Genomic DNA, 72,089 nt, shown 5'->3' on the forward strand with positions numbered 1-72,089 from the left:
GTACTGTTAAGGATCTGCCAGGTACAGCTTCTTATAAACATATGTCTCAACAGGAAAATGGTTATGAGGGCTAGGTCACCAGCATGTGCGGATTTAAACCTCCCTTTGTCAGAATAGAAACTCCAAAATAATTATGAAAAACACTAGAAAAGTGTTTTTCACAGGTACAGCTTCTGTATCCACGCCCAAAGGTAATCAGTCTGCACCTGCTTCTATGTCTGTGAGACTGACTCCATCTTCCACCACTCAGGATGGCAGGCTTAGGAGTGGGAGAGCCTATCACAGCCTGGCCAGACGGAGCTAGCTCCCGCCCTCTGTCTATTTATACCTGCCTTTCCTGTTCCTCCTTGCTTGTGATTCTTCTCTGTTGGTTTCCTGGCCCTGCTGCAGCTTCTTGAACTACTTGTCCCTGCTTCGTATTGACCCTGGCTTACTGACTACTCTTCTGCTCTGCGTTTGGTACCTCGTACACTCCTGGTTTGACTCGGCTTGTTCACTACTCTCCTGCTCTGCGTTTGGCACCTCGTACTCTCCTGGTTTGACTCGGCTCGTTTACTACTCTTGTTGCTCACAGTGTTGCCGTGGGCAACTGCCCCGTTTCCCTTGTTCTGTGTTTCCTTGTCTGGTTGTCTGTCGTGCACTTATTGAGTGTAGGGACCGTCGCCCAGTTCTACCCTGTCTCCTAGGGCGGGTCGTTGCAAGTAGGCAGGGACTGAGTGGCGGGTAGATTAGGGCTCACTTGTCTGTTTCCCTATCCCTGTCATTGCAGTTATAGTGTGTTTATGTGACTGCAAATAGCGATATAGCTATATCGCTATCTACAGTGTAAATGAATGGAGAGAAGTGTATGACACTGATTGGTCAGCGTCATACACTCCTTGTACAACGCCCACTTGGTCATATAGTGAAACACGCCCAGTTGTCCATTGAGAAACTCATTAGCATAAAGCTAAAACAGGTCATAACTCAGTCAAAAAGGATCGTTTTCCTAAATAAAAAACACTGCTGTAATCTACATTACAGCGCCGATCACATCATGTACATGATAGGCCACTTATAATGTGGTGACAGAGCCTTTTTAAGGAGGCAGCACATCCTGCAGCTGCTAAGTGGAGGGAACCTCCGCCATCGGCTCTGTAATGCTGCCCCCTCTGAGACACTGCAGGGTGCCGCCTGAAGCCAGAGGCTCAACTCGCCTCATGGTAGATGCGGCCCTGCTTTACCCTTATAAACTCTAAAAGAGTGGGGGTAACCGGTTGCACTTTCACCATAACATAAAGTTTAATGCCGTATAGGGTAGATACTGCCTGAAATCCAGTCTCCCCTTAAGCTCACTAATGACTCATCTACTTAAATGTTTAGTTGGGGGGTATAAACTTGGGTAATACTTTGTGAGCAATTACTGGTCTAATTTTATAGAGCCTATCAAAATTTTGGTCCTGTGAGGGTGGGCAGTGACTGTTGTCGTTGTAGTGCAGGAACTTCAGGATAGCTTCAAATCGTGTCCAGCTCATAATTGTTCGGTACAGGGGGGTATTATATAAAATATCAGGGGACCAAAAGTCTCTAATACTTGGCTTTTTGACGAGACCAAAGCTTAAAAATAGGCCCCTAAAATTCCCTAATTCCACTGCGTTTGTGGTGGTCCAATTTTGGCCTCTCGCGTAAAACGAGTCGGGGTTCTGGGAGATTAACTGATCCATATAAATGTTGGTCTGCTGGACCATTAAATCTAAAAGGGTGTCAGAAAAAAAGAAAAGTTAAAAATAATCTATGGGGCTGAACCCTGTAGTATCAACTTGAATATAAATAAATGATGGAGGAATCCTCCAGCTCACCAGTATGTATGTCCAAGTTCAAACTGCGCACGGATCCACGTGGTGAGACAACCACCCCCACACATATTGGATTTTATTATAATTTGGAATAAAGTTGGAATACTACTTCCTATTAAATAAACCAGCGCTAGATCAAATTTTTTCTACTTGTTCCTATCAACTTGAATGCCTGAGGGGGCTGTAAATTCAGGCACCTGGGTGATAATTTTCCGCAGCTACCCATGTCAGCTTGGGCAGAGCAGGACCTGCAGCTCTTCTACACTTATAGGGGGTGCAGACTCCGAGTCGCTTGATATGGACGAAGATAAGATCACGAACTGCGCTTCACCTTCGCTTGCACTGTCCGTATCAGAGCAAAGCGTTTCATATGCTTCCTCAGCTGTGAAAACCCTTCTGGCCATATTTGGGGATTTTACAAATACGAACTAAAACCCAAAATAACTATGCTAAATTTTGTGTAATTTTTTTTTTTAAAACGTTTTATTTTTTAACAAAAAGTGAGCAACGAGAACGGACCGGCGACTAGCCATCCTGTTCTATTTGATCAGTGAGGATACCGTACCTACCAGGGAAAAATCTAAATGAGTGGTGTCATTGCTACCTAACAGGGAACTCGGGCAGTAGGCATTCTAGGGACACAGCAGAATGATGGCGACCGGGTACTGCGACAGGTAATGTGACAGTTGATGTCTGGGCATAGGTCACAGAAGAGTACTTTGGGTGGATGAATAAGATGACCAGTGGGCACCAAAGGTGGTGAACACTGGTCAGTGTGCTTGTCAGAGCCGGCGATGCCTGAGAATCCTGCTTTCTATACTGTGATTGGCAAGTCTGTACTGACTGGCCATTTACAGCGCTTGATGACACGTGATCATTCCGATTGGTCCTGTGCCAGTGAGTCCTGCCTGGTAGCTATCACTAACAGTTGTGGTCAGGATGCTGTCACCGTTTCACTTAACACGGTGACAGTTTAAAGCCAGGACGTGACTGGACACCCGATTGCAGTAAAGCACTTGCAATCTGTAGGTAGAGTCACGCCCATATGCACGAAGGGGTTAATCAGTAACGCATGAAAAACTAACCTTAAAGGGGTTGTCCGAGATTTCATGATTTTAAATCTTCACAGCCTGTAACGCGCATGCGCTGTCACTGCTGTTCTCGCGGTCCCTGCTGTTCTAGAGATAACAGCAGGGGCCGCGCATGCGCGTTACAACAGAACAAGCCGATATACACCACGTCACAAGTGACGTGTCGTATACCCGAAAAATTATTCAAGATCAACAAAGCAGCCAGAGCCAGTGCAGAGAGTGACGTCACCCGTCAAGTACCCCACGGCAGGATCTGGAAACGGGGCCACTTTGGAAAATGTTAGTATATTACAAATATATTTACATTTATAAATTACAAGCATTAACACAAAGTCATTAAATCTCGGACAACCCCTTTAATGAAAAGATAAAAAGCTATGGTATTTAATAGGATCTGGGAATCTTTTTTTTAAATAAATTCTTTTATTTTCTGTTTTCAACAAAACACATAATATAATGGTGCAGACCAATCCAGCACTGACATCGGCCCACAGGCCAGCAACTGGAATTACAAGAGTACAAAGATCACAGAGAAAAAACAACATACCGCTTAAATCAATAAGGATAGAGAAACTCTGGTATGCACCCTGAACCCGCAGCCATGCATAAAAACCCATAAGAGAACAGGAAACCAGTAAAGAGAGACGAAAGAGAAAAAAGAGGACAGAAAGGAGAGAGGAAGGGGAAAGAACTGACCTGACACACTGGACCAAATGAGTAAGTTCAAGAGGCCATGACAGTCCTGTATTCCACAGAGGATTGAAATCGAATCCATTCACGCCATGTTTTGAGGAAGGTGGCGTGGGATCCTCTCATTGATGCCGTGAGGTCCTCCATTCTCATGACCTCCTGGATCTTACCGAACCACATGCCCACATGCTCTAGCTGCATTCACCAGGTGGCGAACAACTGAGCGTCGATACATAGATAGAGGCACCTCACACAGATGGAGCAGGAAGAGGCCCGGAGATCGCGGGAGGGGGAAATCCGTAAATTTCGAGGAAATGCGCCACACCTCAGACCAGAAATCAGTCAACAGGGGGCAGTCCCAAAAAATGTGCAAGATTGTACCCACAGGGTCACCAAATCTCCAACACAACAGCGAAACCGCCGGTATCATCGTATGCAATCTGGAAGGCACCCTATACCATCGAGACATAATCTTAAACCCCGCCTCCTGGAATCTGCTAGCCATAGAGGATTTATGCTTCATAGTGAACAGACGATCCTTTTGTTCTGAAGTGAATGTTAGACCCAAGTCCCTCTCCCAACTAAGCATGTAAGAAGGTGTGGACAGATTGGAGGGAGAGATCAGGAGAGCATAGAGTCTGGACAATGAGTGACGAACCGTGCCCGTGCCCGTGCCCGTGCATAAGAGTTCAAAAGGGGAGCTATCCCGTGAGTACGCCGATGGATTAGATAAGGACGCAAGGAAGTGTCTCAATTGGGTGGCCTGCCATTTAGAAAACGAGACAGGGTCAGACAAAGACTCCAACTGAGCGCTAGTCATCCACATCTCATCCTGTAAAAAATGTGCCGCACGTCCTTTACCTGCCTTCAACCAGAGCTGGAAAGACCTGTTCCATGGACACCCACTCTTTAATCTCAGTGTGCCTAAACCAGTCCAAAATTCATGCCAAGTGGGAGGCCTGATGGTAGGACACAAAATCCGGAAGACCAACACCTCCCTCACACTTTGCACGAAAAAGCATAGATCGGGCAATACGCGCAGGTTTCCCAGCCCATATGAACTTGTGGAGAAGGGACAACAGAGATTGAAAGAACGGGGCGTGGGATATGTATCGGTAGCGCCTGAAAGAGATACAGGTAAAATGTGGTAAAATGTGGTAAAATTTTCATTTTAAATATGGCACACCTACCAAACCTGGCAAAGGTGCCCGACGTCCAAGAGTCCAAATCGCTCTTTACCCGTTGAAGAAGTGACGGGTAGTTCACCGCGTAAAGGCGAGACAGATCACCCAGAAGCCGGACCCCCAGATATTTAAGCGAATCTCTAGCCCACTTAAAAGAGAAGGACTCAGACAGGTCGGCCACCAGAGTCTGCGGCAACAATATATTAAGAGCCTCAGACTTCTGGTAGTTGATCTTGAAGTTGGACAATTTTGAGTATTCACTCAGCTCCGCCATCAGGTTGGGCAAGGAAATCCTGGGAGCAGTGATAAAAAAGAGCAGGTCGTCCGCATAGGCAGCGACCTTATGGGACCTACCTCCCAAAACGACACCCGCAATATCTGGATTGGAGCGAATGTGGCACAAAAAGGACTCCAGGCATAAAATAAAAATCAACGGGGACAAGGGACAGCCTTGCCTCGTACCATTAGTGATTGCGAGTGAAGAGGAGAAGTGCCCATTAACCTTAACCTGAGCCGATGGGGAGGAGTAGAGACCCGAAATCCAATTCATCATATGTGCCCCCAACCCTACATACCGCAAGGTAGCCAGCATAAAATCCCAATTGACTCTGTCGAAGGCCTTTTCTGCATCCGTCGACAGAAAACAAGTGGGAAGGGCCGAAACAGCCGAGGATCTGGGAATCTTTATTGGTGTGGGCAAATAATAATGAGCCTTTGGCTAGCTACTTACTGATTTGATCTATTCAGATATTTGATCTTATTGGTTAGTGTCACGATCTGTGGTATGTGGACCCACTGGGCAGTACTGCCGTAGCGGGATAGCAGCTGGCCACACAGTGTACCAAGTAAAGTCTATAGTCCGAGTAAGGGTACCTGTGGTAGTTCAGACAGTAGCGGTGGCTAAGCTCGGATGGGACCTTGGTAGAAGACCACAGGCGTGGTGTAAGACAGCAGACCTGATCGGTGGCACAACAGGACTCCAACTCTCTAAGGTATGGGAACAAGGTAGCACGGGATACAGGATACAGGTAGCAGGAACGGGAACACTGGGAACTGGAAAACACTAAGGGACCATTTGCAAGACTAAGGCCTCATGCACACGAACGTATTTTTTTCCTCCCGTAAATACGGGTACTTTGTCACACGTATTCGACCCGTATTCCAACAGTATTTACGGACACGTGCCCGTAAATATGGGCCCGCTGTCACCAGTATTCCACCCGTATTTACGGACCCATTTTCTCTGCAAAATTGCTTTGCACTAATCGGCAGCCCCTTCTCTCTATCAGTCGTGGATAGAGAGAAATGGCAGCCATTTCGGGCAGCGGTTCCGCAGCGGAACGCAGCGATTGTAAGTAAGAGAAGTTCATAGTACCCCGGCCATTGTCTTGGTGACGCTTCCCTCTTTTGACATCCAGTCCGACCTCCCTGGATGACGCGGCAGTCCATGTGACCGCTGCAGCATGTGATTGGCCTGTGATTGGCTGCAGCGGTCACATGGCATGAAACGTCATCCCGAGAGGCCAGACTGGAGGAAAAAGCAGGTAAGTTAACGTTTAATACTATTAACTCCAGCGGTAGTCACTGTCGTGGGTGCTGAAAGAGTTACTGCCGATCAATTAACTCTTTCAGCACCCTGGACAGTGACTATCCCCTGACGTCGCCTAGCAACGCTCCCGTAATTACGGGTGCACACACGTAGCCACCTGTAATTACGGGAGCCCCATAGACTTCTATGGGCCTGCCCATGCCGTAATTACGGCCTGAAATAGGACATGTTCCATATTTTTCAACGGCACGGGCACCTTCCCATAAGCAAACGGGAAGGTACCCGTGGCCAATAAAAGTCTATTGGTCCGTAATTACGGCCGTTTTTACGTTCGTGTGCATGAGGCCTAACACGGGTAAACACAACAACGCTCAGGCAATGTGTGAAGGGGCAGGGCCCTTCTTATAGTCCAGGGTGATTAGACGGTTCTAAACATGTGTGTGTGCTGGCCCTTTAAGGCCAGGACTGAGCTCACGTGCGCACCCTACTGGTCACTGCAGGCCAGGACGGCCCCATGTGTTGGCATCTCCGGGAAGGAAGGCGTCGACAGGATGAGAGGAGTCTGCGGTCTGCGGCCGCAGACGTTACATTTAGATGCTGGGCGCCTTGGCTCTTTTTTTTCTTCTTACTCGTATTTTTTCTCCCTTGTCTCCACTTCTGCCACCGTCCTCCCCGACTCAAGGAGTATTATATCTGACTGGCTTCTGATTTATATATGTTTAGAATATATGATGGTTCTCTCTATGTAGATTTCTTTAACAGTTGCGGTCAGAATGCTGTCACCGTGTCACTTAACACGTTGACAGTTTAAAGCCATGACGTGACTGGACCCCAATTGCAGTAAAGCACTTGCAATCTGGACATACAGTCACGCCCATTTGCGGGAAGGGGTCAATTAGTGACGTATGAAAAACTAACCTTAATGAAAAGAAAAAAAGCTATGGTATGTACTAGGATCTGGGAATCTTTATTGGTGTGTTCAAATGATAATGAGCCGTTGGCTTAGCCACTTACTGATTTGATCTACTGAGATATTTGATCTTCCTGGTTAATTGCTGGGCCCCTTGTCTCTTTTTTTTCTTCTTCTTTCTCTTATTTTTTCTCCCTTGTCTCCTCGTCTGCCACCCTCCTCTCCGACTTAAGGAGGGGGTAACTGAAAAAATAAATAAAATTGGGTTAGAAAAGGGAATTACTATATCTGACTGGATTCTGATTTATATATGTTAGAATATATGATGGTTCTTTGTAGAATCCTTTTTTTTTTTTTTGGCAATGTGTACTTATTGAATAATGCACCTTGACTTTTTCGTATGTTTGTATTCTTTTTTTAACCGCAAATAAAAAAACTAATTTTTTTTTATATATTGTAAATAGAGATGAGCGAACTTATGATAAGTTCGGTTCGGCTGGTTCGCCGAATTTCTTGAAAAAGTTCGATTCGGACCGAACTAGTTCGGACCGAATCTGTAATTCAAGAAAGCCCATAAAAATCGTGTATGGAGCTCCCGTAATGACGGGTGGTTACATGTGTGCACCCGGCATTACGGCAGCGTTGCTAGGCGACGTCAGTAAATAGTCACTGTCCAGGGTGCTGAAAGAGTTAACTGATCGGCAGTAACTCTTTCAGCACCCTGGACAGTGAATTCCGATCACAATATAGAGCAACATGTAAAAAAAAAAAAAAAGAAGTTCGTACTTACTGAGAACTTCCTGCTTCTTCCTCCAGTCCGGCCTCCCGGCCGTTGCCTTGGTGACGCGTCCCTCTCGACATCCAGCCCGACATCCCTGGATGACGTTTCAGCCAATGTGACTGCTGCAGCCAATCACAGGCCAATCACATGCTGCAGCGGTCACATGGACTGTCGCGTCATCCAGGGATGTCGGGCTGGATGTCAAGAGAGGGACGTGTCACCATTGCCTTGGTGACGCGTCCCTTTCGGCATCCAGCCCCGACCTCCCTGGATGACGCGGCAGTCCATGTGACCGCTGCAGCCTGGGATTGGCCTGTGATTGGCTGCAGCCTGTGATTGGCCTGCGATTGGCTGCAGCGGTCACTTGGACTGAATGGTCATCCCGGGAGGCCGGACTGGAGGAAGAAGCAGGGAGTTATCGGTAAGTAGGAACTTCTATTTTTTTTACACGTTGATGTATATTGTGATCGGAAGTCACTGTCCAGGGTGCTGAAACAGTTACTGCCGATCACTTAACTCTTTCAGCACCCTGGACAGTGACTATCACCTGACGTCGCATACCGGAAAATCAGTGACTCATAAGACGGGTTCGGTCAAAACGTGTTCGGACGAACCCGGTGAAGTTCGGATTCGCTGCGAACCGAACTTTTCACGATGTTCGGACCGAAACCGGGTTTGGTTGTCCCGGTTCGCTCATCTCTAATTGTAAACACTAAAGTAATTGATGGCAGATATGTGTCATTGAGGCTTCTTTTATCAGTAATGTAAGTAACTGGAGTTTGGGTGCTGGTTTTATGGGTGACTGAATCTATAAGAAGGTCGCTCTATACTCCATGCCTGGTGTTGTCTACATGAACCTGGAGTCCAGGTATATCCATCGAGACTAATAAAGAAGACTGCCAGAGAGCAGTGTGGAGTGTGTGGTGTTGCAGAAAGCCCAGACTGGGAGTGCAAAGCCTGAATTTACCGGGGTGCAAAGAGCAAGCACATTTGGACTGAACCTACAAAGCTTGGTGAGAAGCCCTGAACTTGAGTTGTATGTTATCCTGAAACTAAGGGACATTTTATTTTCTACATTTCCTGCTAAAGCAAGCCTGTCTAAATTGCTGTTTGTGACTGTGCACAATAAACTCTGGACAACTGTACATGTAAATCTGACAGTTTCTGCCAGATTGTTTGGATACAAGACTGACTGGAAGGTCCCTTTTTACAATATATATATATATATATATATATATATATATATATATAGTAAAAATTGTAATATTTGGTGTGCTTTACAGCACATAATTTATTGATAGAGTTGTTACTTTGTGGCAGATCTTTTATTATTCCACTATTATATGTAGGGAAACTGTCCTTGTCTTTGTAGTTCCGAAATTAAAATTGATGATAATGGGTCACAATACACTCATAAGCCATGGCGGCACCCATTGATTGCAAGCCTCAATGCATAGTGTAATCTGATTATTTTTTTTGCTGCATGTAGAAATCAGAAGGTAATGTTCTATTTCTAAACTAACTGCGTTGTCAATTGCCTATATCATTTTAATGAGCCTTAAAATGAACATTGACTAACCTTAGCTTGCAATGATAGTGTTTGGATTTTCTATTTCAAGTATTACAGTTGGCCATACACCCTAGATAGCGGTTCACCATCTCCACTGACTCCCCATAAATATAGCATTCCGAGGGCAACAAATTCAGGGAAAAGTCATGTGCAGTAGATTGTATGGAGTCCTCTGTGGCTCCATACTATAGAAATGCAAGAATGTGGTTGCGTTGCAACATGCGACTGCGACGCAAGTGTTTAAAAAAATCCAACTTTACTGGGTTTTGGGTCATACATCGCAAGTTGCACGTTGCATGGCTTTCCATAGACTGCGACTTGTAAGCGACAGGTCTTTATAACAAAAAAAATGATGAGTTGCAAATCACGCTTCAAATAAATTGTGTGTCAACAAGTCGCATACAGATCGCATACCTTTCTTTGTCGCACAACGCTTGTGCAATTAGATGGCGCGTGCCATGTAGCTCTAGCCCAGAGGTCTCAAACCGCATGCAGCCCCTGAAGCTGTCATCTGCGGCCTGCTGACTGCGAGAGAGCAGGCCGAAGGAGTGCCGCAGACTCCCCCCTGTAGATAGTGCCATGCCACACACCCCACCCTGTGGACAGCGCTACACCCCCCTCTCTATAGATCGCTTCATTAGGGTTCCCTCTAGGAGTGGAATCTCCAGCCAGAGCGCTCTGGTCGGGATTCCGCTGATAGATGAGGCCTCTGAACCTAATTGTCCATATATAGACAGTGATGTCAGTGGCTCCTCCTGGACCGGAACGCCCGGCCAGCATGTTGCCGACTCACTGGTCGGAGATTCCGCTAATAGACGAGGCCTCTCACGTAACTGTATGGACAGTGACGTCAGGGGCTCCTCCAGGAGAGGAATCCCCGGCCAAAGTGCCGGCAACGCTTTGGCTGGGGATTTTAATCCTAGGGGTAGCTCCAATGGAGCCAGCTACAAAGGGGTGGCACTGTCTACAGGGGGCACTGTGGCATTACCTACAGGAGGCACTGTGGCATTACCTACAGGGGGCACTGTGGCATTATCTAGGGGGTGGCAGTATCTACATAGGGCACTGTGGCACTCTAAAAAGGGGCTGCCCAATCTTGACATTCTTGCGTTTGCCAAACACTGCCAACTGAGCTTCCAGACCGCATTTAGCGACACCTAAGGTATGTGCACACACAAAATAAAAAAAGTCTCAAAATATGGAGCTGTTTTCAAAAGGAAAACAGCTCCTGATTTTCAGACATTTTTTAAGCCACTCGCGATTTTCGTGGCGTTTTTTTACGGTAGCTTTTGGAGCTGTTTTTCTATAGAGTCTATGAAAAACTGCTCCAAAAACAGCTGAAGAAGTGACATGCACTTCTTTTCCACGGCTGCTTTTTCCCGCGGCCGTTTTGAAAAACGGCCCGTCGGAACAGAATGCCGATTTTCCCATTGAAATCAATGGGCAGATGTTTGGATGCGTTCTGCTTCAGATTTTTCAGGATGTTTACGGCCCGAAAAACGGCTGAAAACACTGCGTGTGCACATACCCTTGAGCTGGAAAACAGGATTGTTAAAATAAGCACGTGGAGTAAGCTCGCAAGTTTCCGGTAAGTTTAAACCTAGCGGTATTATTATAGTAATGTAGTATTGTTATAGTAGTGTAGTATTGTTATAGTAGTTCAAATAACTAATTGATTAACAATAATTTAGCATTTGATCAAATTTGAAAGTAATGCAGCCCGTCAACTTCCCTTTTTTTTATGTGCGGCCCACTTACCCGGCCGAGTTTGAGACCCCTGCTCTAGCCCTTACTAGTACAACGCAGTGCTGTAATATAGCATGTGGAAGAGACCTAAGAACCATCCAGAAGCAATGCATGTAATAAATAGAGGCCTGTCTTCTCCCCCATTTCCTAGGAGGTTGTAGTTTCACCGTAAACTTACAAAAAACGTAGCAATTTCCGTTTTTCTGTTCCGTCATAGGAACAGAAAAATGAAAATAATGGAAGTGTTGGATCTGTCACATAAAGGACACTAACAATGCCCAACAGAACCCATTGACTTTACTTGGTTCCGTTGGGTTTCCGTCATTTTTCCTGACTAAAAACAGCTGCAATGCCAGCAACAGAGAGTCTCCATGAACAGTGTCAGACACCGAGTACCTCCACTAACAGTATCAGCCAGACAGATCACCGATTAACAGTGGTAGCCAGAGAGTGCCTTTATAAACCGTGCTAAATAGTGTGTCCCCATAAACTTTGCCAGCCACCGAGAACCTCCATGAACATTGACAGGAAGAGTGTACCTCCACTAACAGTGCCTGCCAGAGAGTGCCCCCATGAACAGTGCCTGCCAGAGAGCGCCCCCATGAACAGTGCCTGCCAGAGAGCGCCACCATGAACAGTGCCTGGCAGAGAGCGCCCCCATGAACAGTGCCTGGCTTAGAGCGCCCCCATGAACAGTGCCTGCCAGACAGCGCCCCCCATGAACAGTGCCTGCCAGAGAGCGCCCCCATGAACAGTGCCTGCCAGAGAGCGCCACCATGAACATTGCATGCCAGAGAGCGCCCCCATGAACAGTGCCTGCCAGAGCACACCCCCATGAACAGTGCCTGCCAGAGCGCACCCCCATAAACAGTGCCTGCCAGAGCGCACCCCCATAAACAGTGCCTGCAAGAGCGCACCCCCATGAACCGTGCCTGCCAGAGCTCACCCCCATGAACCGTGCCTGACAGAGTGCCCCCATGAACAGTGTCTGCCAGAGCGCACCCCCATGAACCGTGCTTGCCAGAGTGCCCCCATGAACAGTGCCTGCCAGAGAGTGTTCTCATAAACAGTGTCCCTATAAAACAGTGTCAGAAAAAACTGTCTCTTTTTCCCGAATGCGCGCAGTGCTCTATTTGGCAGGGCGATCAGTGACAGTGTTCCTCTCAAACAGACCACCGGCTTTGCAGGACAATCGAGGGTCTCTTTATTTTACGTATACTATTACACATTTCATGTGGGTTAGTAAGTATTATCACAGATCACTTACAAAGCAACCAAAATGAGTAAGGAAGGTATTCCAGTGGAAGGTATTCCAGTGGAAAACATTTAACACCATCCACAGGATAGGTGATAAATATTAGCTAGGAGTGGGTCTGATCGCAGGGACCCTTATTAATTACTAGGACAGAGACCCCAGTGCATGGGGCGGTTTCCATAACTCCAATAGCGTTGTAAAGACCAGCAATGCACAGATTCATACAAGCTGAGCTCTTACTTACTGGAGTTAGTCGGGTATTGAGGATGGGGGATTGGCATCCCCTATTTTTGCAATCAGTGGGAGTCCTATAGGTCAGATCCCCACCGATCTAACATTCATCACCTATCCAATGGAATACCCCTTTAAATGACAAATACAGTAAATGAGTAAACCTTCGAATGCCGGTTCCTGAATGTTCACAGTGCTATATAAACCCTGGTTCATCCACCTTCTTCATAAACGTGTTTAATCCGTGCCGGCGATGAAGCAGGGCCCCGGGGAGATCGCTGAATGATTCATCATTGCTGGTTTCCCACCTCCAGATTGCAGCAGTTCTGCAGTGAAGCAGCCTGCATGTAGATGAGGGCTTCTCTCTGTCAATGCGGCAGTACAGCATCAATAACTTGTCTGTGGGGCAGACCTCTGCAGATACAGCAGCCTCGTGGTCTTTACTGTGATGAGGAAGATGTCAGGGAGCTCTGCAGCATAAACGGTGGCACTGAGACTGCGCTGACACAGCAGCTTCCAAGGTTGCAATGTCTGCACTGCACGAGCATCTGACACAACTGCGCTGCCCTTATTTGCTTCTTGCTTCAGAATTTTAACGTCTCATAAAGGATTAATGACCTAATGGCCACACAGCCCTGAATACATGTCTATGAGCACTATAACCGTGCAGAATACACCATGCATTATATTCTACAATGACATGCCAAATCTTCGGCCTACATACATCCCTTTATTTCTTCCTTTTCACCTTTGCTGCGGTGAATATTAACCTTTCGGGGACTTTCTCAGTTTCATATTATATAAAAGAAAGGTCTTAGGCCCCATATGGCAGCACTAGTTTTACTGTCCTGACATATTAGGGATATACATTTACAACAATTCCCTAATATATTACTTTACAAATAGGAGCAATATTACTAGAGATGGCAAGTGGCAGAGAAATGTATTTCCCAGTGACTGTTCTGCTGTCGTTCTGAGCCTGGGATACGTGTACCCCAGGGGGTACACTTCTTGTCTCTGGCCGGTTCTTGCACTGTCTTCATGCATGGTTTTAAGGTGCAGCACAGTGTATGATCACAGCCTTTGGGAATGTTAAAGGGGATATCCGAGTTGTTAAGAACAAAAAAATAAGAATAAAGGTAGTATGATTGGTTTTTTTTTACCTTTATTAAGTGTCTTGTTTCCTTCTTTTACTTTGCTTTATTTCTGTAGAATCCACTTTTGCAGCGGCGCTGTTGTTTATATGCCGCTGATAAACAGGTGGCCCTGCTGTGAGGGTATTAAGGCAGGTAAACCACAACTCCCATGACTCCCCTCTTCAAAGTCCCTCCTTTCTAACGGTTTTTATTATTTTAGAAGTCCCCCTATGGTACTTGAATCAGCGATCGTTGGATCGCTTACATGACAGGGCTTAATAGGTGTGCAAAGGTGACAGACCTGAGGGCCTCTTTAGGCCCCCAGGCTGCCATGACTACCATTGGCCTCGCAATCGCGACGCGGAGGGGCCGATGGCACGTCGGAGGGGGCACCCCCACATTCTAAAGCCTTTGATGCCCTGGTCGCGAATGACCGCGACATCTAAGGGGGTGTAATCTTTTATTGCGCCCATTGCAGTCAGGTGTCGGCTGTATTACACGGCTGACGCGTGCTATGTATGGAGCGAACTCAGCCCTTGAGCCCGCTCCATACTTCGACCTTAATGTCTACCACATACATGTACGTGGCATATCGTTAAGGGGTTAAGCAGATACAGGGTATTTAATGCCAGCCTGTGTTTGCTTTGCTATTGGAAGAGCACAGGCTGCAGTAAATGGCAGTCTGAATTCCACTGGTAGTCCTGTAGAGTGAGACCAGCGGCCTGCTACGGTATTGCTCAGTATTATTTTTGTCTAAAACCTGTTTCTTCTTAGAAGATTTATTATTATTATTTTATGAAACAGTAATTCAGGCAGCAATTATTTGAGACAACTATTTTTACATTAGACTTAGGCCTCATTCACACGACAGGGTTTCCCGTCCGGGTGCCGGCCGTTCATAAATCGGCCGGCACCCGGCTGCATTAGGAATAATAGACCCCTAATGGGGCTATTCACACGACCGATTTTTTGACGGCCGGGAAAACCGGCCGTCAAAAAATAGGACATGCTCTATTTTCGGCCGGGTACCCGGCCGCCCGGCTCCCATAGAAGTCTATGGGGCCGGGTAATACACGGCCATCACCGGAATGTGTCCCGAGTGATGGCCGGGTTTTCCGTGGCTTGCGCTCTATCTCCTCCTCCTCACAGCGCAGAGTGCATGTGAGGAGGAGTTGATGCCATTCGGACGAATGGCTACGCTGTACACTGTGTGGCAGGGCCGGGGTGTACAGCAGGCGGAAGGGAGCGCTGCGCTGGCTCCCTTCCCCTGCTTGTTAAAAGCGCCCTGGCCCGGCGACACCTTCCATGGCGCCGCTAGCAGCTGCTGCTGCTGCGGCTGCTGTAGCGACGCCACTATAGCCGAGCAGGGAGGTATCTCCCCGCTCTGCTATCTGCTAGCTCCATTTTAGCTCCCTGAAGGAGCGGAATCCCCATGTGTTCGGGGATTCCGCTCCTGGACAGAGCGCTTGATGTCTCTGTCCATATCTGGGCAGTGACATCAGGGGAAACTCCTGAAGCGGAATCCCCGAACACATGGGGATTCCCCTTCAGGAGTTGCCGCTGATGTCACTGTCCAGATCTGCCCGGCCCGGAACGGATGCAAAACTTTATGCAAACCGGCCGACACTCGGGCTCGGGCGGGACCCGGTCGTGTGAATCCCGCCTTAGTCTATATACTTCAGTTCAACAACTTAATTTACATTAAAAGCTAAATGCATGTGAACTTTACCGCCTTGCTTCACATGTGTGTTTCTAGTTTTATTTAAATAAAGGTTATTTTCTGTATAATGTTGAAAAAACATGCAACTTTCTAATTATACTTTGTTTTAATTCTTAATTTCATTAAACAGCTGATATTGCCAGGGCACCTGCAGATTTACCAATGTATTATATGCTACCCATTTAAATTTATGGGAAAACTTGTAATACATAGTTGTGCCAAGACCACCAGACTGAGACATGCTCTTTGCATTTAATCTCGGTTCTGGGTAATAGTGGGGAGTGCCCCTTTTCTATGATATTCATATGCAACAAAAAGGCAGATGGACTAGAGTTGTTCTGAGCAGACAACCCCTTTAGGTGTTTAAAAACTCTGTCTTGCATCGAGCCGTGCACCTGGGTGCTTTGACATGACCAGAACATGCCTCATACATATAGATTTCAGTACGGCTGCCTGAGCTGCACTCCAACTTTCTTGCTTGTCTCCCTATTGTATCTATGCCTTTAATGCATACGATTTCAGGATTCGTGAATACAGTGTGAACTGCACCACAGATAGTGGTAATACGGTAGGTACTGTTTTAGTAAGCATCAAAAGTGGTGTGATATAAATGTAGGATTTGCATAACTTGTGCTGAAATAATCGTATGCACGCACCCCTTCCCCATATACACACACGTGTGTGTGTGTGTGTGTGTGTGTGTGTGTATACACACACACACACACACACACACACACACACACACACACACACACACGGCATTATTGGCACCCTTGATTTGTTTTGTCTTCCAAGGACAATACCTATAGAAATAAATGGATATGTATCAAGTTTGTATCATAATATATAATTTGTACAGGATAAAAGGCCCTTCATGAATACTTGGGTATTTATTCTGCTGGAAGGCCATTTTATTCAACACAAACCTAGTTTTCTTACACTTGGGAGCACATTTAACTAAAAAAATGCCCTGATAATCGTTAGATTTCATCATTACTGTAACAGGCTCAAGTCCTCCAGTCCCAGCGGCAGTAAAGAAGTCCCAGAATATTATGGATTCTCCACCATGCTTCACTTTTTATTTTTACAATTTAGTCATCTATAATAATAACGCTGGTCTGCATTGCCAAATATCTTTATTTCGTTTTTTCTATTCATAGTATATTTTTCCAGAAAGATTGTGGTTTGCCTAGGTAAGATTTGGCAGAGTGCAGTCACACCAGAGCGATATAGGGGAGGGGTAGGGCATTTTAAACTTAAAGTTTTTACTCGGTCATGCAAGTTGAACGACTGAGAAAATGATGTTGAATTCTCCTGACGTGCCGATTGCAATTGCCACTGAGGCGGGACTTAATATGCAACTGCTCCTGCACTGCTTGCTGTAAGCCCCACCCCTCTGCTCTGAGTGAAAGCTGAAGCGGTCTCCTGATTGGCCACTAGAGCCATCATTTAGAGCAGAGAGTGGCACTTGCGACCACTGCGCCAGGGGACTCAAACGTCGGTTTCTCGGTCATGCAACTTGCATGACCAAAAAATTAAAAAGATACGTTTAAAATGTCCAGCCCGTCCCCATATCACCGCTGACAGTTTTTCTTTAAGTTCTTTGTAAGTGGCTACATTCACAGGATTCGGTCATCAATTTTCCTCTTTCTGCCACATCTGAGAAGGTTCTTGACTGTTCCATGAGTAGCAAACTCATTTGCATATAATTTTCAAACGATTCTTGGACGAAATGGCCAAAATCAGCTAATTCGGCCGATTCGACCGACTATTATCTTTTGTGTATGGCCAGCTTTAGAGTGCTTGTGCCAGGTTAGTCTAATTTTGTTTCGGATAGGGCAAAGGATGCCCATAATTGTGTCCTGGTATTGTTTTCAGTTTTTTGTTTTTTTCTCCCATTTTCTTTCTATATTACTCTTGTGTCTTGTGCTTTTCTGTATCAATCTTATGAGGTTGTGTACAGCCAAGCTGTTGTAATAAACACTTTGACCCATATTTACTAAGAAAGGCATTTCATACTCCAGTCTTAAACAGGAGCCCGCTGGAGTAAGATGCACTAAATTTATTAAGAGCCATCTGTGCGCTACAAACGGAAGTCTATGCCAGCTTGGAGCAGGCGTATATTTCCGCTATAATTTACAACAATTTCTGGCGTAAATTATAATAAATCTATCTGGCCGCAGGTGCCCCATCCCCTCTAAGACCCCCACTTTTTTTAAGAAGTGCCTAGGATGGCAGAAAATCTGAAAAAGTTGCACATTTTCGTGCAGTTTATTTTTCATGATATATATATATATATATATATATATATATATATATATATATCATACACACACACACACACTTATCTTTGTAACTCTACCACCACATGATATTTTTGTCCCCCTGTGCCCCTTCGACACAGCGTGAATGCAGAAGACAGAAGATTTTGGGCATTGCTGCATTTCTTCCCAGATCGGACTGCAGAGCTGTGGGGCCATCCCTGTGACTTCCACACCCTCCAAATCCTCCTGCAGTAGGGAGGTTCATCTATCTGAATGGGCAGGGCGGACAATGGGACAACAAGGAGTGGCTGTGTTGCCAACTGAATGTAGATAGGAGGTTCTTGACCATTATCATCCTGAATTAATTTATATTCGATTTACCTTATTTATTATAAAGGCTAATGTTCAAACCAATACAGCTGAATTTCTGTAGATATGAAAGGGTTAATAAAGTCTTCATTGCCCCTGTATCTATCGTTAAACTGTTTTGCCTTTTTTTTTTTGCTAAATATTTTACTCTAAAACGCAATGTTGTTAAACTCTAGGATCTGTCTATATCCAACCTATTGTCTTATTTGTAGCCACGTTCGATAATATAGGAGCCAGTATGGATAATATAGGGATAGATGGTTGAGCACTTGATGTGTGTCACTATTTCAAAGTGCTGAAATCTGCTGTATTCCTCATCTGTGGCAGTGATCTGAATTGATTAACCCTTCCCTTAGCTAGATGGGATAGCTGCAGAGGATGTTGCATAGAGGGGGCACATGCTGTAGTGCTGGGAGTGGCTAGCTCCTGGGATGGGTGGCTTGAGCAACGTGTGTGTATATAAAGTGATGCTGTATGTCTGCAGTGTGCATTGTGTGTAGAGGGGAAGAAGGAAGGTACTACATCCTCAGCCATCACCAGCAGCATACCACACCCACCTCCAAGGCTTAACCATGACATCCAGGGATCTTTACACTTCATCCTATAAGAAGATATTTGGAGATTCTCCCAGGTCATCAAGCCACCTGTATACTCCTAGCTCTAGGTCCTCCCAGGCATACAGACCCAGAGATACCTACACCAGCATCTCCTCCTACAGGAAGGTCGGTAGGTCCCCTGCCAGCCACCTTGCCTCAGTGCACCAGGTTGATTTTGATTTGCCCCAGAGCACGGCTCTCAGCAATGAGTTGAAGATAGTGAGAACCAATGAAAAGGAACAACTGCAGGGTCTCAATGACCGTTTTGTCACTTACATTGAGAAGGTGCACCAACTGGAGCAGCAGAACAAGTTACTGGAGGCAGAGGTGACCTTGCTAAGGCAGAAGCAGACAGAGCCCTCAAGGCTTAGCCAGGTCTATGAGCAGGAGGTCAGGGAGCTTAGGTCAAGGCTTGAGGAACAACTTCATGAGAAGGACCAAGCTCAGCTAGACTGTCAGCATCTGGAAAATGCAGTGCACCAACTGCAGGAGAAACTGGAGCAAGAGGCAAGCAAAAGAGAAGAGGCGGAAGATGCTATGAAGAACTTTAGAAAGGATGTAGATCAAGCAACTCTGGACCGTCTACAGTTGGAGAAGAAGGTGGAGTCCCTACTAGATGAGGTGGCTTTCTTAAGGAAGGTCCATGAAGAGGAGGTTGCTGAGCTTCAGGCTGCAGTGACGGAGGCTCAGGTGGGTCCCATAAGATACGAAGGGGTGTCTGTCAGGGCGGTGGCTCCAGTAGGACTGGGAGGAGGGGAGTGTGTGAGACAAATGAAGCATATGAAGACAACATGCTCAGATATGCCACTCTATACAATGTATCCAATATCAAACTATGGCAGTAAGAAATATGCAGTACACTCTGCAGGTGTTATAGATACTGCACTGTAAATATCCTATTATTACATAACTGTAGGGGGCATATCCTACATTAGGGAAAGATCCTGTAATGAGAGAAAGGGATGCACAATGTGACGTGCTCCAGTACATTAGACTTCTAATATATTATTAACCTTGAGGACTCTCATGCTATTCTGTGTGTATGAGTCCTGCCTGGCATTGAGAGGTCCATGTACAGAAAGTGTTGCTCATAGAAAGAGGGGATTGCTGCCCGTGCAATGTGGCACATGTGCAATAGAAGGTTATTACAAAGGAAGTGGGAGGGTGCCAAGGCACAAGAACTGAACGGAGTTTATGGTTTTGTCAATATAGGCAGGTGCCTAAGGCTACACATTTTAGTCAAATAGCATTCAAATGGATTAATTGGACTTTATCCTCCTCTTATATTAATATTTTGTAATCTGGTCTGTACAAAAAGGTGTCCAGAAAGCCAAGGGAACCTCCACACCCCCATGGTGAAAAAGGAGAGGCTGGTGAAAATTTGTCCCGGCACATTTGGTGTCTCTACCCTCTTTTGATTTCTAATGTTATGGCAATTATGAAGAGGGGGAGCCTATCACATGCCTCCATAGCCATTAGACTGGATATAGTAATAATTTGGGTCCCCCCCCCCTCTCCACTGACCCATAGTAACAGCAAGACCTGCCCTCATGACATACACCTTTGGTAGTAGTCAGCTCCTGGGGTGGTGGGGCATATACATTAGTTACCTATAGTACACTGTACAATCTATACCATGATGGGTACACACAGCATGATCATGCAGGGGGATCACTGACACTAATAAGAGGATGAAACTGGAGAACTAGAGGATGCAGAGATATTTAGGAAGGATAAGCCACATGGGGCAGTAATTACCCGCCTGTTTGTCATAATGATGACACATTCAATATAAGCGTTTACTATTATTTACATGTGGTAACTTTTTTTTATTTTTTTATTCCATGTTACGCCAACTAGTAATACGACCAGTAATCGCTCCCTGTAATATTTTTACATTGGGGTATCCTAAAGAACGGTGGTATCTATATCGGCACATTTCATTATATCGGGATTCCCTGGCCAGGTTTTTTTTTTTTTTAGAGAAATATCTCAAAGATAGAAGAAGAAGAAGGATAAGAGAAAAGCTTCATAGTCTCCTCTGAGACGTAACTGTGGTGAGCCCAGCATTAACGTATGAGGGAAGAAAAATGAGATAAATATATTAAAATAAATTAATTATTCCTCCCCATAATAATATTACAGATTTGTACAGCGGTCTATAATGTGTGAAATATTCAGTTGTATTAAAGATTTCCAGGTTGGCTGATATCGACAATGGCTGAGGAATCTATAAATTGATTTCCCATGATGCAGCAATGTGTGGAAGATCCAACACTAATTATCTCAGCAGTGCCACACCCACTTGAACAAAGACCAATATGGCACAGAGGGCATTTAAAGGGCACCTTACCTTCAAACACACACAGCCCCTTATGTAAACGGCCTGACAGTAATTATATATATATATATATATATATATATATATATATATATATTTATATTATTCCCATGGCTCGTTGGAAATTAGATGCACGATTCCAGATTTAGACTTGCTTCACAACTATTATTCTCTTTTGTCAGCCATTCAAAAGAATGTCAGAATTGCCATTGTTTTATATAAAATGAAAATGTCTCTAATCAGCATAAACCATTACATTTCTTCTTTTATACTATGGTTATAGCAATAAATTTTTGTTTGGTCATTGGCACCCCCTACCCTCCATATACAAATTTTTCTTATTTTTTTTACACTAAGGCTTCATTCACATCTGCATCGGAACTCCGTTCATGGGTTCCATCTGAGCTTTCCATTAGGGGAACCCATGAACGGAATCCAAACTGAAGCAAACTAAAATCATAGGTTTACGTTTGAATCACCATTGATTTCAATGGTGACGGATACGGTGCAAATGGTTTCTGTTTGTCAACGTTGTGTAAGGGTTCCGTCATTTTGACAGAATCAATACCGTAGTAGACTGTACTGTTCATTCCGTCAAAGCGACAAAACCCTTACACAATGGTGACAAACGGAAACCATTTGCACCGGATCCGTCACCATTGAAAATCAATGGTGATGCAAACGGAAACCTATGGTTTCCGTTTGTTTCAGTTGGGATTCCGTTCATGGGTTCCCCTGACAGAAAGGTCCGACGGAACCCATGAACGGAATCCCGACGCAGATGTGAACAAAGCTTACAAACCAAATGTATGGTGATATGTAAATATTTTTGGAAATGTAGCCTCCTCATGTTGTATATAATTTAAAACGGTACATTTGCATTTAAGGAGAAGAATTTGGAAGTGGACATCTGGAATATTATGATAGGCTTCCTTCACACAAAGATTTATTGATTTTTCTTGCATTTTATATTGCTTGAAAAAAATGCATGTTAAACCACCAGCAATTTTTTAAATATTACAGCATTTTTTTTATGGTGTTTCTAGTGGTGTTTTTCATTTAGTGTAATTTTTTTATGGTGATATTTGAAGTCCTATAGAGGAGTCTATGGGGGAAAACGCCATACCCAGAGCAAGCAGCATTTGGAAAAAAACACTACTGACCAGAAAATTGCCTTAACAATGCCACAAACTGAAAATTGGTTGTATGTAGTGCATTTTATATTTCGCTACAGACTTTAAAGAAGAACTCCCACAAAATGTTTTATTCTCTGGTCCATTGGACAAGGCACATTATGTAAATGGTGGCGAAGGTAATATTCTTACCGGTGGCTGTATTTGTGAATTATCCACTCCCTTCTGGTCCTCAGGTGTGTCATGTGACCTGCAATAGGACTCTCCATCTGCACCATGTGTGGACAGGAAGTCAGCTTCTCAATTTATTCCTAAAAGACTCACATCGAGGCTGTGATAGTAATGAATAGAGACACAGACTTCCTGTCCACACATGAGACACTGTGGCAGATGGAGAGACCTATTGCAGGTCACATGACACAGCTGAGGACCAGAAGGGAGTGGATAACTCTCAAATACAGCCACCGGTTTACACGATTACCTTCACCACTATGTACATAATGCATACCTCCCAACCGGGCGGTGTCCCGCTGTCCCAGGCGGCCGGAGGTATGTCCCGCTGTCAACTATATCTGCGTCCTCAGGACGCAGATGCAGTTGAACCCAATTCTGAAGCATGGAACCATCAGCTCCCTGCTTCAGAATTAGTTCAGAGTGGAGGAGCAGAGGGAGCTCCTCCACTCGCCGAGGACTCACCGGGCACAGCGCTATTTTAAGTGCTGTGCTCAGGGAAGCCCTTGACATACAGTATATGGACAGTGACTTCAGTGGCTGCTCCTTGAGCAGAATCCCCGTTACCGATCTGGCAGGGATGCCGCTCCCAGAGGAAACCCCTGAGGTCACTGTCCATATATGAGAATTGACGTCAGGGGCTCCTCCTGGAGCGGAATTCCCGGCGGAGTTGGCAACGGGCATTCCGCTCATGGAGTAGCCGCTGACGTCACTGTCCATATATGGAGTGACGTCAGGGCTTCCCTCTAGGAGCGGAATCCCCGGCCTTTGCTCTGGCTGGGGATTCCGCTCCTAGAGGGAGTCCCAATGGCGCTATCTTCAAGGGGGGGGTGTGGCACTATCTACATGGATACTGTGGCACTATATAGGGGCACTATCTACAGGAGACGCGGTGTTGCTATCTGCATGGACTACATGGGCACTGGCACTAGGGGCATCTAAGAGGCATTATATTGTATAAGGGCAGCTAGGGGGCATTATACTGTAAAGGGGGCAGCTATGGGGGCACTATACAGGGTGGGCCATTTATATGGATACACCTAAATAAAATGGGAATGGTTGGTGATATTAACTTCCTGTTTGTGGCACATTAGTATATGGGAGGGGGGAAACTTTTCAAGCTGGGTGTTGACCATGGCGGCCATTTTGAAGTCTGACATTTTGTATCCAACTTTAGTTTTTTCAATGGGAAAAGGGTCATGTGACACATCAAACTTATCGAAAATTTCACAAGAAAAACAATGGTGTGCTTAGTTTTAACGTTACTTTATTCTTTCATGAGTTCTTTACAAGTTTCTGACCACTTATAAAATGTGTTCAAAGTGCTGCCCATTGTGTTGGATTGTCAATGCAACCCTCTTCTCCCACTCTTCACACACTGATAGCAACAACGCAGATATATCTGTCCTCTGCAGCTGCTAGTTCGCGCAGGAGTACGGATATATCCGTCCTGTGATGGCGCGAGTACTGCCAGTGTACCCACGCGATCAGCGGCAGGAGCACGGCTGTTATACACAGCCTGGCTCCTGCTGCAACTGCCAGAATCGAAGTGCGCTCCGATTCCGGCAGTTTAACCCATTAAATGCCGCTGTCAATAGTGACAGCGGCATCTAATGTGTTTGATAGAGGGAGGGAGCTCCCTCTGTCACCCCATCGGCGCCCCCGCAAAGAAATCGCGGGTCGCCGTCGGGTTTCCATGGCAGCGGGGGTCTAACAAAGACCCCCAGGTCTGCCTTCAGCATCTGCCTGTTAGGCCATGTCGGAGGCATGACCTAATAGATTGCCTGTCAGTTTTACACTGGCAGGCAATAATGCTTTGGTATACAAAGTATACCGAAGCATTATATATGCGATCAGCAGATCGCATAGTGAAGTCCCCTGGTGGGACTAAAAAAAAAAAATGTCAATCAGTTAAATAAAGTTTGTGAAAAAAAAAAAAAAATTACAGTCAAAATCAAATAAAACTACTTTTTTTGCCCAAAAAGTGGTTTTATTTAGTAAAAGTGTCAAAACAAATCACACATACACATATATGGTATCCCCGCGATCGTAACAACTTGAACAATAAAATGAACAAATTAATTAAACTGCCGGATGAACGGCGTCCAAAAGAAACGCAAAAAACAACGGCAAAATTCTCTCTTTTCTCCCATTCCCCCTATAAAAAATTAAATAAAAATTAATCTATAAGTCCTATGTACCCCAAAATAATACTAATGAAAACTACACATTGGCCCGCAAAAATCAAGCCCCCATACGGCCATATTGACGGAAAAATAAAAAAGTTACGGCTCTTGGAATGCGGCGATGCAAAAACAAGTAATTTTTTTCTAAAAGGGTTTTTATTGTGCAAACGTAGGAAAACATATAAACCCTTTACATATTTGGTATCCCCGTAATCGTGCCGACCCATAGAATAAAGTTAACATGTTATTTATGCTGCATAGTAAACGGCGTAAATTTATAACGTGAAAATCAATGCTGGAATAGCTGCTTATTTTCAATTCTCTCCTAAAATAAAGTTAATAAAAGTTAATCGATATATTATAAGCGTCTAAAAATGGTAGAATTACAAAATACAACTCGTCCCGCAAAAAACAAGCCCTTATACGGCTATGTCGACGGAATAAAAAAACAGTTACGACTCTTGGAATGCGACCGTGAAAAAACTAAAAATAATCCTAATTAACGCACAAAATGGCCTAGTCTTTAAGGGGTTAAAGCAATTTCGTGGTCAGCTGCGTTTTTTTTGTTTTTTTTTCAAACGCAGCATCCTCTGGGTATGGAGTTTGTCTTAGGGTATGTTCACACGGCCTATTTACGGCCGTAAATCGGGCGTTTTTGCCCCGAATTACGCCCGAAAATAGCGCCTCAATAGCGCTGACAAACATCTGCCCATTGAAAGCAATGGGCAGACGTTTGTCTGTTCACACGAGGCGTATATTTACGCGCCGCTGTCAAATGACGGCGCGTAAATAGACGCCCGCGTCAAAGAAGTGACCTGTCACTTCTTTGGCCGTAATTGGAGCCGCTATTCATTGACTCCAATGAATAGCAGCGCTAATTACGGCCGTAATTGACGCGGCGTTCAAGCGCCTGCACATGCCGGTACGGCTGAAATTACGGGGATGTTTTCAGGCTGAAACATCCCCGTAATTTCAGCCGTTACGGACCCCCGCCGTGTGAACATACCCTTACTGATGAAGATGGAGGGGTCTGATGCTTTTAATAAGCCCTGCATCTATTTGAGCAGCCTCTGGATATAAATAAGAATGTTTCCATTAACGACCAGCAAGCACGGACCTTGAAACGTTTCATTCTGTAGTGATTCTGTCAGTTCAGCTGTACTGACTGCTTGGCTTAGAGAGGGTCCTGTATGTGTCTAAGGCCGGATTTACACGAGCGTGTGCGTTTTGCGCACGCAAAAAACGCGGCGTTTTGCGTGCGCAAAAGGCACTTGACAACTCCGTGTGTCATGTTCATATGGTGCGCGGCTGCGTGCTTTTCACGCAGCCGCCATCATTATGACACTCCGTTTGAATGTTTGTAAACAGAAAAGCATGTGGTGCTTTTCTGTTTACATTCATTCTTTTACTGCTGCTCCATGTGGTGCGCGTGATTTTCACGCACCCATTGACTTCAATGGGTGCGTGATGCGCGAAAAACGCAGAAATATAGAACATGTCGTGAGTTTTACGCAGCGGACTCACGCTGCGCAAAACTCACGGACAGTCTGCACTGCCCCATAGACTTGCATAGGTCCGTGCGACCCGCGTGAAAACCACGCGGGTTGCACGGACGTATTTCACGTTCGTGTAAATCCACCCTAACACACAGAAGCACCATACTTCGACAATATCTTATTTCTTTAACTTAGATGTGATCGATATTATGGTGGTCTTCTGTGTTCGGGTATGTGCACACACACTAATTACGTCCGTAATTGACGGACGTATTTCGGCCGCAAGTCCCGGACCGAACACAGTGCAAGGAGCCGGGCTCCTAGCATCATACTTATGTACGATGCTAGAAGTCCCTGCCTCGCTGCAGGACAACTGTCCCGTACTGTAAACATGATTATACTACGGGACAGTTGTCCTGCAGCAAGGCAGGGACTCCTAGCGTCGTACATAAGTATGATGCTAGGAGCCCGGCTCCATGCACTGTGTTCGGTCCGGGACTTGCGGCCGAAATACGTCCGTCAATTACGGACGTAATTAGTGTGTGTGCACATACCCTTCGAGACATATAGAACTCATTCTCAGCCAAGTTGTCAGTTCAGCTAAACTGACGGAATTGGCTCATAGTGAACAATACAGCTTCTATGTATAGAGGATACATAGAAGCTGTTTTGTAAAAATGAAAATAAAAATAATGAATGCATAAACAATCATATGCATGCCGCAAGCAGCGGCCCCTGAGATATCCCCTTTAGAACGCACACAACAATACCTAAGGCCTTGTTCACACGATGCAGATTTTGCGTGCATTTTTTAAGCGAAAACCAGAATTGGATCCAGGAGAGCAGACCTATAAGACCTACGTTTATATATTTCTTCTGTTTAGTTCAGTTGCTGGTTTTGGCTTGAAAAATACATGCAAAATCTGCACTGTGTGAACAAGGCCTTACAAAAGTATAGATCTGTATAGCTGTCAGCCTACTGCTATCTTCCCCAAATACCTAATCAACATACATGCTCAGATTTCAGAAGCATGCATGTTTATTTTAATAAGGGAAGGGCCAGAGGCACAGCTAGCAGGGGGGCGCTGGACCCGGGCCCACTGAGCCTCAGCATGCAGATAGAGTTGAATCCAATGGTGGAGCTGGGAGCTGATGGCTTCTTGCTCCAGAATTCACTTTGTAACGCCGGCGGTGAGCAGGTTGGCGCAGACAGGCGCGATGTGGTGAAGTCATCCCGGATGAGGAGAGGGATCTCCCCCACTCTTTGTGCGAATGGGGAAAGGGGAGTATTTTATTAGGCACTATGGGGGCATCATACTGTGTGGGGGCATTATACTGTATGGGGCAGCTATGGGGTCATTATACTGTGTGTGGGCAGTTATTGGGGCATTATCCTGTGGGGGGGGGCAGCTATGGGGACATTATTCTGTTTGGGCCAGCTCCAGGGGCATTATACTATGTGGGGGGCCACTAAGGGGTCATAATACTGTGTGAGAAGGCAATATGGGGGCATTATACGGCCATTATTCTGTGGGGGGGGGGGCATTATACACTGTGGGGAAGTACTATACTGTGACTAGAGGTTACAGAAACAGCGTAGCGGTTACGGAAACTGTGTAGCTCGCTAGGCTACTCTGTTTCCATACCACCCATTCACTTCTATGGAAGTTTATAGAAACAGAGTAGCACAGAAAACTATGCTGTATACATATACCTGACCCTGCCGTATGCACCTCTGCAGTTGTAAACATGCGTTGGGGCGCCCACCCAGATGTGATTCATCCCCCGTAGGCATAAGCAGGTTAACGATTAGCACTGCATATCTCCCATGGGAACAAAGGATCGGCATGTTGAAAGTAAGCATGCATGATCTTTCCCAACAGTAGATGTTGGGGTACACTTGTGCCCCAGAATCATGGGGATCAGCCAATAGTGATCTAATTTCGTATGGCAGTTTATAGCTAATGTGGACTTTATAACACCATGTCTTTTTTTATATATATTTTTTATGGTCTGAGCTCATTTTATTATTATCAGTATTCAGTAAGCTCCTGAGCTTCTCCTAGTGGTGGCAGCCAGGGCCGCAATCAGGAATTTCTGGGCCATATACAACCAAGATGTCTGGACCCCCTCCATTACCAGGGGTGGACAACGGAAAGTGTGGCGCTCATGTTTTCACATAATACGTGTTGACTGATTTTGGTGCTGATGTAAATTAGGGTATGTTCCCGAAAAGTCAGAAGCAGAACGCCTCCAAATATCTGCCCATTGATTTCAATAGGAAAACGTCATTCTATTCAAACGGGGCGTTTTTTTACGCTGCCGTTTTTCATAGACTCTATAGAAAAACAGCTCCAAAAACGGCCATAAAAAACGCGAGTATGATTAAAAAACGGCTGAAAATCAGGAGCTGTTTTCCCTTGAAAACCGCTCCGTATTTTCAGACGTTTTTTATTTTGTGTGTGCACATACCCTCACAGTGAACAAAACCATGGAACAGGCAGTGACCGGTTAATGCTCTGGATTTTGTTAAATTTAGCCAAAACGTATCCGACTGTATGGCATATAGTGGGGAGTGGAGCCCGGGGAGTGGAGCTTTCCCAGGGCTGGATTGGCCGGGAAGATCTTCTACTAGCGCTCTGCCCAGGGACTCAGGGGCTGTTCCTTATGTCCATATATGTTAGGCTTTGTTCACATTTGCGTCGGGACTCCGTACATGGGTTTCGTCTGACTTTTCCGTCAGGGGAACCCATGAATTGAAACCAAACTGAAACCATCGGAAACCATAGCTTTCCATTTGCATTACCATTGATTTCAATGGTAACGCATCAGTTGCAAATGGTTTCCGTTTGTCTCCGTTCTATAAGGTTTCCGTTGTTTGGACGGAATCAATAGTGCAGTTGACTGCGCGGTTTTGATGCATTTTTTTTTTTTAACAAAGCCCCCCTACCCTACACAAATGAACTACAAGTATCTCTTCACACGTCAAGGTCAAATCACATTTTTTGCAACAGTTTTTGTAAAATTGCTTTATAACCGTCATTTGCCATGGTTTTGCCAATATCTCTGCAAAAAAAACAAAAACGCAACAGGACCGTAACCTGTGAGTATATGCTAAATAAGTTCCAACACACATGGCATTTACAGTCAAATCCCCCCTCCCCACAAAAGTTATTTAAAGGCTACAGCCGCTACACCGTTTGAAAACTTTTTTAAAAATAAAATGTGTATCAGTGTGTTTTCTGCAACTTTGCAATTACATTTTATTCAAAATTATTTTTACCTTTTGAGATACAACTGCTTTATATCCTGTATACAGAGCAGCTGTATCATGCACTGAAACCTGAATCCGTCAGGTCAGCGGGACTGACGGGTTCAGTGACAGCGGATCCTGCGTGTCTCTGGCACGCAGAATCGAGCTGTTAGGCCGGGTTCCCACGGGTCGGATATGCTGCAAAAAAATCACACAGAGTGTCCGACCTGGAACCCGCAGGACTTTCTGTCCGAAAAATCGCACCACATCGCGGTGAGGTTTTTCGGACGGAAATTCTTCTGCGCAAAAAAGAGATAGAACAAATGTCATCCACACCCTGCTAAATACGGAGCGGTAAAAACGCTCAGAAATTGACTTGCATTGCAGAATTTTATTCCGCAGCATGTTAATTGTATTTGCGGAATCGCTGCTTATTTGTTGCGGGTTATCTCCATTGAATTAAAAAAATGCAACTCATAAAAATTTTTTTTAAATCTTATAGTTACACAGGAGTCTGGGTTTCTTCCTCCAGTGCGGCCTCCTGGGATGAGGTTTCATCCCATGTGACTGCTAGCAGGCCGGCTAAATGCTGCAGTTTCCGCAGCGGACATTCCCGGCGAAAAACTGCATCACAGTTTGGTGTGAATTTTCGGTCAGAATTCCCTGCGGCGCACAGGGCGGATACGCTGCGTGCCTTTAAGCAGCGTATCTGCCCCGTGTGAACTTAGTCTAACATTTAAGTTCCCCCTCCCCAAGAAAAATTAATAATTAATCCCTTCTCCCACACACAGCATTCACAGCCAAGTCACACCCTCCCCACAGAAACGTTTTACACAAAATCCCCTCCCGCACAGATAGCATTCATAGCCATGTCCTACCCACCCCCACATATAGAATTTGACACAAAATCCCCTCCCCTACATATATAATTTACAGTTAAGTTCCCCCTCCCCACAAAAACGATTTGTAAAGAATCCCCCACACATAACATTACAGTTCCCTCTTACCTGTCCTGGAGGAATCTTCCTCAGCTGGTACAAGTTGCAGGCAAGAGGGGGGGGGGAGCTGGGTGACACTGCTCCTCACCAGCTCTTCTTCCTCCGTCCTCCCTGTCTGGTGGGCGGCTCCCTTCACACGTGACACGGAGCTTCTGTTTCCTGCTGAGGCAGCATCTTCCTCTCAGGGCCCCAGCCTAAGTAACTTCAGGGTAAAGAGCGGCCCGTTACGTTGCAGGGTCCGTTACTTTCTCCAAGTAACTAACGCTTGGGCTCTCAATTAAATCTTTAAAGTAGCAGACGGGCCCCTTCTTTTCATCCTTGTTGCCTGGCCCCTGACAGGTGTACCAGCAGTACTGCCCTGATGGCGGCCATGGTGGCAGCAGGCAGTCAGCATTTTATGATTTCTCTTTGTCTATGCAGGAGATTTGGAACTCTGTGTTCGAAAAACAAAGCTTCATCCAGTATAAACAAGAAATTAATCAGCACAGGATTTTGGATTTTTTAGATTATAAAACAAAATGGTGTTCAAGGGTGATTCCTTTAAGCCTTAACAGACAAACACAAATTTAGCAGAACTTTCAATGATCAGCTATATTAAACAATCATTACAACCCATTGTTTATAATTGAACAATAGTAGATACACAATGATTGCACCACGATCATATATAAGATTAGTTTCCGTTAAGAGTCATCTGCACGCATACACTTATGCTGTCTATCCATATAATTGGATAAATCCATAATTTAATGATCAATCAGACAACCCCTGTCCATATTCCCTACATCATAGAGGGGGTCCTCCAGATTGGGACTACCTGCTGTGAGCTAGATCGAAGAACTACCCTGGAAGAGTGGCTCCCGGATCCGCCCCGTCCATGCATTACATGGTTGGACATTGATTTGGTACATTCCCCCTGCAGGGGAGATGTGTAACCAGATGCGGCTTTACCCGGCAATAACCGCTGATCGCTAGGGATTAGAGATGGACCTGTGGCAATCAGCTGATCGCTGTGCATTGTGTATACACTATGGGCAAATATATCAAAATTGCTACAATGGAAATTGGAGCGGTTGCCAATAGCAAATAATCATGTAACTGCCTATTTTTTACAAAAGGCCTCTGAAAAACGAGCGGTGAAATCTGATTGGTTGCTATAGGCATTTGCACCAGTTTTCCCTTGCATCAGATAAAATTTTTCTCCGTTACATGCATTTATGACCAATCAGCACCTATTATTGATCTCTGGTTATTGTATTCAGGATTAGCCACCTGCGCAGTCCTGTATTCTAGCTTGAAATAGTCTACACTTCTCTTGTCGTAATCCAGCAGCTAAGATGGTCACTAATGTAGCCGTATAATAAATACAGGGGGGCAGATGTACATGCAATTCCTTTGTTCTGCGTTCCGACGTGGTTTGTCGTCCTTTCTGTTCTATTCTGTATTGATTTTTGCATTAGGCTTTCTATTCTTAGCTCTGATCTGTCGCCTTGATTTATCCCATGTACTGGGAGCAAGTGATACAGCTGTCAGATAGGTGACTAGAGGACGCCTATATGTCAATTGTAAGATTTTCCTCCAAGTTAATGTACGTTTTGTCTTCTGCGCCTCATCTGTCGACCTTCTATAGTTGATTTTGGCCGGTATTTACAGAGAATTTCCTTGTTAATAAAAGTCCTTGTTTGTCTTCCAGGCTTTTCTTAGTTAAAATTGTTTCGGGAAAGCTGAGTGAAGATTTCACTTTCTGGAGCACAGACAGCAGAAGATGCAACAAATGTATTAGGAGGGATTCCTCTCTTAATAAATTAGTTGCATCTCACTCCTGCAGGCTTTCAACTAAGGGCATGACCACACGTGGCGGATTTCCTCCGCAACTGTCCGCATCAATGCCGCACCTAATCCGGGTTGCGGATTACGGCTGCGGATCTGCACAAAATGTGCAGAAAATTGATGCGGACTAGCTGCTGCGGACTGCGGGAAAAGTGCTTCCCTTCTCCCTATCAGTGCAGGATAGAGAGAAGGGACAGCACTTTCCCTAGTGAAAGTAAACGAATTTCATACTTACCGGCCGTTGTCTTGGTGACGCGTCCCTCTTTCGGCATCCAGCCCGACCTCCCTGGATGACGCGCCAGTCCATGTGACCGCTGCAGCCTGTGCTTGGCCTGTGATTGGCTGCAGCCGTCACTTAGACTCAAACGTCATCCTGGGAGGCCGGACTGGAGACAGAAGCAGGGAGTTCTCGGTAAGTACGAACTTCATTTTTTTTTACAGATACATGTATATTGGGATCGGTAGTCACTGTCCCGGGTGCAGAAACAGTTACTGCCGATCGCTTAACTCTTTCAGCACCCTGGACAGTGACTATTTACTGACGTCTCCTAGCAACGCTCCCGTCATTACGGGAGCCCCATTGACTTCCTCAGTCTGGCTGTAGACCTAGAAATACATAGGTCCAGCCAGAATGAAGAAATGTCATGGCAAAAAAGCAAGACGCATCCGCAGCACACATGACATGTGCATGACAGCTGCGGACTTCATTGCGGAACTTTGAATCTCCATTGAAGTCAATGGAGAAATTCCGCCATGAGTCCGCCACTGCTCCGCAACAGACAGAGCATGCTGCGGACACCAAATTCCGCTCCGCAGCCTATGCTCCGCAGCGGAATTTTACGCCTCGTCTAAACGAACACTGCTAAATTAAAGTGTAAGTCAATGGACAAACGGCTCCGCTGCGGATTAACGCTGCGGAGTGTCCGCAGCGGAATTTAAGTGAAATTCCGCCACGTGTGAACCCAGCCTAAGACTGATGTAAGAAACTCCAGCATTCGGAAATCTGCCCCCATCTGAATTAATTCCTTGTCATTTTCAGGATCTCTTCGCAACCAAAGATTGAAACCCTTAGTCCTGCTCTCAGTGTATGGGCTTATTACAATGTATCAGTATAGGAAATCCTCTGTGAGCAGCACAAATCTCTCTCCTGTCCTGATGTCTCAGTGCACGTAAAATGTATTTGTTTAGCTCACAGAGGATTTCTTCCACTCCATACAATAATAGAAAACCTCCCAACTTTCAAGTACCGCATAGGAGGGACAACCTGCGTGTAGCAAAATTTTTTCCTTTTAAACCACGCCTCTAACTTCGCCAAATCCCCGCCCATACCAGGTTCAGCCCAGTCATGCTTCCATAGTGCCACCCCACAGTATAATGCCCCCATAGAACCCCAATACAGTATAATGCCACTATAGCTGCCACCTGTGCGGTATAATGCCTCCATAGATGCACCCATTCAGTATAATGCCCACACAGATGCCCCTATACAGTATAATGCCCCATAGCTGTCCCCATACAGCATAATGCCCCCATAGCTGCCCCATACAGTATAATGCCCCATAGTGCCACAATGCCTGTAGATAGTGCCAGTGCCCACTGTAGATAGTACCCACATAGATGGTGCCAGTGCCCACATAACACCATAGTGCCCACATAGTGCCCATGTAGATGGTGATCATATTGTGCCGAAGTGCTCATGTAGATAGCGCCACACCCTCCTTAAAGATAGCGCCACCTTGCCTGTAGATAACGCTACCCCCCTCCCCCATTGGGGCTCCCTCTGGCTGGGGATTCCGCTCCAAAAGGAGCCCTTGACGTCACTGTCCATATATATGGATAGTGATGGTAGGGGCTTATCCAGGAGGGGAATTCCCGGCCAGAGCGTTCGAAACGCTGTAGCCGAGGATTCCGCTTCCGGAAGAGCCCCTGACATCACCGTCTATATATGGACAGTGATGTCATGGGCTCCCTCTAGGAGCGCAATACCCGGCCAGAGCATCGGCAATGCCCTGGCCGGGGATTGCGCTCCAGGAGGGGCCACTGACGTCACAGTCCATATATGGATAGTGACGTCAAGGGCTTTTCCAAGGAGGAGTCCCCAGCCAGAGAGCTTGCGCTGCTCTGGCCCGGGACACCATAGTTGAATGTTTAAGCAGGGGGAGGACTGTTCCCTGCTTCAGCTTCCTGAGGACGCAGATACAATTGAAACCTGGACATACCACTGGCCATCCGGGACAGCGGGACACCGTCCGGAATCCGGGACTGTCCCGTTTAATCTGGGATGGTTGAGAGGTATAGTAGTAGATCGGGATGGGTTTTCATCTTCTGGACATAAACAAGAATATTTCTATTCATTGAAAGATTTTGAAAATGGTGAGGAATTCAAGCAATAAATATTAGAAAGCTGCACAACCTTTTATTTTACAGTTATACATAAACTTGGACAACCCTTTCATAGAGGACCTATCTGGCGTAGTTATATAGTTGTATTCCCCATAAAATAACAATGCTGGTGTTGTGCTGTTCCTCTGTTATTCCTCCTGGAAATATATGAACAAATTGAAAACTAAAAAGTAAGCATTTACTCATACTGTCTGTACTGATTGGACTTTGTGAAACTGTGTCGGGACATGCCCCATTGACAAGGGCAAAACCCAGTTGGTAATTTATTCATACATTTCCAGGAAGAATATCAGAGGAATGGCACAATGTAGAGTACTTAGAAAAAATGCTTCAGTGTTGTTATTTAATTCAAATAAAAAACAGACAGAGGAGAGTTGTCATCTTTAAGAAGTTCCCTGGATGCAAGCAAGACCAGATCAATCTGTAGATCTAGCTAGAAATTCTTTACAGGCAATGTCTGTAGCGTTAACATACGGATATGCTGCAGCATAAACCGTGTAATCTGACTGTAGGTGATGTTAATAGTATATATATAATATGTTCCTGGACAGAATGAAAACCGTTCCCAATTACAGGCCATGGGGATCCCCATTTACAAAATACTTGGATCAATTGTATTCCCTTGTCTTTTTAATTATTGGCAATGAGGAAGGTGTACACATGTATATACCTCTATAGCCAAGAAATCCTAGACCGGCCGCCACCTTGTAATATAATGACACAGCAGTCTATAGCGCAGTTATAGGAACATATGAGGCTCCCTATATACATGTGTTTGCTCTATAGACGTCTTACAGGCCCCTCTGCTCAGAACACAAGTGTTTCCCCTGGGAGAAGGATGATAATAAGATTTTTAAAGATGGCAATGTCCAGCGTGCACTTATTCCCTCAATCCCCTCTGTCCAGCTGTTCATTTAATGCATTTATCTTACCCATAATGCATTGGGATTCCCTGCCGGGATTTACAGTCTGCAATCATTGACTTAACACTTTCATTGCCAGCTGTATCTTGGGAAGGTTAAGGGAAGTAGGGTCAGGATTGCATTTCATTGCAGGATCCATTTGCATTCTGCTGTTCTCTGCTTTATTTCTATTAGATACACATAATTGGTGTAGTGTACAAGACACGGTAGGCTTTTATTGGCCAGATGAATCTTCCAGGCTACTTAGGTCTTTTCTTGAGGACTAGCAAAATACCTAATTTAATGGTTTGCAACCTATAGCATGCTACCTGAGATTAAACAACTCCCAGCATAGGTGGCTGTTAGGGCATGCTGGAAATTGTAGTTTCACCACACCAGAAGGTAGAGTAGACCTCGAAAGTAGAGTAGACCTCGAAAGTAGAATAGACCTCGAAAGTAGAATAGACCTCGAAATTTTCTATTGAAACGTATTCATTTAGTGTAGTCTGACATATAACAGAGGTGGAAAGGGAGCTGGCACCTAGCAGCGGTGGAGAAGGATTCGTCTGGCACATAGCAGGGGTGGAGCAAGAGCGGGCTGGCACATAGCAGAGGTGGGAAGTAGTGGTCTGGCATATAACAGGTGGAGAAGGAGTGGTCTGGCATATAATAGCTGGGGAAGGAGTGGTCTGGCACATAGCAGAGGCAGAGAAGGAGTAGTCTGTCACATAGCAGCAGAGAAGGAGTAGTCCGTCGAGGGGAGGGTGCGATGGAGTGACCCCCTCTCTTTCTAACGGCTAAGATGCCGCGGCCACTCTTTACCGTAGCTTTTAAGTGGTTAAACGGGTGGATTCAGAGTTATCTCCGATCCCGGGCGTTATAATATAATGCTATACTATACAGCTGACACCTGCTGCATTTGCAGCAGTCTCAGCCTATCATCCCGCTCCATATTCCTCCCCGATCGACTATGGCATACAGTTACTTCAAATGTTGGTAAGGGGTTAAAGTGATATATTATATGATAGGTAATTATTTTATATAGAAGTAATTTGAGTATCAAGGAAGAGCAGACATTGGTAATCTCCCCAAGGCTGTTTGGACATCATGTACTATAATTCTTTTTTCCATTATAGTAAATCATAAGTTAATAGTGACTGACATTTTTCACATTTTGTCTTGCAGATTAGTGTAGAGATGGATGTAGTCAGTAAGCCGGACCTGACCGCTGCCCTGAAGGAAATCCGTATGCAATATGAGGTCCTGTCCACCCGTAATCAGCAGTCAGCTGAGGAGTGGTACCAGACCAAGATTGCCAATGTGTCTCAAGAAGCCGCCCGCAACAATGACAGCATTCGCCAAGCCAAGGAAGAGCTCTCAGAATACCGGAGACAACTGCAAGCCCGAACTCTGGAGATTGATGCTCTACGTAGTGCTAATGAGTCACTGGAGAGGCAGCTCCAGGAGGCAGAGGACAGGAGCAACGAAGAGATGGCTCAAATGCAGGTAACACCGCTGTAGTGTCTTGTTAGGAAGTCTCCATAGTTTGAAAACGATGCTTGGCCTGGCCTTGTGCCAGTGGTCCTAGCGCTGCCTGGCGCCACGTATGACACAATACTCAGCTCAGCAGGACCGGTTATTCTTACGTAAAGATTGGGATGTACAATATCCAGGAAAATTCACGGTTTTTGGTTTGACATTGACTTTAGAGTTGATCTCAATTACTTGATAATAGATGGTACAATGCCATTCTCACTGCCTTACCATTGAAAATCAGAAATTCTATTGACATTATCACCATAATTTCTCTAGGAAACCATCAACCAACTGGATAATGCTCTAAGAACTACGAAAGGAGAGATGGCTCGTCACCTAAGAGAATACCAGGATCTGCTCAATGTCAAGATGGCTTTGGATATTGAAATAGCGGCATACAGGTAAGTGGCTCATAAGAAATAGTAGACCGCAATAAGTAGCTGCAACCAATTCAAGTGTGCATGTGATATCACAGACTTCATGCCCTCAATAGAAGCAGAATGGCCAATGAAAGGTTCTCCTGATTTTTAAGGCAACATTTCTAAGTAGAACTACACTTAGGGTATGCTCACAAAGCAAACAAAAAACGGCTGTAAGGCTAGGTTCACACACCCTATTTACGGACGTAATTCGGGCGTTTTAACCTCCAATTACGTCCGAAAATACGTCTCCAATGCGCCGGCAAACATCTGCCCATTCATTTGAATGGGCTTTACGATGTTCTGTGCCGACGGTCATTTTTTTTACGAGCCGCTGTCAAAAGACGGCGCGTAAAAAAGACGCCCGCGTCAAAGAAGTTCCTGTCACTTCTTGGGACGTAATTGGAGCCGTTTTCCATTGGCTCCATAGAAAAACAGCTCCAATTACGTCCGTAATGGACGCTGTGAAAAACGCCTGCACTTGCCTTTACGTCTGAAATTCCGGAGCTCCGTAATTTCAGGCGTATCGGACGTGTACGTGTGAACATACCCTAAGATATGGAGCTATTTTCAAGGGAAAATAGTCTCTGATTTTCAGCTGTTTTTTATACATCAAGCGTTTTTTGACGCGTATTTTACGGCCGTTTTTGGAGTGGTTTTTCTATTGACCCAATGAAAAACGGCTCCAAAAATAGCTAAAGTTACGACATGCACTTCTTTTTTATGTAAAGAAAGCCCTGTGGGAACGGAACGCAGTTTTTCCTATTGAAATCAATGGGCAGATGTTTGGAGGTGTTCAGCCCCCATATTTTCAGCCATTTTTCGGGGCATTTACGGCCCGAAAAATGGCTGAAAATAGGCAGTGTGAACATACCCTAACAATGTTGAACAGAAGAATGGACCCACTGTGTCACTATAAGGGTATGTTCACACAGCTTATTTTCAGAGGATAAAAGGCTCCTATTACATTGGACTAAAATCACTGTTAATATTATAGGTATTCCTGTTAGTTTTCCCTAAAATGTATACTTAATTTCTCACTGATTTTAAAACTATTGGGATATAGAATTATTTCAGATAACCATGTTACTGTATGTATTTAGTTCATAAATTATATCTGCATATTAAAATTGATGATGCAGATGTGACAATATTTACTACTAGTGCTTACGCACTTACATTGACACTATCAATTCAGTAAATTGGTAGACTAACGTGACAGAGGGCTAGCAATCTGGACCCACGTTAGGCATGAATTGATGCCTCTTATACATTGTGCGCTTATGTTAAGGATCTGCCAGGCACAGCTTCTGTATCTACGCCCATAGGTAATCAGTCTGCACCTGCTTCTATGTCGGTGAGACTGACTCCATCTTCCACCACTCAGGATGGCAGGCTTAGGAGTGGGAGAGCCTATCACAGCCTGGCCAGACGGAGCTAGCTCCCGCCCTCTGTCTATTTATACCTGCCTTTCCTGTTCCTCCTTGCTTGTGATTCTTCTCGTTTGGTTTCCTGGCCCTGCTGCAGCTTCTTGATCTATTTGACCCTGCTTCATATTGACCCTGGCTTACTGACTACTCTCCTGCTCTGCGTTTGGTACCTCGTACACTCCTGGTTTGACTCGGCTTGTTCACTACTCTCCTGCTCTGCGTTTGGTACTTCGTACACTGCTGGTTTGACTCGGCTCGTTCACCACTCTTGTTGCTCACGGTGTTTCCGTGGGCAACTGCCCCTTTTCCCTTGCTTCTGTGTACCCTTGTCTGTTTGTCTGTCGTGCACTTATTGAGCGTAGGGACCGTCGCCCAGTTCTACCCCGTCTCCTAGGGCGGGTCGTTGCAAGTAGGCAGGGACTGAGTGGCGGGTAGATTAGGGCTCACTTGTCTGTTTCCTTACCCCCATCATTACAGCTTAACTATCAGAATGTTTAAAATCTGCAGGCCCCTGATGAATTACGGCAGATATTAATACAAGTAAAGAAACGCGTAGGGCTTACATTTGGTGGCTGGAATGATATATGAGCTCTAATTAGGGCTACCATTTGGTAGCTACATTATCAACCGTGCTCTGGAAAACACTGATCTGGCTGACCTTTACGTAGTGCAGCGATCCAGGATTGTTGAGCTGCACAGCAGCTCAGTGTTTAAGTTGAAGGGTAGTAAACAGGGAGTAACATCCCTGACTGCACTAGCAGCGTAATCGGAGCATAGGAACGGGGCAACTATCCCCGCTTGTATAATTGCCTATATAGATAAAACCTCTAGTCTGGAGTAAAAATAACAATAAAAATAATAATATTAAAGACAATATTAAAATAACATCACATCTATATATAAAAATCAAATTTAGACTAGAGTAGCAAGAGGCATATATTGAGCATATATCACGTTAGTCTACCAATTTACTGAATTGATAGTGTCAATGTAAGTGCGTAAGCACTAGTAGTAAATATTGTCACATCTGAATCATCAATTTTAATATGCAGATATAATTTATGAACTAAATACATACAGCAACATGGTTATCTGAAATAATTCTATATCCCTATAGTTTTAAAATCAGTGGGAAAAAAAGGCTCATATTACGCTCCAAAATACACTTGCAATACGCCTGCTAAGTGTATGTTCACACGTAGTAGCAAAATACGTCTGAAAATACGGAGCTGTTTTCCTGATTTTCAGACGTATTTTAACAACTCACGTTTTTCGCAGCGTATTTTACGAACGTTATTGGAGCTGTTTTTCAATAGAGTCAATGAAAAACGGCTCCAAAAACGTCCCAAGAAGTGACATGCAATTCTTTGACGCGGGCGTCTTTTTACGCGCCGTGTTTTGACAGCGACGCGTAATATTACACCTCATGGGAACAGAACATGGTAAAATCCATTGAAAGCAATGGGCAGATGTTTGTAGGCGTAATGGAGCCGTTTTTACGGGCGTAATTCGAGGCGTAAAACGCCCGAATTACGTCTGAAAACAGTACGTGTGAACATACCCTTATAGTTTCCCATTGCTTTCATTGGGAAATACACTATGTAGGTTTATATTACGTATATTTTTACATTGCTGAATTAAAAAAAGTGACGGTGAAGTTTTACAAGTTCATTTTTCATTGACACTATAAATAACGTGTCAAAAATATGCCTCAAAATAAACTTGAAAAAAACGCTACAAAATACACTTGAAAAACGCTCACAAAAATCCTTAAAGCTTTGAAAATCCGCTCCAAAAACGCCTGGATTCAGAGGAGGTTTTCATTTAAAACAGCCTCGTATTTTTCTGCCTCAAACATAAGCCATGTGAACATACCCGAAAGGGGGTTTTACACAGGACGATTATTGGGCAGACGAGCGTTCATATAACGCTCGTTGCCGATAATTGCCCTGTGTAAGAATGTCAGCGATCAGTAGATAAACGAGCAAACACTCGATCATCTGCTGGTCGTATAGTTTTTAAATAGCTAATTATCGTTGTCGGCAGCATCTCCCTGCTGCCGACATGTTAATAATGTATGGGGACGAGCGATAAGAGTAACGAGTGCTCGTCCCCATCCATAGCTCCATGTGACAGGAGCAAACGAGAGCCGATCAACGATGTCTCATGATCGGCGCTCGCTGCACCGGCCGAGCGTCGGCCAGTATAAAAGGCCCTTTAGATTTGGCTAGGGCTAAACTGGAGAGCAGGGTCTGAAGGATTCTGCAATCTTCACTTTAAAACGCCCCTCATGGCGGTATGGACATTGTGCATCACCAGAGCAGTGTCCATTAGCAACGTCTGACTGCTTGCAGATGTCTTTTCCAAAGGGCGGTACCAGAGTCAATAAACAGAAGCATAGTCATACAAATCCTAGGTCAGGGCTGGCAGCGATCCAAATGCAGAGTCAGGAAACAGTCTGTGTCAAATCCAAAATAGCAAACACCTTCACAAAAGGACAGGATCCAAAGCATATTGTTGCTCAGGCATGGTATGCTAGTTCTGAGCAGGTTTAAATAATCATAGGTGATCAGCCACAGGCGGAGTACCAACCACCTGACACAGGTCTGTTCCTTTAAGATGTAGCAGGGCTAATGTGCCGCTATGGAATGTCCAGCGCAAATGAGACAAGGAGAGGAATGTTGGCTGCATGGGTATGCACAGCAGCCGGTGTCCTGTTATGTGAGGTGTATGTCTCTTTTAACTATATTTATTTTCATTGATTTGCAGGAAACTCCTTGAGGGAGAGGAGACCCGCTTGACCACAGTGGGAGGAGGTAGCATGTTTGGCTTCGGTTACCCATATTCACCTGGTTTCTACTCTGGAGGGAAGAGTCATACCTCAAGTACAGTCACCATCCGGAAAGAGGAGAAAAAAGAAGACAAGAAAGATGAGAAAAAAGATGTATCTGACGGAGGCAAGGGAGGGGGTGCTAGTCAACCCAAAGCACCAAAATCAGGAGAAGCGTCCTCAGAAAAGACCCCCTCCAAGAACTAAGCCAGCTACAATATCCTGAAACCCACACACCTCCCAAACTAATACTTTTCATTCATGAATTTGTTTTTCACCTTTTCTCAGCTAGGCTTGCACGGGTTGAAAAAGAAGCCATAAAATCTTACCGAGAGCCACTGACTAGCTATATCCCGTCCCCTGGTGTAATGATGAAGTCACTATGTGGTTCATTCCATTGTATGTACTGGTATTATATTGTTTAACTTTATTTAGGCCTATTATCAAATTCAGCAAAAATAAATATATTACCAAAATATATCTCAGAAATATATATTTGACATGAGACAACATAATAATGACAGATCTATGTGGCCCACGATATGTACTATTTTCTCACCAAATACTTGTGTGCCTGTATTATGTGTAATGAGTAACATGAGGTCCCACCAGTGGACCATAGCTACAGGCCCACACTGGTAATTTAATGTGCCTGACTACAAACTCTACAACATAGGGATATATCTAGATCTATCTTATATGAGAACTTCCCATACACACTAGTGTTTTTTCAGCAGATCTTAAAGGGGTTCTCCGGGCATTTTATTTTGATGACTTCTCCTTAGGATATGCCATCAATATCAGATCAGTGGGGGTCTGGCTCCCATCACCCCTACTAATCAGCTGACTAAAGGGGTCATGGTGTTTATCGCCACAGCCTCTTCAGTGTTTACCAGGCACAGCGCCGTACACAACCATAGTGGCTGTCTCTGCAGCTCAATCCCATTCACTTGAATGGGACCGGAACTGCAATCCTAGGCACAGCCGCTAGGGATGTATATGGCGCTGTGCCTGAATAACTGTAAAAAGGCTGTGACGACTAACATTTCGGCCCCATCAATCAGCTGATCATGGGGGTGCCGGGTGTCAGACCCCCACCGAACTGATAGTTGGCCCCTCCCCCCGACTCAGACCGGAGACTACGAAGTCTGGAGTAGCCTGTATTCTATATTTAGCTGAACCTGAGAGATGCTGCATGGTATAGAGAAGGAATTCATTGAGAAACAGAGATAAAGAATCAAGAAATTGTGCAGAATTTGCGAAGGATGCGCCAAAGGGAAATTCCTATTTTTTTATCCATTCCCTATTGTCTATCCTAGGGTTAGGCCATCAATATAAAATGCCCGGAGAATTTTAACTTTGGACTTGAACAGACCCCTCCAACTGTTCATTCTTGGGGGAAAAATAGTATTGCCCACGTTGGATATTTCTCAGATTCCCTTTTTGCCTTCCTCCAAGATGAGCACCACTGGAGATGTCCACTTGCTGCTCACCCTTTCACCCTCCATAGAAGAGCAGAGGAACGGGTGTGATATCTGCTGGTCAAACAACTTTTGGCCAGCAGTTTACTAATGTCTATAGCCAGAGATATTCTAATTAACAATGATTCCACACTATAGAGACATCCAAGGATGTTGAGGTTTGGTCATTGGATCTGCAGATAAACCCAGTCATAGTTCAATGAACTCCAATGCTCCTTGTTTGCTTGTATGAGATGTGTTGTGGCACTCCTTTATAATGGGCTCCAATCATGTATCCTCCCGTAATATTCATGACAGCCAGTGGGGGAGCTTTAATAAGCAAAATGCCCCAAAAACACTGACGTACATGCCATGAGACAGATTTATTATGTGTTTTAGATACTTTTTGCGCCTCATTATAGTTTTAAAAAGAGTTTAGAAATCGGCGTGGCTACGAGGAATCATACAATTTGATAGATTTATTAATGACGTGCACTATTTTGGGCGCAAAAATATTTGTGGAAAGTACGCTAGCCAATCTTTAAGACAGTATTAATAAATCTCTCCCAAAGTCTTTCTACCTAGGTGCAAAAGCCAGTCTTCATCACTGCCATAACCACTGGTTACACATGTCACAGCAGGAAACGTGCAACAACTATTATAGGTACTGGGCATTACATTACACTTTTTGACAGTAGAAAGTATGAAAGCAAAAAGTAGATGGACATTATTGTGCTATAGCTACTTACCTGCAAACGCCGATGCTGCTGCAGAATCAACTGTAGCCTCTGGTGCCGATGTGTGCTCGCTCGTCTGACACGATGCAGGACCTGTGAGTGACGTCACAGCGTGATCTCTCTAGAACACGGCTGTGTCTGCACTGCCAGAAGCTGGGCGTTGTGAAGAGAAGTGGATGATACTTCTCTTCAGAACGCTCAGCTAGTAAAAGTATTAAAAATGCCCCGATGTACGCACATAATACACGCCCACTTGGACTTTTACTTTTAAACACACCCACTTGGACTTTTGCAAGCCTCATTTGCATAACTACAAAAATGGTCATAACTTGGCCAAAAATGCTCGTTTTTTAAAAATAAAAACGTTACTGTAATCTACATTGCAGCGCCGATCTGCTGCAATAGCAGATAGGGGTTGCAAAATCTGGTTACAGAGCCTCTTTAAGCTTCACTAACTAGCCATCATTTTTATATATTATCCTAGTTAACTTATACATGGTGGAAGATGCCACGTTTCAGGCCAAACCAGAATTGATGAGTTAGGCCAAATTCAGGCGAACGTAGAGTCACACGGCCATCACACGGACGCATATATTTCAATGGGGCCATTCACACGCCCAATGTTTCAACAGACCGTGTAAAGGGTCCGATGAAGAATAGAACATGTCCTATTTTGTTCCGTTTTCACGGATCCTTCCATAAATTCAAGCCTATGGGGATCCGTGAAAATGGAACCCACACGGGGGCACTTCGGACGTGAAAAATTTCACGTTTTTCACGTCTGTGTTTCCCCACGTTCGTCTGAATCTGGCCTAAAAAGGGTATTCTGGTTTCAACAAGAAAAGGTTATTCTTTGTATAATGAAAAGTTTTACAGTTTTCCCATAAACTTTCTTTATCAATTTCTCATACTTTTCAAGATCTCTGCTTGCTGTCATTCAATAGGAATCTTCAATATTTACTTCCAGGGAATGAAAATCTATCCTGGTCATGTGATGGACACACAAGAGCTCAGCTTGTTATAAAACACAGCTCCGATGACTGTACTGTAACAAGTCATGCACCTGTGCTGTGTGTCCATCACATGACCAGGACAGATTTTCATCCACTGCAAGTAAACAATGAAGGTTCCCATTCAACGACAGCAAGCAGAGATCTTAAAACCGGTGAAACATTTCTACCAAATGTCATTTGGAAAGTTTTAGAACTATTTATTACATATTTAAATACCTTTTATTTCCTGAAACCTTAATACGCCTGTTAATCACCATGACCTAGAGATGTAGCTGATGTAGAACATTTCACAATCTCTGGATCCTTGTGAATTGTATTCTCAGCCCATTACATAGCTTCCCCACTGACAGCAGTTATCAGGGTTATTGAAAACCTTCCCGTACATTAGGATATTTTTTGTTCTTTTGTCATCTGAGACTCCATGTTCTGTGTGATACTTACCTACAACCCTCTTAAGAAAACAATGACTAAGCGACAGTATATAATAATATCCGCTAGTTGAGGTCTATGGGATAACATCAATGAGAGGAAAGCATAGTATGGAATTAGCCACGGGTATAGTTCAGGTCACTGTGGTAATCGAGAAATCTTTGCATGATCTTGTCTGTAGATCTGAGTCTTGACTTGGAAGACAATAATAAAAAAAAAATGACTAACACCATGACAGTGTTTCGTTTTTTAAGCTATATGATTGTTGATTGCTGCACGGTCTGTGGGAACAGCGCCCAACATTAGGGGTCAATATCTTTTATTTGAAGTTCAGGGAGATTTACAATAAAACAGTACAATGTAGAAACAATATATATAACGGGGATTGCTCTCCCTGGGAAACAAATGTGAACATTAAGGCCCCATGCACACAAACGTATTTTTGCGGCCGCAAGTCAGCCACAAATCTGCAGGTGAATTGCGGCCCCATTCAATTTCAATGGGCCCATGCACACGACAATGGTTTCCATGGTCCGTGCTTTGCCCGGGAGCCTGGACTACAAAAAGTTAGGACATGTGAATGCACACGGCAATGTGCACGGCCCGTGTTTTGTGGGCGGCCGCAAGTGACACTCCGCGGCCATCCGAGCTGCAAATCACGGTCTGTGCACACCACTACGGTCGTGTGCATGAGGCCTTAAAGTTCAAGTACACAAGAAATTATTTTCGTAAATAACACGGAAAGCCCAGTTGGTACTCAGAGCTGTGCAAGGGGGGAATCATGGGAAAGAAGGCACTTTATAAAAAAATCAATTAATTAAAAGCTTTAGGCCCTGCTCACACAGCGGAATTTGCGTGGCGGGTCCTGCCGCAAAATTATTCCTGCCGTCGGCAGGAAGAGTTCACCTCCCATTGACTTGAATGGGAGGTTAGTGTGAAAACTGGTCAAAGATCAAGCAGGACGTTTCTTTTTCCCCACTAGCTGAAAAAAATTAGCTAGCGGGAAGAAGAAGCATCCAACTCCCATTGAAATGAATGCGAGGCGGAACAGGACCTTAAAAGGGGTTGCTCGGTTTCAACTAACAAGGGTTATTTTTTGTATAATTAAAAGTCATACAATTTTCCAATATACTTTCTGCATTAAAGAGCTTTTCCCACGAGGAACATTTATGACATATCCACAGGATATGTCAAATGTCAGATAGATGCGGGAACCACCTCTGGGACCCGCACCTATCTCTAGAACAGGGCCCCCTAAACCCCTTTCTACCTTTGTCTGCCATCACTGCCTCCCGGCCACTTCCTGACTTTATGGTCAGGAGTTACCAAAAAAGCGTAGCTCGCTGAGCTACACTGTTTCTGTAACTCCCATAGTAGTTAATAGCAGTTACGGAAGCAGCATAGCACGCGAGCTACGTTGTTTCCGTAACTACCATTCACTTCTATGGGGCTTACGAAAACAGCATAGATCAGCGAGCTATGCTGTTTTCACCTTGATGGTTGGAAATCAGCTGACACACAAAGAGGTACAAACGGGCTTTAGGGGCCCGGTTCTAGAGATAGGTGCGGGTCCCAGAGGTGGGACTGGCATCTGTCATTTATGACATATCCTGAGGCTTGACAAAGACCCCTCACTCACTATGGGTCAAAACGTTGCCTGTCGTTTGTGGATGTCTTGACAATAAAACCACTTTGATGATTTGAAGACGTGTGCTGTTGTCCTACTACTTCTTTGAATGAATATCCTGTGGATATGTCATAAATGTCCCTCGTGGAAAAACCCCTTTAATTCCTCACAGTTTTCAAAATCTCTGCTTGTTATTCAGTAGGAACATTTATTGTTTACTTCCAATGTATGTAATTCTGTCCATGGTCATGTGATGGACACACAAGTGTAGGGATCGTTACAAGGTCATGTGATGGTACTGGGGTTGTTAGAAGACACCGCTCTGATACACAGGTGCACGGTGTGTTACAGTATGTGTGTCCATCACATGACCATGGACAGAATTTTATCCACTGGAAGTAAACAATGAATGTTCCTACTGAATATCAACAAGCAGAGATCTTGAAAAATAGCAAGGAAGTAATGCAGAAAGTATATTGGAAAATTATATAACGTTTAATTACACAAAAAAAATAACAGGAATCTGCTGTAACCGGACAACCCCTTTAATACAGTCATGTTTAGGTTTTTATATATGTCTATAACAAGAAGTGAGCCTACATGGGGTATCCACATAATTATAAATCTTTGGAATAAAGCTTGGACTGAAATGAGTTGGATTCCTTGTACAATACCCAGAACTACCAGACCTAGAAATACTTGTCAAATAAATCGGAATCCGCAGCCATTAACCCTTCCATTCTTCTAATTTACTCAAATGTATCGAATCATTCCCTGACAGAGGGCGTCATTGTGGTTTTCCAAAACCTAGGTTCATCTAGGCGAGCTGCTTAAATGAAGAAGCACAAAAGCCCCTTCTTTAATTTTGAGATAGATCCCGGAAGCATGGAGTAAAGATGTCGATGGCCTATCTAATCTGAGAGCCACAAACCTGGTTGTACAAGTCATTGATCAGTATCCAAAATAGCCTAATCTTGGTACAGTCCCATTAAATATGAGACATAGACTTCTCTCCACAGCCCCAACAGATATCTGGACATTCTGCGAAAATACTATGTAGGAATGCAGGTGTTCTATACCACCGGGATAGTATCTTAAAAAAAATAATTCTGTAGCCTTCCAGATATAGAGGTCCTGCAGGACAGAGCGAAGGTTTTTGCCAATCATCCTAGGAAAAAAACGTTGCAGTTCTGTCTCCCACGCCCTCACATATGGAAGCGAGGATAGAGGTCTACACCCTCCTATGAGCAGCCCATAGACAAGAGACCCCAGGTAATTAAGTAAAAACGACAGAGAGCAGTGGCTCAAATTGGGTGAGATCCTGTGACATCTGGGCCAGAGGTCCCAATGAAAGAATGAATCTGTTCATGAGATAACCATGCACCCCTTGACTCGTCCCCTGGGAACAAAGGCAAGGGTCGGACGGAATATGATTGAATGAAATGTCAGGGAGTGCCTAACATTATTACCTTCCAGTAAGAGAAGAAGCATTTCTATCCGAGTAGACCTGTATGTACAAACCCACCAAACAGCAATTGACTCACGAATATGGTTCTTGAGTAGTGCACAGATTATTGGTGTAAGTCAAACTCATAGAAGACTTGGATCATTTTTGTTATCAGAAATGTCTGTAGGGAAACAAGAAGTAGATGGAAAAGTAACACAACTGCAGGGTCAGACTACGCAGGGTTTGTTTGTAGTCTGGACCCATGGAGACACATAGGTCTGCCTAAGGGATGTAAAGGGGAAGACTATTTTTAAATCAAGGCTACAGTGAAGGAAATAAGTATTTGATCCCTTGCTGATTTTATAAGTTTGCCCACTGTCAAAGTCATGAACAGTCTAGAATTTTTAGGCTAGGTTAATTTTACCAGTGAGAGATAGATTATATAAAAAAAAAAAAAAAAACAGAAAATCACATAGTCAAAATTATATATATTTATTTGCATTGTGCACAGAGAAATAAGTATTTGATCCCCTACCAACCATTAAGAGTTCAGCCTCCTCCAGACCAGTTACACGCTCCAAATCAACTTGGTGCCTGCATTAAAGACAGCTGTCTTACATGGTCACCTGTATAAAAGATTCGTGTCCACAGACTCAATTAATCAGTCTGACTCTAACCTCTACAACATGGGCAAGACCAAAGAGCTTTCTAAGGAGGTCAGGGACAAGATCATAGACCTGCACAAGGCTGGAATGGGCTACAAAACCATAAGTAAGATGCTGGGTGAGAAGGAGAAAACTGTTGGTGCAATAGTAAGAAAATGGAAGACATACAAAATGACTGTCAATCGATATCGATCTGGGGGTCCATGCAAAATCTCACCTCGTGGGGTATCCTTGATCCTGAGGAAGGTGAGAGCTCAGCCGAAAACTACACGGGGGAACTTGTTAATGATCTCAAGCAGCTGGGACCACAGTCACCAAGAAAACCATTGGTAACACATTACGCCGTAATGGATTAAAATCCTGCAGTGCCCGCAAGGTCCCCCTGCTCAAGAAGGCACATGTACAGGCCCGTCTGAAGTTTGCAAATGAACATCTGGATGATTCTGAGAGTGATTGGGAGAAGGTGCTGTGGTCAGATGAGACTAAAATTGAGCTCTTTGGCATTAACTCAACTCGCCGTGTTTGGAGGAAGAGAAATGCTGCCTATAACCCAAAGAACACCGTCCCCACTGTCAAGCATGGAGGTGGAAATATTATGTTTTGGGGGTGTTTCTCTGCTAAGGGCACAGGACTACTTCACCGCATCAATGGGAGAATGGATGGAGCCATGTACCATCAAATCCTGAGTGACAACCTCCTTCCCTCCACCAGGACATTAAAAATGGCTCGTGGCTGTGTCTTCCAGCACGACAATGACCCGAAACATACAGCCAAGGCAACAAAGGAGTGGCTCAAAAAGAAGCACATTAAGGTCATGGAGTGGCCTAGCCAGTCTCCAGACCTTAATCCCATCGAAAACTTATGGAGGGAGCTGAAGATCCGAGTTGCCAAGCGACAGCCTCGAAATCTTACTGATTTACAGATGATCTGCAAAGAGAAGTGGGCAAAAATTCCATCTAACGTGTGCAAACCTCATCATCAACTACAAAAAACGTCTGACTGCTGTGCTTGCCAACAAGGGTTTTGCCACCAAGTATTAAGTCTTGTTTGCCAAAGGGATCAAATACATAGTTCTCTGTGCACAATGCAAATAAATATATATAATTTTGACTATGTGATTTTCTGTTTTTTTTTATTTTTATTTAATCTATCTCTCACTGGTAAAATTAACCTAGCCTAAAAATTCTAGACTGTTCATGTCTTTGACAGTGGGCAAACTTACAAAATCAGCAAGGGATCAAATACTTATTTCCTTCACTGTATTTCCAAGTTGCTTCAGAGAAATAAAAATTGTATTTTCAAAAGTGTACATATCCTTTAAAGGGGGTTTTTCCATCTCATGAAGTTGTGACATATCGCTAAGATATACCATCACTTTCTGATCAATGGGGTCTGACTGCCGAAATAACGGAATCATTCAGAAGAGAATGTTTCCAGCACACTATATTTCAACCATAGATCTTTCTTAACCGCTTCCCGACCGCCCACTGTATATTCACGTCGGCACTTGCTGGGCTCTGTGCAGTGCCGACGTGAATTCACGGTGGGTGTTAAAAGCATGATCCGGGTGTCTCAGAGTAGCGCTGACACCCGGATCGCGCTGTTATCACCTGCCTCTGGTCCCGGAGATATGATCGGGACCTGATTAGTTCAGGTCCCGGTCATGTGATCGCAGGGAAAGTGTGTTGTAGCAACGAACTGGAAAGTTTGTTGCTATAACAAACTGGAAAGTTTGTTGCTACAACAAACTTTCCCGGGGACCGATTGCGGGTGCTGCAGCCGGTTATAAGGCAGAACCGGGGGCCATACTACGGCCCCCGGGTCTGCCATGCAAGGCAGCCTATGAGAACCAGCCGGAGGCAGGTCCTCATAAGCTTCCTGTCAGTGTGACTCTCAGCGTCACACTGACAGTTTATAATACGTTACACTACCTAGTAGGTAGTGTAATGTATTATAGCAGCCATCAGTGCTGCAGGTCTTCAAGTAAAAAATAAAGTAATAAAAATGTTTTATAAAAGTTCCAAAAACAAAAAATGCTTTTTTTCCTATAATAAGTCTTTTATTATAGGAACAAAAATGAAAATGTTAAAAAAAAAGTACACATATTTGGTATCACCGCGTTCATAACGACCCAAACTATAAAACTATAATATTATTTTTCCCGCACGTTGAACACCGCAAAAAAAATAATTAAAAAACAATGTCAGAATGACTATTTTTTGGTCACCACCCCTCCCAAAATATAGAATAAAATGTGATCAAAAAGTCGCATGTACCCCAAAATAATACCAATAAAAACTACAACCCGTCCTGGAAAAAACAAGCCCTTACACAGCTTTTTTGACGGAAAAATAAAAAATTATGGCTCTCAGAATATGTTGACACAAAAAATAAATAATTTTATAGAAAAGTGATTTTATTGCGCAATCGCCACAAAACATAAAAAACCTATATACATATGGTATCGCCGTAATCGTACCGACCCGCAGAATAAAGTAAAATGTCATTTATACCGCACGGTGAAAACTGTAAAAAAAAAAATACAAAAAACATTGTCAGAATTTATGTTTCTTTGTCACTTTGCTTGCCAAAAAAAATCTAATAAAAAGGGATTAAAAAAATCACATGTACCCTAAAATGGTACCAATGAAAAGTACAGATTGTCCCGCAACAAATAAGCCCTCACACGGCTCCGTTGGAGAAAAAATAAAAAAGTTCTGGCTCTCAGAATATGGCGATGCAAAATGTGCAGTGTTCCAAAAGCAGATGAGATCGGGCGACCATTTATCAGTGCGACACCTGCCACATATCTGTGGATTATTATTTATGTACCCCATTATTATACCCTCTTATTATGTCCTGATGTTCTCCGCACAGGTTACATATGCCCCCACATTATAAATGAAATACCAGCAAAAACCCCAAACAGAACAGTTACCAAGCAAAATCTGCGCTCCAAAAGCCAAATGGCGTTCCCTCTCTTCTGAGCCCCACAGCGTGCCCAAACACCAGCTTACGTCCACATATATGATATTTTATATCCGGGAGAACCCTCTCAACATTGTATGAGGTATTTGTCTTCAGTGGCACAAGCTGGGCACAACGTATTGTGCATTAAAATGGCATATCAGTCGAAAATTTTAATTTTCAATTTGCACCATCCGCTGCGCATTAACACCTTCGCGCACCACGACTTAATAGCATGTCGTGGTGCGGGGGGTTATATATGGAGCGGGCTCACGCGCTGCGCCCGCTCCATATTCTGCAGGTGTCAGCTGTGTATTACAGCTGACACCCGGAACTAACGGACAGGAACAGCGATCGCGCTGTTACAGGAGCCTGTAAAATGACATTATACTGCAATACATTAGTATTGCAGTGTATTGTACCAGCGACCTAATGATCGCTCGTTCCAGTCCCCTAAAGGGACTTTTGGGAGGTTTCCACTGTTTTGGTACCTCAGGGGCTTTGCATATGCGACATGACTCCCGAAAACCATTCCAGCTAAATTTGAGCTCCAAAAGCCAAATATTGTTCCTTCCCTTCTGAGTCCTGCCGTGTGTCCAAACATCAGTTTATTACCACATATGGTGTATTGCTGAAATCAGGACAAATTGCTTTACAAATTTTGGGGTGATTTTTCTACTTTATTCATTGTAAAAATTAAACATTTCTATGTTTTTTCAGAAAAAAGTAGATTTTCATTTTCACGGCCTAATTCCACTAAATTCAGCAAAAAACCTGTGGGGTCAAAATGCTAACTATACCCATAGAAAAATTCCTTGAGGGGTGTAGTCTTCAAAATGGGGTCAGTTTTGGGGGGTTTCCACTGTTTTGGTCCCTCCGGGGTGTTGCAAACGCGACGTGGCACTGAAAACCAATCCAGCAAAATCTGCGCTTCAAAATGCAAATGGCGCTCCTTCCCTTCTGAGCTCTGCCGTGGGTCCAAACAGCAGTTTAGTACCACATATGGGGTATTGGCGTAATTGGGAGAAATAGCTTTACAAGTTTTGGGGTGCTTTTTAATCTTTATTCCTTGCAAATATTATTTTTTTTTATATTTTTTTAGAAAAAAAGTAGATTTTCACTTTCACAGACAAACTCCAATAAATATAGCAAAAGACCTGTGGGGTCAAGATGCTAACTATACCCCTAGATAAATTCCTTGAGGTGTGTAGTTTCCAAAACCGTCTCACTTTTGTGGGATTTCCACTGTTTTGGCACCACAAGACCTCTTCAAACCTGACATGGTGCCTAAAATATATTCTAAAAAAAGGAGGCCCCAAAATCCACTAGGTGCTCCTTTGCTTCTGAGGCTGGTGTTTCAGTAAATTAGCGCACTAGGGCCACATGTGGGATATTTCTAAAAACTGCAGAATCTGGGCAATAAATATTGAGTTGCATTTCTCGGTTAAAACCTTCTGTTTTACAGAAAAAAATGTATTACAAATGAATTTCAGCAAAAAAAAGAAAATTTTTAAATTTCACCTGTACATTGCTTTAATTCCTGTGAAGCGCCTAAAGGGTTAAGAAACTTTCTGAATGCTGTTTTGAATACTTTGAGGGGTGCAGTTTTTAATATGGGGTGATTTATGGGGTCTATCTAGTACATAAGGCCCTCAAAGCCACTTCAGAGCTGAACTGGCCCCTGTAAAAATAGCCTTTTGAAATTTTCTTGAAAATGTGAGAAATTGCTGCTAAAGTTTTAAGCCGTGTAACGTCCTAGAAAAATAAAATAATGTTCAGAAAACAATGCAAATATAAAGTAGACATATGGAATATGTAAAATAGTAACTATTTTGTGTGGTATTACTATCTGTTTTACAAGCAGATACATTTAAAATGAGAAAAATCATAATTTTTGCACATTTTCTCTAAATTTTGGTGTTTTTCACAAATAAGCAATCAATTTATTGATCAAATTTTTCCACTAACATAAAGTACAATATGTCACGAGAAAACAATTTCAGAATCGCTTGGATAGGCAAAAGCATTCCAGAGTTATTAACACATAAATTGACACATGTCAGATTTGAGAAAATTTGGCTGGTCATGAAGGTCAAAATGAGCTCGGTCTTGAAAGGGTTAATAAGATTTTGTAAGGATTAACCTGCTACATCCTATGTATATATATTGTAACAGAACACATACTGAGGAACGAAAGTCCTCGGTAGATGAATATTAGGGTATGTGCACACACACTAATTACGTCCGTAATTGACGGACGTATTTCGGCCGCAAGTCCCGGACCGAACACAGTGCAGGGAGCCGGGCTCCTAGCATCATACTTATGTACGACGCTAGAAGTCCCTGCCTTGCTGCAGGACAACTGTCCCGTAGTATAATCATGATTACAGTACGGGACAGTTGTCCTCTCAGCGAGGCAGGGACTTCTAGCATCGTACATAAGTATGATGCTAGGAGCCCGGCTCCTTGCACTGTGTTCGGTCCGGGACTTGCGGCCGAAATACGTCCGTCAATTACGGACGTAATTAGTGTGTGTGCACATACCCTTAGACTTGTCATGTTGTGTATTTCAGCATGCGCGTTTGCAAGCAACTGTCATTGCCCATCATGTAAAAAACAAAAGTAACATTAGTCTGCCATGTTTGGGTTAGATATCATTTGCCTTCCATTACATAAGATCATGAATCCAGGTGTCATTTAAGAATTTAATAGTCAAGAAGACCAAGACACGCATGAGAGATGGTTTTTGTGGGTTTCTATTTCCTATACTGTCATACATTTCTGATTTCCCCTTCAACTGGGCAGTTGTGGAATTACAATGTAAAATTGTTATGAACAGAATGCCTATGTAACAGTGGGTTTAAAAGGTCAGTTTTTAATGACCGTAATATGGAAGAATTATAGCGTCCATATTACAGCTGCAACACCTAAACCTCTCATATTTATTCTGTATTGAATGTTGATCACCATGGTGAAACTGGCCAAGCCCATGAGGGAAAATACTAGCAAACAAAAATCAATAGGACAACTGTATTTGCCTTCATGAATAATTAATATTATTTCTACAAAATGTAGAGGCACGCATAACTATGAAGGGTGGCATCTCCAGGGACATTTAGTAGGGCAGGTGCACCAGTGGAGGAAAGTGAAGTGTAATTATTCCAGCAATGGGATAAACAGAAGTGCGGGGACTGGAGATAGAAGAGGACTAGACAAAGATAAATAAGAAGAGTCACGTCCTCCAGAGGCCAGAAAATGAAGCAAGGTCACAGGTCAGAGAAGGTCAACGTCGACAGATCAATAAAACTAAGACGATGGTTAATGGGAGAAACACAGCAGGGACTGTGGGGCACCACTCTCATCCTCAGCCGGACATATAGAAGGCCAAAGTAATGGAATTGAGATCTAAGACAGATACATTCGTTTTAATCTTAGTCGACATCTAAAAATAACTACGCATTAGCCCGGTGATGACCAGTAGAGCTCAGTATGGCACATGTTCCACCATGATGGATAAGATTAATCCACCTTTACTTTTATCTAAAGAAAGGGAAATATTAGACCAAACTGTGCGGCGCCAATGAAGGTATGAGAATTGGAAGGTGTTTCAATGACCAGAAATCTGAATACATCCCTCAGCCTGGTAAACACTGGGGTACGGGTGGAGCCACACCGGTCAAACATTTATGTTATATCTAGTAAATGTTCCAACATCCTGCAACTATTCTGTCTGCTATGCTGCTGCGGTAAAGGTTTGTGCCAATTATGTGAAAGGAAATAGAATTTTCAATTTCTGATACAAATCCCCAGGGATTCTAAGTGAACGGAAATTATCATCGAGTGGCCTGTTGTTCTGCAGCCCTGTTGTCTTTATATCTCCGACAGAACTGGTTCTAGAAATAAACACTAATAAATGGGGAATAATATAGAGCAGAGATTGATCACTTCTAATTAAAAGAAACCTCATGACACCGCTGAACAGACTACTGGGTGTATTAGATGTTTATAGGAGAAAACAGAACAATGTGAGAAACTAGATCAAAAGGTTCAAGAGGCCAGAAATAAAAGCAAATTCTGTGGCAATTTCGATCAGGTGGATGAGGGATCAGTAGTACCACATCATCGACCAATCCCAAAAAATCCCAAAAAATCTTTATATACAGTGAAACCTTCCCAAAAAACACCTCTATAAAAAGACCACCCCGATCTAGACCAGATCATTCTGTGACAGATTTTCAGCTCCCTTATATCCTATACAACATATTGACCCTTTGCTCTGAGAGGACCAGCACTCTAAAAGATTTTGGGAAATCGTGTCAATTAAGTTTTGTTATATTTGACATTAAGGCCTCATGCACACAAACGTGTTTTTCCGTCGCAAATGAATAGCAGGCCCATTCATTTCCATGGGCCCATGCACACGACCGTGGTTTCCACGGTCCATGCATTGGCTGGGAGCCTGGACCGCAAAAAGATAGGACACGTCATTATACGGGCCGCATTTGCGGTCTGGGCTCATTTAAATCAATGTATGCACGGTTCGTGAACTTCGGACAGCCCGCGGATGACACTCTGCGGCCGTCCGTGTCGCAATCACAGGCTGTGCACATGGCTACGGCTGTGTGCATGAGGCCTTAGGCTGGGTTCACTGCGTGTTTTTGTTGGGTTTTTAGCGTGCGTTTGTTTTTTTGGTATGTAAACTCAATCGCTCCCAATGAAAGTTCTGGCACTCTAAGGGTATGTGCACACACACTAATTACGGACGTAATTCGGGCGAATTACGTCCGAAAATAGCGCCTCAATAGCGCTGACAAACATCTGCCCATTGAAAGCAATGGGCAGACGTTTGTCTGTTCACACGAGGCGTAATTTACGCGTAAATAGTCGCCCGCGTCAAAGAAGTGACCTGTCACTTCTTTGGCCGTAATTGGAGCCGTTATTCATTGACTCCATTACGTCCGTAATGGACGCGGCGTTCAAGCGCCTGCACATGCCGTTACGGCTGAAATTACGGGGATGTTTTCAGGCTGAAACATCCCCGTAATTTCAGCCGTTACGGACGCCCTCGTGTGAACATACCCTAAGGCCAGATTCAAGCGAGCGTGTTCGGTCCGTGATATATGGTCTGCATGTCGGCCGCATTTCCCGGACTGAACAAAGTGCAGGGAGCCGGGCTCCTAGCATCATAGTGATCTATGATGCTAGGTGTCCCTGCCTCACAATGGAAATACTGTCCCGTAAAAAAAACATGATTACAGTATGGGACAGTTGTCCGGCAGCGAGGCAGGAACTCCTAACATCATACATAACTATGATGCTAGGAGCCCGTCTCCCTGCAGTGTGTTCAGTCCTGGAAATACTGCCGACATACGGTCCCCTATATTACGGACCGAACACGCTTGTGTGAATCCGGCCTAAGTTGCCGTTTCAGCTGACTGGTGACAGCTTACTGACCCACTGCGTGTTATACATCCCTGGGCCGATTAGACTTTACTATTCTGTTTTTTTATACAGAACTCAAAATCCCCTTAAAGGACAAAATTCTGTCTATCTGCAACCTTGCAATTTATATATTGAATTTATTGGAAATAAGCAAACTATTTTTTTTTTAATGCATTTAACTCTTAAACTCCGCCGGCTGCAGGCAAGCACATTTTTATAATTTAACTCTAGGGGGAGATGTGTTAAAAGCCGAGCAAAGGAAAAGTTGAGTTGTAGTCAGTGGCAACCAATTGTATTCTAACTCCCATTTTTTAGAGGCCCCTTGGAAAATGAAAGCGATGACCTGACTGGTTGCCATGGGCAACTACTCCACTTTTTCTTTCCAATTTTTGATAAATCTCTCTCCATGTCTATGAAGAGGATTCAAAACTCAGAAAGACCGAACTCCGACCTCTATAGAATCTAATTAGCACGGAATGTTAGACCTACAAGTGCCTGTTCAAATTGTTACAGTAAACTGAAAAACAAAACAAAAATCAGCACAACCTTGTTTAAAAAAACAACAAAAAAAACCTGGAGAGTGAAAAGTTGTGGGTGCATATGTTTTCACCACTTTGCTATGGAACCCCTGAATAAGGTCGGGATAAACCAATTAACTACAGAACATGATCTGTCACATGATGTCAGGATAAATCCACCTGTTCTAAAAGACCCCTGAGTCTGCAACTCCACTAAGCAAGAAACATGAAGACCAATGTCCTCTCCAAACAGGTCAGAGACTAAGGCTATGTTCACACGCTTAGGCTGGGTTCACACGAGCACATTAACGTCCGTAATGGACGGACGTATTTCGGCCGGAAGTCCCGGACCGAACTCAGTGCAGGGAGCCGGGCTCCTAGCATCATAGTTATGTACGACGCTAGGAGTCCCTGCCTCTCCGGGGAACTACTGTCTCGTACTGAAAACATGATTACAGTACGGGACAGTTGTCCTGCAGAGAGGCAGGGACTCCTAGCATCGTACATAACTATGATGCTAGGAGCCCGGCTCCCTGCACTGAGTTCGGTCCGGGACTTCCGGCCAAAATACGTCCGTCCATTACGGACGTTAATGTGCTCTTGTGAACCCAGCCTAACAAAAAATGGCTGAAAATACAGAGCTGTTTCTAAGGGAAAACAGCCTCTGATTTTCAGCCATTTTTTAAGCAACTTGCAATTTTTGCGGCCGTTTTGGGAGCTGTTTTTCTATTGAGTCTATGTAAAACCGCTCCAAAAACAGCTCAAGAAGTGACATGAACTTCATTTTACGAGGCTTTTTTTACGCGGCCGTTTTTAAAAACGGCCGCGTAAAAAACGGCCCCTGGGAACGGAATGACGTTTTTCCCATTGAAATCAATGGGTAGATGTTTGAAGGTGTACGACCACCGTATTTTTAGCCGTTTTTCGGGGCGTTTACGGCCTGAAAAACGGCTGAAAATAGGTCGTATGAACATACCCAAAGTGAAGATCAGGGTTGGGTTACAAAAAAAAATATCCCAAACTAATTTCCAACGGAGCACCATTAAATCCATTATAAGAAAATGGAAAGAATGTGGCACAACTACAAACCTAAGGGTATGTTCACACGAGGGCGTCCGTTACGGCTGAAATTACGGGGATGTTTCAGCCTGAAAACATCCCCGTAATTTCAGCCGTACCGGCATGTGCAGGCGCTTGAACGCCGCGTCAATTACGGCCGTAATTGGCGTTGCTATTCATTGGAGTGAATGAAGAACGGCTCCAATTACGGCCAAAGAAGTGACAGGTCACTTCTTTGACGCGGGCGTCTATTTACGCGCCGTCATTTGACAGCGGCGCGTAAATATACGCCTCGTGTGAACAGACAAACGTCTGCCCATTGCTTTCAATGGGCAGATGTTTGTCAGCGCTATGGAGGCGCTATTTTCGGGCGTAATTCGGGGCAAAAACGCCCGATTTACGTCCGTAAATAGGCCGTGTGAACATACCCTAACAAGAGAAGATCACCCACCAAAACTCACAGCCCAGACAAGACAAGAAGGGCATTATCAGAGATTCAACAAAGACACCAACAATAACACTGAAGTAGCTCCAGGATCCACAGCAGAAATGGAAGCATCTGTCCATAGGACCACTATAGAGCCATACACCCCACAGAGTGGGGCTTTATGGTAGACTGATCAGAAAAAAATACATTGCTTGAAGGGGTTGTCCCAGAATTAATAATTACAAAAAAAAAAAAGATACCAGAGATATTATATATCAGACATAATATAGTGCATCTCTTTATAACAAAGCTACAACCAGCCCTGTATATTACATGCGGTGTGTCCTTTCTGCTGCAGCTCCCAGCTCCTCCCCCTCCCTGTCATAGGTCGTATAGGCAGATGCTTCTGTTTCTCTGCCTCCTCTCTAGGAGATGTGTCACGTTGGGTTCGTGGACCCACTGGGCCGTACCACCTTGACGGTATGGCAGCTGGCCAACAGGACACAGTCTATAGTTCGTATAGGTGTACCTGTGGTAGCTCAGACAGTAGCAAGACAGGCTCGGCTGGGACTCGGCAGCAGGCAGGCACCTGGCGTGTTGCAGCAGGACAGGCTTGGTACTCAGCGCAGCACGACTCCAACTCAATGCGGCACTTGGACCAGGATAGCACGGGAAACAGGTTACAGGTAGCAGGAACGGAAAAACACTGGGAACTGAAAAACACTTTGGAGACCATTTGCAAAGACAGACTAGGGTAACGACAACAAAGCTACGGGACCCGGCCGAGGGAAGCAGAAGTGAGCGCTGGCATATCCTGAGGAGGAGATGGGGGCCAGCGCTCACAGATCCATGGCTGCAGCCGTCAGGAGGTGAGTGAGCCTGACGGCCCGCGGCCATGGACATGACAATATCCCCCCTCTTACGCCCCCTCCTCTTGGGGCCAAAGCGAGAGAGAAACTTCTTCAGAAGGGTAAGTGCATTGAGGGTCTTTTCAGGACCAAACCCCCTCCAATCCACCAAATCAAAGGTTCTTCCACACACTCCCTTGGTGTCCAGGATCTCCTTAATCTCAAAAGTATCTAATGAACCGCTGGGAGGCACTGCAGGACTAGGAATCTTGGAGTAGTGGTTCAGGACCACAGGTTTCAGAAGGTGGAAGGAGTTGGGGATCTTGAGGGTAGGAGGCAGCCGAAGTTTATAGGAGACAGGTTTGATTTGTTGCAAAATCTCGAGGAGTCCGAGGAACCTGGGAGCAAACTTGTACGATGGCACCCTCAGCCGGATATTCTTAGATATTCTTACAGCAAGACCTTAGTGCCTGGAAGAAACTGGGGAGGCTCTCATTTTCTTGTGCCTGCCTTTCTTTTCATGCAGTTGACTGCCGGCAGAATAGATCGGGTCTGCTGCCAGATTTGTAGAAAGTCCCTTAATGTAGAGTCAGCTGCAGGTACCTGGGACGTAGTGGAAACAGGGAGAGGTATTCGTGGATGTTGGTCATAGACAATGAAGAATGGGCTGGAGGCGGTGGACTCACTAGAGTGGTTGTTGTAGGAGAACTCAGCCCAAGCAAAGCAGCTGCACCCAGTCATTATGCTGCCTGGTGATAAAGTGTCATAGATAGTTCTCCATAATCTGATTTATTCTCTCGACTTGACCATTGGACTGGGGATGGTAGGCTGAGGAAAAGTCCAACTTCACACCATTGTACCGGAGTCTGCAGAGGGCTCTCCAGAACATTGAGGCGAACTGAACCACCCGAACCGACACAACATGCAGAGGCAAGCCGTGCAGACGGCAGATGTGTTGGACGAAGAGATTGGCCAGTCGGAAGCAGAAGGTAGGCCGGTCAGTAGAACAAAATGAGCCATCTTGGAGAATCGGTCCACCCCCACAAAGACCGCACTGCATCCAGCAGAGGGAGGCAGGTCCGTGACAAAGTCCATAGCAATATGTTGCTAGGGGGCATCGGGCACAGGCAGCGGCTGGAGCAGGACAGCCGGTTTGGAGTGGGCAACTTTATTTGCTGCGGACACCGTGCAGGAGGAGACAAAGTCTGTGATGTCTTTTGGCAGCGTGGGTCAGCAGAATTGACGAGCAATCAGGTCTCGGGTCTTACAGGCAACAGCGTGACCTGCCAGTTTGGAACCGTGTCCCCAGCGGAGGATTCTTGTTCTGCCTGCCAGACGCACAAAAGTCCTCCCCGGGGGAATGTCTGTAACTTACAGAGGGTTGACAGGGATGATGCAGGATGGATCAATGATATTCTGTGGAGACTCCATAGTGTCCTCTGTCTCGAACGACCTGGACAAGGCATCCGCCCTCACATTCTTGTCGGCCGGACGGTAGTGGAGCTCAAACTGGAGCCGGGCAAAGAACAGCGACCACCTGGCTTGATGAGGATTCAGTCGTTGGCCCGTTTAGAGATAGGTGAGGTTCTTGTGGTCTGTGAATATCAAGATGGGATGAACTGCGCTCTCTAGTAGATGTCTCCACGCCTCCAGAGCGAATTTGATGACCAGTAACTCCCGATCCCCAATCGCGTAGTTGCGTTCTGCGGAAGAGAAGTGTCTAGAGTAATAGCCACATACCATAGTCTTGCGCTTGGAACCTCACTGGAACAGGAGTGCACCAGCACCGACAGAGGAGGCGTCCACCTCCAACAAGAACTGTTGAGATACATCTGGATGATAGAGGCGGACGTGAAGGCACTCTTCAGGCTATTAAACGCGGATTCCGCTTCCGTAGTCCACACCTAGGCATTCATGCCTTTCTTGGTGAGGGTAGAGATAGGAAAAGTGAGGAGAAGTTTGGAATGAACTGTCTGTAGAAATTGGCAAACCCCAGGAAATGCTGTATGGACCTCAAGCCTTGAGGACTTGGCCATTCCAGGACGGCCTTTACCTTCTCAGAATCCATCTTGAGGCCTTGATCATGTAGCCCAGGAAGGGTAAAGCATTTCTCGGTAGAGTAATCTCGGGCGACAAGCTCGTCCTTAATTGTAGGAGACAGTCCCTGCTGGAATGTAGCCACCAGGGCGTCATTGTTCCACAACAATTCTCCCGCCAGGGTGTGGAAATGGATGGCGTACTCGCCCACGGAAGTGTCTCCCTGGCGTAGGTTCAGCAAGGAGGCGGTTGCAGACGAGACTCGTCCAGGCTCCTCAAACACTGTGCAAAATATCCGTAAGAACCCCGGGTAGTCACGGGTCTCTGGTCCTTGTCTCTCCCAGATAGGGTTCTCCCATGCAAGGGTCCTGCCAGTGAGGAGAGAAACGATAAAGCGACCCTTGCCCCATCAGTCGAAAATGCCCTTGCATACAGGCTAAAGTGGATCTGGCACTGCTTCAAAAATCCACTGCAGGCCTTCGCGTCTCCATCATAGCGGTGAGGTAGCGGCAAAGAAAATTGGGGATCAGCACTGCCAGGAGGTGTAGTTGGAGGATCTGTACTGCCAGGAGGTGTAGTAGGAGGAACGGCAGCTTGCACATCCAGCCGATGTGCAATAATGTTCAATGCCTGGAGGTGTTGGTCCTGTCGAGATCACCCGCATCTCTTGTGATGTCATCATGATCTTGGATTGACCAGCGGGGTCCATGGCCTGAGCTTACTGTCCTGATGGGTTCGTGGACCCACTGGGCCGTACCGCCTTGACGGTATGGCAGCTGGCCATAAGGACACAGGTCACAGTCTATAGTTTGTATAGGTGTACCTGTGGTAGCTCAGACAATAGAAAGACAGGCTCGGCTGGGACTAGGCAGCAGGCAGGCACCAGGCGTGGTGCAGCAGGACAGGCATGGTAATCAGTGCAGCTTGACTCCAATTCAATACGGCACTTGGACCAGGATAGCACGGGATACTGGTTACAGGTAGCAGGAACAGAAGACACTGGGAACTGGAAAACACTTAGGAGACCATTTGCAAAGACAGACTAGTGTAACGACAACAAAGCTCAGGCAATGCAGAAAGGGGCAGAGCCCTTCTTATAGTCCAGGGTGCTCATGGGCTAATTTGGTACTTTAACTCAGGTGTGCCCGCTGGCCCTTTAAGAGCGGGCACGAGCGTGCGCGCGCGCACCCTACGGGACCCGGCCGAGGGAAGCGGAAGTGAGCGCTGGCGTCTCCTGAGGAGATGGGGGCCAGCGCTCACAGATCCATGGCTGCGGCTGTCAGGAGGCGAGTGAGGCTGACGGCCCGTGGCCCTGACAAGATGCTTTATAAATTTCACCCATTACATGTCTTTTTTACAAGGAGATCCCAGCCCTATATAACTGAAGAAGAGGGAGAGCCTGCAGCTTACACACAGTGAGGATGAGAGCTCAATACTGTATGTAAGCAGTGCTGTATGCAGGCTCTCTCTTCATCTAAACAAACTGCTGGCTCCCCTGTGTGTTTCTGACTGTGAGTCTCCATTCACACTACAAGCCGTGTTTCTGAACAAAAGCTTCCCCACTTCTTTACTGACAAGCAGAGAAGAAATTTTCTATTGGCTGGTGGCAGTTGGGAAGTGGAACTGAGCATGTGTGTCCTCCCTCTGTCAGCTCAGTAGTAAGAGGATGTGCACATTACTATACAGACTGAACACCAGGGGGCACCATTACACCAGCATTTTGTAACAAGGTAAATTACAAAACAAATACATTTTTAATTTAACTGGTTGAAGACGCAGGACGAGAATGCTCGTCCTGAGCGGCGGGTCGTTGCCGCATTAGGACGAGTATTCTCGTCCTGCAGTTAAACTGTCACCGCTTGTAAACAAACGGTGACAGGACAGTGACTTCAGCTGTCACAGACAGCTGAGCGACACAGCTATCGGCAGTGGGACCAATCACGGCTCTCCCCCCCGTGGATCGCTGTGATTGGTCAGTTACTCCAGACTGACCACTCACATCAGAATAGGGAGTTGCCGCTCTTCCTCTGTGACGGATCTCCTCATTTCTGTCACAGTTGTGACAGTTCTGAGGAGATCGGACCAGAGTGAATTTAGTGCGTCCCCTCACAAGTGTAAAACAGCACACAAACCCGTTTTTTAACCCCATAGAGCTCCCCAATTCCCTCTCCTTTTGCCAAGTTACTTCGTTTGTTAAAAAAAGAAAAAAAAATCAAAAAAATAATCTAAAAAATAATCTAAAAAAATTATAGGTAGTGTAGGATATATATAGGTGATTATTTTATATATATATATATATATATATATATACACACACGTGTATATTATATACATACATATATACGTTATATAGTATATATATATATATATATATAGGTAATAAATATACGCTATATATATATCGTAAGCAGACGTCCGAAAGAGTGTTAACCCTTCCTGCGCTGACATTTTAGGCGCAATTTTTTTTTTAGCATAAAATAAAAAGTTACAATTTTAAATAATCTAAAAAATTTTAGTAGTAGTTTAGGTAGGTTTACATATATACACACACGCATACACCAGGTTTCTGACGACATTTCAGACGTCGTTTTTTTATTTGTCATAAAATTTTAAAAAAAGTATAAAGTTATGGCTAAACAGAATTACACTGTGGAGGAGGCCTACGCCATGCTGTGTTCAGACACAGACACGGAAACCGCCAGTGAGGATGAGGAACACTTCCTTATTTTGTCATCCTCTAGCAATAGTGAGGAACCCCCACAAAAGGCGGAGTAGGCTGAGTGACAGTCACTCAAGTAACTCCAATTGGGTGCCCCCAAATATTTTTTCACCCCAAATTCCTGAATTCACTTCTGCCCCAGGAATAAAAATTGATACCACTGGGTACACGGAATTAAAAAAATTTCAAATTTTCTTCACAGAGGAATTGGTGAACCTAATGGTCACCCAAACAAATATTTATGCCGAACAGTATCTGGCCAGTCACCCCGCGTCATATTATGCTAGAGGCCAGAAGTAGCATCCAACATGTGCTGCAGGAATTAAAAAGTTCTGGGGGCTCCTTCTTAATATGGGGCTTATTAAGAAACCCACCATACGGTCCTACTGGTCGACCGACGTTCTGTATGCTACTCCAATGTACAGGGCTGTAATGGTGAGAACTCGGTTTGAGGCAATATTGAGATTCCTCCATTACACTGACAACAGCCAGTGCCCTCCGCCTGTTGACCCCAACCAGGACAGATTATTTAAAATTAGGCCGCTCATTTCACTTCTGAGTGAAAAATTTCCAGAGGCATACACCCCTAATAAAAATATTGCCATAGATGAGTCACTCGTGCTCTGAAGGCTACGATTTAGGCAATACTTGCCAAGTAAAAGGGCAAAATACGGGATCAAAATTTATAAGCTCTGTGAGAGTGAAAGTGGGCACACTCACAGATTTCGAATTTACGAGGGAAAAGACTCCCAAATCTGCCCAACAGAGTGTCCCCCTGTCCTCAATACAAGCGGCAAAATTGTGTGGGACCTTTTGTACCCCCTGCTAGATAAAGGTTATAACCTTTATATAGATAATTTGTATACTAGCGTCCCACTGTTCCACTGCCTATTTGATAAAAATACAGTCGCCTGTGGCACAATACGGAGGAATCAAAAAGGCCTCCCAAAAAATTTGGTCGACCAGAAACTGAGACCTGGTGTTAGCAGGTCATTGTCTAATGGGACTGTGATGGTGACCAAATTTAGGGATAAAAAAGATGTTTTTATCATCACGTCCATTCATGGGGACAGCAGCACCCCTGTTCCAGTAAGAGGGCGTAATGCCACCGCCCTCAAGCCTGTGTGTATACAGGAGTATAACCAACACATGGGTGGCGTAGACCTGGCGGATCAAATGCTACAGCCATACAGCGCAATGAGGAAGTCGCGCGTATGGTACAAGAAGACTGCAGTGCACCTCATACAAACAGCGCTGTACAATTCTTTTATTATTTATCGGAAGTCAGGGAATCAAGCACAGTATCTTGAATACGAGGAAAAAGTAATAAAGCAACTACTTTTCAAAGACCGAGCAGAAGAGGCTGCAAGTACATCCAATAGCAGCGAGGCCAGCAGAATTGTATCAGGGCAGCACTTCCCAAGTGAAGTGCCCCCCACTGAGAAAAAGAGAAGACCATACAAAAAATGTTGCGTCTGTTATAAAAACGGAATGCGAAAAGACACGGGCTATCAGTGTGAGACTTGTCCTGATAAGCCAGGATTGTGTATCAAGGACTGTTTTCACGCCTACCACTCCTCCCTAAATTATTAATTTTATGACTTACTCTCTACTTTTTTTTTTACCCATTTTTGGCCTTTCATCCCTATTTCCGGTACATTATTGCCCATTTATGAATTGGAATTAAACCTAAAAAAATAACTAAATACTTCATTATACCCCTAGATGAATACTGAAAAACTAAATATACCCCTAGATGAATACTGAAAAACTAAATACTTCATTATACCCCTAGATGAATACTGAAGGACAGTGTTTTCTGCTCAGTCACTTCAGAAAGTCTGCAAATAAATTGTGCCTGGAATTCATCTAACTAGGCCCAAAAAGCCACAAGGCGCTCCTTCAGTTTTATCCTCTCCCGTAATTCTAGCTAAAAAAAATGACATGGTCAACTCACTATACCCCTAAATGAATACTTTCAGGGTGTAGTTTCCAAAATGGTGTAACTTTTTTGGAGTTTCCACTGTACTGGCACCTCAGTCGCTCTGTAAACGTGACATGACACCGAAAACCATTCCAGCAAAATCTGTTCTCAAAAAGCCAAATGGCACTACTTCCCTTCTGAGCCCTGCCGTGGGTCCAAACAGCAGTTTATTGCCACATATGAGGTATTCCCGTAATCAGGAGAAGTTTCTTTACAAATTTTGTGGTTCTTTTTCTCCTTTATTCCTAGTAAAAATTAAAAATGTCTACATTTTTTCAGAAAAAAGGTGGACTTTCAATTTTACAGACTATTTCCAATAATTTTAGCAAAAAACCTGTGGGGTTAAAATGCTAACTATACCCCTCGATAAATTCCCTGAGGGGTATAGTTTCCAAAATGGAGTCACTTTTGGGGGCTCTCCACTGTTAGGGCACCACAAGACCTCTTCAAACCTGACATGGTGTCTAAAATATAATCTAAAAAAAGGAGGCCCCAAAATCCTCTAGGTGCTACTTTGCTTCTGAGGTCAGTGTTTCAGTCCAAGAGGACGCTAGGGCCACATGTGGGATATTTCTAAAAACTGTAGAATCAGGGTAATAAATTTTGAGTTGCAATTCTTGGCTAAAACCTTCTGTGGTACAATTTTTTTTATCACAAATTAATTTTGGCAAAAAAATATGAAATTTGTAAATTTCACGTCTATTTTGCTTTAATTCCTGTGAAACGCCTAAAGGGTTAAGAAACTTTTTGAATGCTGTTTTGAATACTTTGAGGGGTGCAGTTTTTAAAATGGGGTGCTTTATGGGGTCTATATAGTACATAAGGCCTTCAAAGCCACTTCAGAACTGAACTGGTCTCTGTAAAAATGGCCTTTTGAAATTTTCTTGAAAATGTGAGAAATTGCTGCTAAAGATCTAAGCCTTGTGATGTCATAGAAAAATAAAAGGACGTTCAAAAAACGAAGCAAACATAAAGTAGACATATGGGGGATGTTAACTAGTAACTATTTTGTGTGGTATTACTATCTGTCTTACAAGCATATACATTTAAATTAAGAAAAATGCTAATTTTCACAAATTTTCTCTAAATTTTGGTGTTTTTCACAAATAAATACTGAATTTATCGACCATTTTTTTCACTAACATCAAGTACAATATGTCACGAGAAAACAATCTCAGAACCGCTTGGATAGGTAAAACCGTTCCGGAGTTATTACCACATAAAGTAACACGTCAGATTTGAAAAAATCGGCTGTGTCCTGAAGGCCAAAACAGGCTGTGTCCTTAAGGGGTTAATACTCGGACAACCTATTTAAAGAAAAACATAAGAAAACACGTTTTGTGTTCACAAAACAGCATGTGGCAGACCACCCAAACACGTGAAGGTTCTCTGGTCAGATGAGACTAAAATTTAATTATTTGGCCATCATGGAAAAATCTGTGGGGCAAACCCAACACTTCCCATCACCCTAAGATGACCGTTCCCAGTGAAGCATAGTGTTGACACATCATGCTGTGGGGATGCTTTTCATCGGCAGGGACTGGAAAACTGGTCAGTATTGAAGGGAAGATGGATGGCAGTAAATACAGGGTTATTCTTGAGGAAAAACACGTTACAATCTGCCAGAAATGTAAGACTGGGACAGAGGTTCACCTTCTAAAAGGACAATGAGCCTAAACATCCTGCTAAAGCTACACTGGAGTGGTTTCAGGGAGTCTGTCACCAGAAATTGCGCTATCAAAGCAGCAGTACGGTATTATAGTGTAGCCTCACCGGAATATAACGCGGTTTTCATTTTTCAGATGTGTGGCTCAGTTTCAGCGATAATAACTTTATTCTTCATATGCAAATTAGCTTTTTGTAGTAACGAGGGCGTCACCATTGCTCCATACGGCTCTACCTATTATCCCCAGTTTGTCCCTCCCTTTCTTGATTGACAGGGCGAGGCAGTGTAGAATCCGTGATCACGCCTGGCCCGGTATTCTCCAGAGCGCAAACGTGCCTCGGCTTCTAAATCAGCACATGCCAATCGAATTGGCTGTACTGAGCCCATAACGTCACACAACACCTGGGTGCTGTACTGTTAATATGCCGATTCCGAAGCCAAGGCGCAGGCGCGCTCAGAAGAATACGGGGCCAGGCATGATCACGTCTTCTATACTGGCCCAGTCAATCAAAGAAGGGAGGGAGGGAGGGATTGGGGATACAAGGTAGACGCCCTCGTTGCTCGAAAAATCTCATTTGTATATGAAGAAAAAAAAATTATTATCGCTGCAACGGAGGCACGCATCTGAAAAATGAAAACAGCGTTATATTCAGGTGAGGCTACACTATAAGGCTCCATGCACACGACCGTATATTCATCTATCCCGAAATACTGTCCGTAAATACGGATCCGTAGGCATCCATATTTCATACGTATATACGGAAGGGTGTTCGTAAATACGGACCGTATTGTATCCGTATTCCATTCGTATTTACGGATCCGTAAAAAAAAGACGGAGGATGCAAATGATGTCATCAGCATGTTGCATAGCAACGCTTCCGTAAATACGGACAATATACGGATGCACATGCGTAGCCGTCCGTATTTACGGAAGCTCCCATAGGCTTCTATGGGAGAGTCCTTGCCGTAATTACTGACAATAGGACAGGTTCTATAATTTTTTCAGCTCGGACACCAATCAGTAAAAATACTGAAAGGTTTAAAATATTGTCTTTCAGGGGGATGAATACATATGCACATTAGAGTTCTCTACACAGTGGCGTCAGGCACTTCTCCTGGAACGGTGGCGCTATCTACAGACAGGTTGGGGGGGTGCCATCTATGGGGTGTGCTGTGTAGAACTACCTACAGGGGGCTGTGTGGCATTACGTACGGGGCGCTCTATGGCATTACCTACAGGGGCTGTGTGCCACTACCTACAGGGGGCTGTGTGACATTACCTACAGGGGGCTGTGTGACATTACCTACAGGGGGCTGTGTGGCACTACCTACAGGGGGCTGTGTGGCACTACCTACAGGGGGCTGTGTGGCACCAACTACAGGGGGCTGTGTGGCACTACCTACAGGGGGACTGTGGCAGTAACTACAGAGGGCCGTGTGTGGCATTATCTACAGAGGGAAGTGTGTGGCAAAAAATTTACAAATAAAATTCATACGATTTTAAAATGGACAGTGAGAAAACGGATGTAAAATGGGTCAAAATCGTCCGTTAAAACCGGCAACACGGCCCGGAACGGAACAGATGCAAAACAGCCGGGAAAAACGGGCCAAAACGGCAGTTTTTATCGGCCGACACTCGGAACCTGTCGTGTGAATTAGCCCTTATTCACACGACAGGGTCACCCGGCTGCTGTAGGAACAATAGACCTCTAATGGGGATATTCACACGACCGATTTTTTGACGGCCCGGGAAACCTGGCCGTCAAAAAATGGGACATGTGCTATTTTCGGCCGTTTACCCGGCCGCTCGGCTCCCATAGAAGTCTATGGGGCCGGGTAATACACGGGCATCACCGAAATGCGTCCCGAGTGATGGCCATGTATTCCGTCGCTCGCTCCGTCCTCACAGCGCAGAGTACATGTGAGGAGGAGTTGATGCCATTTGGACGAATGGCTGTACGCTGGAGATACACTGTGTGGCGTGGCAGGGCCGGGGTGTACAGCAGGTGGAAGGGAGCACTGCGCTGGCTCCCTTCCCCTGCTTGTTTTAAAAGCGCCCTGGCCCCGCGACAGCTTCGATGGTGCCGCTAGCAGCTGCTGCTACTATTGTAGCGACGCCACTATAGCAGAGCAGGAAGGTATCTCCCTGCTCTATGTGCTAGCCCCACTTTAGCTCCCTGAAGGAGCGCAAACCCTGTGTGTTCGAGGATTCTGCTCCTGGACAGAGCGCTTGATGTCTCTGTCCATATCTGGGCAGTGACATCAGGGGAAACTCCTGAAGCGGAATCTCAGAATACATGGGGATTCCCCTTCAGGAGTTGCCCCTGATGTCACTGTCCAGATATGCCCGGCCCGGATGCAAAATTAATGTAAACCGGCCGGGAAAAACGGCCGATTTTATCGGCCGACACTCGGGCTCGGGCGGGACCCTGTCGTGTGAATAAGGCATAAGGCCTTAAGAGGTAGTGGCAGTGAAATAGAGAAAAGTGTAGTTCAAATGCTGCCAGGACTCATTTCCCCTGATTTCCCCTAATTCCTGTGCCAATCTGAGACAAACTGGCCGCTATGGATGTATTGCCTAGAAAACCATGGACAAGAGTGACACTGTTTCTGGAAGAAAGTCATATTTTTCGAATCTTATACAACCCCTTTGAGAACTTGCCCTTTTCGTATTGTCAAGGTTAGTTTCAATATTATTAATCACAATTGTAAAAACAGTTTTGTTCCAAAATTCATAACCAAGGCTCTGGATTTAGGGTTTTCTTGAAATCTCTGTTTTCCTTCACAGAATCAGTGAGAACAGACCAGACCAGTGTTTCTCAACTTCAAACCTCAACAGGTCGTAATTTGAGAAAATCCAGTAAGGCCAGGACCACACACGCAGTATTTCGTGCAGTTTTTGACTGAGTTTTTTTTAAGCCAAAGCCAGAAGTGGATCCAAAGGGAAGGAAAGGTATAAAGAAAAGACTTATATATCCTTTCTTTTGTGTACGCTCCTGTGTTTGGTTAAAAAAACGGAGCCAAAAACTGCATCAAAACTGTGCATGTGGTCCTGGCCTGAACATGACATGTTGTGCATAATTAAACCCCTTCACGCACCAGGATGTGCCAGTATGTCCTGGTACGGGT

At 44.6% G+C, this 72,089-nt stretch overlaps 1 protein-coding gene across 1 annotated transcript; it reads left to right on the forward strand.

Annotated features, from left to right (window-relative positions):
- Positions 1-18,806: 18,806 nt before the first annotated feature.
- On the forward strand, positions 18,807-42,393 carry LOC142749912 (low molecular weight neuronal intermediate filament-like). Its single transcript, XM_075858501.1, has 4 exons — positions 18,807-19,617; positions 36,886-37,206; positions 37,513-37,637; positions 41,855-42,393. Exons 1-4 carry the CDS (start codon positions 18,904-18,906, stop codon positions 42,120-42,122), a joined length of 1,428 nt encoding a protein of 475 aa, XP_075714616.1. The 5' UTR covers positions 18,807-18,903; the 3' UTR covers positions 42,123-42,393.
- The last annotated feature ends 29,696 nt before the right edge of the window (positions 42,394-72,089 follow it).

This window comes from Rhinoderma darwinii, chromosome 3 (assembly GCF_050947455.1).
Source record: "Rhinoderma darwinii isolate aRhiDar2 chromosome 3, aRhiDar2.hap1, whole genome shotgun sequence".
NCBI lineage: Eukaryota > Metazoa > Chordata > Amphibia > Anura > Rhinodermatidae > Rhinoderma > Rhinoderma darwinii.

Bases quoted from the DNA above. Each gene is read 5' to 3' on its own strand.
- LOC142749912 (XM_075858501.1), top strand. From the start codon at position 18,904: ATGACATCCAGGGATCTTTACACTTCATCCTATAAGAAGATATTTGGA. The intron at 19,618-36,885 runs GTGGGTCCCATA...TTTGTCTTGCAG, and splicing joins CTGCAGTGACGGAGGCTCAG to ATTAGTGTAGAGATGGATGT. The intron at 37,207-37,512 runs GTAACACCGCTG...TAATTTCTCTAG, and splicing joins AAGAGATGGCTCAAATGCAG to GAAACCATCAACCAACTGGA.